At 32.5% G+C, this 72,089-nt stretch overlaps 6 protein-coding genes and 1 long non-coding RNA gene across 14 annotated transcripts; 1 reads left to right on the forward strand and 6 right to left on the reverse strand.

The window, feature by feature from the left end:
* Positions 1-8,585: 8,585 nt before the first annotated feature.
* On the reverse strand, positions 8,586-15,327 carry LOC112291649 (uncharacterized). 7 transcript variants are annotated; one of them, XM_024539377.3, is made up of 13 exons: positions 15,167-15,327; positions 13,525-13,662; positions 13,178-13,239; positions 12,663-12,750; positions 12,384-12,445; positions 12,207-12,291; positions 11,642-12,061; positions 11,037-11,390; positions 10,788-10,871; positions 10,314-10,439; positions 9,826-10,008; positions 9,374-9,594; positions 8,586-9,198 (listed from the first exon to the last, which is right to left on the reverse strand). In XM_024539377.3, exons 2-13 carry the CDS (start codon positions 13,618-13,620, stop codon positions 9,072-9,074), a joined length of 1,908 nt encoding a protein of 635 aa, XP_024395145.1. In that variant the 5' UTR covers positions 13,621-13,662; positions 15,167-15,327; the 3' UTR covers positions 8,586-9,071. The 7 variants fall into 7 exon arrangements, with proteins under 7 accessions (XP_024395145.1, XP_024395143.1, XP_024395147.1 ...); XM_024539375.3 differs by lacking the exon at positions 15,167-15,327 and adding an exon at positions 14,851-15,152; XM_024539379.3 differs by lacking the exon at positions 15,167-15,327 and adding an exon at positions 14,858-15,100.
* Positions 15,328-19,848: 4,521 nt separating this feature from the next.
* On the reverse strand, positions 19,849-23,066 carry LOC112291779 (geranylgeranyl transferase type-2 subunit beta 1). The gene is made up of 9 exons (XM_024539660.3): positions 22,923-23,066; positions 22,569-22,716; positions 22,206-22,322; positions 21,842-21,908; positions 21,452-21,600; positions 21,147-21,280; positions 20,767-20,865; positions 20,474-20,549; positions 19,849-20,268 (listed from the first exon to the last, which is right to left on the reverse strand). Exons 1-9 carry the CDS (start codon positions 22,977-22,979, stop codon positions 20,168-20,170), a joined length of 948 nt encoding a protein of 315 aa, XP_024395428.1. The 5' UTR covers positions 22,980-23,066; the 3' UTR covers positions 19,849-20,167.
* Positions 23,067-24,280: 1,214 nt separating this feature from the next.
* LOC112291780 (uncharacterized) lies at positions 24,281-26,740 on the reverse strand. 2 transcript variants are annotated; one of them, XM_090255997.1, is made up of 4 exons: positions 26,251-26,384; positions 26,007-26,090; positions 25,403-25,481; positions 24,281-25,293 (listed from the first exon to the last, which is right to left on the reverse strand). In XM_090255997.1, the coding sequence occupies exons 2-4, from the start codon at positions 26,064-26,066 to the stop codon at positions 24,833-24,835; spliced, it is 600 nt and encodes a 199-aa protein (XP_090112123.1). In that variant the 5' UTR covers positions 26,067-26,090; positions 26,251-26,384; the 3' UTR covers positions 24,281-24,832. The 2 variants fall into 2 exon arrangements, with proteins under 2 accessions (XP_090112123.1, XP_024395429.1); XM_024539661.3 differs by lacking the exon at positions 26,007-26,090 and having other exon boundaries at positions 26,251-26,740.
* Positions 26,741-27,652: 912 nt separating this feature from the next.
* On the reverse strand, positions 27,653-31,465 carry LOC149987873 (uncharacterized). Its single transcript, XR_016506417.1, has 2 exons — positions 28,768-31,465; positions 27,653-28,084 (listed from the first exon to the last, which is right to left on the reverse strand). It is a non-coding gene; the product is annotated as an uncharacterized LOC149987873 (long non-coding RNA).
* Positions 31,466-43,403: 11,938 nt separating this feature from the next.
* Positions 43,404-44,825, reverse strand: LOC112291227 (uncharacterized). The gene is made up of 2 exons (XM_024538367.3): positions 44,516-44,825; positions 43,404-44,415 (listed from the first exon to the last, which is right to left on the reverse strand). The coding sequence occupies exons 1-2, from the start codon at positions 44,658-44,660 to the stop codon at positions 43,997-43,999; spliced, it is 564 nt and encodes a 187-aa protein (XP_024394135.1). The 5' UTR covers positions 44,661-44,825; the 3' UTR covers positions 43,404-43,996.
* Positions 44,826-53,476: 8,651 nt separating this feature from the next.
* On the forward strand, positions 53,477-57,557 carry LOC112291062 (uncharacterized). The gene is made up of 10 exons (XM_024538018.3): positions 53,477-53,559; positions 53,697-53,907; positions 54,444-54,633; positions 54,830-54,943; positions 55,077-55,181; positions 55,702-55,808; positions 56,114-56,220; positions 56,370-56,635; positions 56,765-56,868; positions 57,028-57,557. Exons 2-10 carry the CDS (start codon positions 53,766-53,768, stop codon positions 57,114-57,116), a joined length of 1,224 nt encoding a protein of 407 aa, XP_024393786.1. The 5' UTR covers positions 53,477-53,559; positions 53,697-53,765; the 3' UTR covers positions 57,117-57,557.
* Positions 57,558-59,149: 1,592 nt separating this feature from the next.
* On the reverse strand, positions 59,150-62,916 carry LOC112291914 (COP9 signalosome complex subunit 6a). The gene is made up of 9 exons (XM_024539901.3): positions 62,108-62,916; positions 61,525-61,613; positions 61,161-61,254; positions 60,793-60,854; positions 60,580-60,658; positions 60,194-60,286; positions 59,955-60,055; positions 59,741-59,796; positions 59,150-59,527 (listed from the first exon to the last, which is right to left on the reverse strand). Exons 1-9 carry the CDS (start codon positions 62,346-62,348, stop codon positions 59,446-59,448), a joined length of 897 nt encoding a protein of 298 aa, XP_024395669.1. The 5' UTR covers positions 62,349-62,916; the 3' UTR covers positions 59,150-59,445.
* Positions 62,917-72,089: the final 9,173 nt, after the last annotated feature.

A 72,089-nucleotide genomic window follows, 5' to 3' on the forward strand; every position in this document is an offset into this window, starting at 1 on the left:
ATTTTAATTTTTTTATTCATGTATTTAAAATAAAAATTATAATACTTGTATTTGTTTGTTATAACTAATTTAAGTTGTACTTAAATCTTTTATTAGTAAAAGTCAAACTTTAAAATTCTAAAATTATATAAGCTCATATATCTTTTCATATCAATGCTTATATTAATAATAGTCCACATTTAATATAAGTTTGTGTCAATTTAAGAAATTAGTATATATCACCTTAGGAATGTTGTTGTGCTCTAATATATTCTTCTTCATTTTAAAATTTTAAAATTTAAATTCTATCTTCTTACTCTCTATACTTTCAATATAACAACATCCATCTGGAAAAAGAAAAATCCTTCAAGGTGGAGCAATGACATGAAATACAAAAAAATATAAGAAAGCTCAAGAGCCTCCATGGGCAATCAAACATGCATGATAATTAGATTTTAGTTCTCCACTACTTTGTGTAGAGCATGCAAGATAGTAAAAAATGGAAAATAGTCAATGATAATGTTTAATACCAAGCATGTATACAAAACACACAACCACAAGCTTCTTTCTTCTTCATCCCTTTTTTTCATTCTTGTTGTCATTGTCCTTCTCTTCCCATATTGCAAGTTGGACAAGCTACCATATTCAATACGAATTCCCATAGAAGTGTCCAAATTACAAATTAGTATTCTAAAGCAAATAAAAATCATAGTGCCAAATCTTCATAATATAACTTCTTTCTTATAAAAATCATCAATCTTCTTCTTTTCCATGTCACTATTACTACCATTATCATCATCATCATTCCTTATTTGTATCCTTTGAGTTTGTTGAATGCTACTTTCTTTTTTTCTTTCCATTTTTTTGTGTGCGGTCTTGTACAAATGTTTTGTAAATATCTTTTCATATAAGACGTGGATATTTGATGTAAGTACTTATATCCTTCAAAAGTAATGTTGATATCAAGAAGTTGTTTATTATAATATTATAATATATATATTTAAAAAACATTATTTCTCACTATTGATATATAGAATAATCTGATATTAGATAGTTGAAGTCTTTTCCTTATTATATATAGAAAAAAAACCATGTAGCCTATGTTGCAAGTAATATTTTGTTACATTTATTCTTGTTATTAATATAAAATAACAAAGTTTTGAAATTTGAATATGGTATATTATTTTCATAAAACTAAAAAAATAAATATTATTTAATTAAATATATTTTATCTTATTATGCATATGTTCATCAATATATATATATAAGAAGTTATCAATGCTACATCCCAATATTGTTAAAGCCACACCTCTCTTTCCAACTCATGATTCATTTTTTTACAAGTTCCATATCCTCCATCTCGTTTCCATCTCACATTCCCATTCCTATACTCCAATCCTACTACCTTAATTCCACTTCTTAGTCTCGACCCTCACTTCTTTGTTTGATTTTGTTAAGGCTAAGATTGTATTTGTCACTATTTATTCAATTAGAATCATTCACTAATAGAAGAGGAGAAAACAAAGGAGTGGAGTGGAGATGAGGGAGACTGGGTTGGAGAGAGTAGACACAAGGTAGAAATAGGGTTGAGGCAGTAAGGTTGAAATTAAGAGGTGGAATTGGGGTTGCGGAATTGGGACCAAGGGATAGGAATTGGAAGCAACAAGTAGGGTTGAAATACTAGAGTTGGAGTATAGAAACAAAGATGTAGAATGGAAATGGTATGGGAGATATAGAACTTGCACAAAAATAAATCATGAGTTGGGAAGGAGGAAGTATGGCTTTAACAAGTTCCTATCTATCTATCTATCTATCTATATCTATATATATATATATATATATATATATATATATAAACACTAAAATATATTTTTTATTTTATTTATTTTTATTATTATTATTTATATATATTTTTTAAAAAATAATATTAATATATAATATTTTATAATTTTTATGCAACTAAAGATGAAAAAATTTTATGTTGTAAATATAATTAAAAAATAAAAATACTTACAAAATTAATTATCAGATTTAATTTTTTAAAATCAATTTCAAACCTTTGATTCTAAATCCTAGACTTAAATATATGTTTAGATCCTATTAATAAGAATCTAATATATTTTAATCTAATATAAAAAACCAACAAGCTAATTTAAGGTTAAATTAAATTATAACCAATATTAAATAATCTAAATTGACATTTCTTTGTTACGAGATATAGTTACACTTGCATAATTCCACCATTTTATTCACAACTTACATTAGCACTTAATTTTATACATTAATCCTTAATTTATTTAAAATATAAAATTTTAAAGTTAAAATGTATATTTTTATTATTAAAAATTACATATTAGACTTCAAAATAATTTTATGTAAGCATGAATATTTTATTTATTTATAAATTTGAAATTTATTTTACCTTAGTGACTTATTCACTTTTAAAAGTTAGAAATTTGTATAAGGGCCATATATTGTTTTTTTCTTTTTAAACTTATTCTTATTTATAATAATTAATATTTTCTAAATAATCCTTAAAAATAAAAAAATCTTAGATATTCTAGGACCTTGTTGGTAGGAGCTAATTATTTTATCAACATATATTAAATTCAAAATTCTTCTTACTTAATTAATGTTACAAGTTATTTAAATATATATGTATGTATGTATGTATATATATATATATATTTGGAATATTTTTTATGTTAAAATTTATATAAAAAAATATTAAGATTAATTATGTATAATCAATTGTGACATTATTAATGGTGATCATTCTATTTTGTGATTCTACAAGACATTCACTACTATTACACATAGAAATAACTAAGAATAATTCTTCTAATTGATATAAATTTATCTTTTTTATTATAACAATAAGAAAATATTTTCTATATATTTTCTATATATTTCCATGATGTTCACGATTGATTATGAGATTATAAAAACATATAGATGTCTCTATGTGGTTTGACCAAGTGAAATAAGAGATCCTAGATACAATTTTAAATACATATCCTTTATAAATAATATTTTATGACTTTTATATATTTTAAACTTAGTCATTAAATAAATAATTGTTTATTTTTAGTAATGTTTTTAAGTATACTATTTCTAAAAATATAATTTTAAATATTATGTATAGGTTTTAGATCCATGTAATAATTATTATTTTATTTTATTTAAATAAATTATTTAAAAATCTATTAAGAATATTTTTTGAACCAAAATTTAAGACTTAAGTAAATGTTAATAATTTATGGAAGAAGGTTTTAAGAAATAAATCTAACACTGTAAATCTATAAATAAATCTTTGATTTGAGTCTTTTACTACAATATTTTTGTTAAATCTTAGTTCTATGTAAAATTTGAAGGTTTGAAATACTATGAGTAAATTAGAAACAGATTTGATTCTACAGTTAATTTATTGTAAATGAATTACAAATAATAGAATTTATTTATTATAATTTTTGTGAAGCAATTCGTATACCATTATTTACTTATTTACATTTTGTTTTTATATTTGGCATATACTAAATGGATTCCAAATTATAATAAATGAATAAAATAAATTCTACAAAGGATATCAATTTTTGTACAATTCATATTAAAAGTAATGATTTAGTGATATTATTACATGTTATTTGAGTTTTAAAAATGTGACTAATTTAAATCTTTAATGTGACCTTAAAACTTATGTTATAAAAGTATAATACTTAGATTAAAAATAATAGAAAAAATATCCAAGTAAAGTTTTATATTATAAAATATTATAAATAAATAAAATTAAGTCAAAATATCTAAAATTAAATAATATTTCTATAACTTACATACTTCAAGGGCTATAATTTGGCTATCTAAAACTTGGTAAAGTCTTGGCACTAAAAGTCCTTTTGACTTAAAGGAGAATGGAAGATGGTGTGTGCATTAGTCGGAGGAAATAGTACAATGGAAGATGTAGTGACCAAGTAAGATTTGGAAATTTGATATGGTCAATGCCAAAGAAGTCTTGATTATAATAAAAGGCTTGAAATATTAGCTGATCCAAATGTTTAGAAGTTTGGATTGGTAGGATAGTGAAATTGCCTTTTAGGTTTTGTACATGGAAATTACTACTATATTGAATTGAGATTAGAGACTTAATAAAATATTTGGATGTTGGATTGAATTAAGGGATTGCCTTTGTGGCAAAGGGGATTAAAGATTGAATTTAGTAAAGATGAGAGGGATGCATTGCATGAAAACCTCTAGTTTAATTTACAAGTGTATGTGGTTTTGTTCGAAGGAGTTGTGGTGGGTGAGATGCATAGGTGCATATGCTTGGACAGAATTATAAGGCTAGGAATGTGTACAGGGGGCGTCGATGAATGTGCTAGGTAGGGGTCAAATCTAAGACTTTCGCTTTAGGATTTATTTTGATTTGTTTTGTTATAGTTTAATTTATTTGTTTGTTTTTGAGGCATTTGCTTCCAACAAAAAATGTGTCACAGGTGTCTCCCATTCTATTCTTCTCTATTACTTCCTATAGCATGTAAATGGTAATATATTTGTTGTTGTCTTTGTCAAAATAACTAAAGATTGTTGAAAAATCATTCTCCATTTCTACCTTATTTACTTGCATTGTTTAAGATATGAACTTCTTGAACTCTATCTTTCCATTTTCAATTTCATCAATTGCTTCCATCAACTTTGAAATATTATATTCTATGAATTTTGAGCCTTGTTTGAGTAAACCATCTTTAAGTTCTTTCAATATCATGATACCATAGTTGTTAGCATTTATAGATAATAAGATCCATAAATCCTACAATCTCTTCTTTTGACAATTTTTTTTGTAATAATCTTTAATACAAGTTTTTTCATCTTGATGGCTTTAAAGAAATGTTTCAATTCTACATCATCAAGTAGCATGTGAGTAGCATCATCACCTTCCTTTATATATGGATAATTTACCACTTAGTATGTTGTCAGTTGTTCCTTCACATCTATATTAAATATCTTCTTTATAAGGTCTTTGGCCTTATTAGAGATTTTCGGCCAAAGATTTCTTAAATATCAATGTAGCCTTTTAACACAATATCAAAATTTCTTACTTTGTTTAAAGATATAATGGTAGAATTGAGTGCAATAAAAATTACATGATCATGCTAGTACTCCCTACATTAGCTTTTTTTATGGACTTATATATTAATAGTAGTATTTTCTTGCACAAGAGGATTTAGATAGAAGTGGGCAACTTTATTTATGTCATATGAAGTAGCTTCTTAAAAACTTCAAAAATATGGATTTGACTTTTTAGGTGTTTAAGTAATTGGTAGATTGAAAACTTGATCAATAAGCTAGCCATATATTATACATCATTCTCCAATCTTATTTCTCTTTTAAATTCTTTCTATTTATTTGCATTGAAAGTCCTATTTAGAACTTGATCATGTGAAGCTTTTGTAAATGAAGACATTGGATTGCTAATTGGCATTAAGAAGGTAGAAGACTAAGAATAAGTTAAAACAATACATTGATAGGATTTAGTAGGTCAATGTTTTAAGGGTTTAAAAATAGATATTGATACTTTTATCTTTTTTATTATATGATTATTTTTTATATCAACAATTGTTACTTCCAAAAAAACTTAAATGGCTTATTTTAAATCTTTAAGTTTCTTGCTTAATATGTATCTCAAATCATAGAAGATATGGCAAAACCTTGGATGAAGTAGTATCTTGGTGCATATAATTAAATATTTTTAGTACTTAATTATACTACAAGGTGATAGAATGGTGTAGAAGATAATTTTACAATAGAAAGTCTCATTGTGCTTCTTTTTAAAGTGAACATATATTTTGAAAAAAGAAAAAAAAAGAAAAAAAAGAAAAAAAGAAAACTAAAGTTTGGAACTTGCCTAATTTTGCAAAGCCATGCTTTGTCTTTGCTTTCGTATAAAATTTCAAACAAAATTGAGGAATTAAGATTTGAAACCTACCTATTTTTCTGAGCTATGATTCTTTCCTTTTTATTTTTCTAAAAATTTAAATATAAAATTCATAAGCTAAGGTTTGATGCTTATTAAGTTTGTTCTTTAGTAATTGAAGTTGTGCTTAAAATCCACTTCTTGTTGTTTTTAGAGAGACAAGCAATTCATTGATAGAAACCAAATAATAATACTAAAGATAATAGATTATTTATATATTAATTAAATTATATAATAATAATATCAACATATGTATTAAAAAAATATCAATAAAAAAATAGAATAGTACAAATAATCTTTACTTAATCTCCAAGGGCTCTTTTAAGATCATTTGCAAGATCTTTCCATGAGCTCTATTATATATATATATATTAGCTAATGATAATGATAATTAACAACTCAATATTAAAATAGAATAAGTAATTTCTTACTATTTACAACAATTAATACAAACAACAAAAATATAAATAATAAAAAAAATACACATACTAAATTACTTGAGAGTTAATTATTGAGATTCATTTACATACTTTAAATTACTTACATGACATTTTTTCTCAAACTATCGTTGCTCTTTTAAGACCATTTACATGGTCTCTATTCAAGTATCATTAAAGTGTTTAAAACCATTTGCATGGTTCTTACTTGTTTCTCACTAAATCTTTTGAGACCATTTATGTAGTCATGATTTAATGTAATAAGAAAAATTGATTATATTAGATTAATTAGATAAAAATTAAAAATATATATATTATAAATTAACTCCTAAGATAAATCATAGAAAACATAAATGATTGAATTATTTAGTATCTAAAGAATTCTATATGTGTAAAAATGAAAAGACAAATAAAAATAAAAGTAAAATAATAAGAAGAAGAATCAAAGCCATAATTCAAAATACAAAAATGAATATTAATATATAAATATCAAGTAAATGATAGAATGGATGGAAATAACTAACCTTGACTGTAGTCTGCTTGAAAGAAGCAACCCCTTCTATTCCAAAAATTGCAAAACATTCAAGTAGACTCGAAATTTAATAATTTATGCCTTGTTAAAATCCTGGCTTTATAAAACTTAACTACCAAAAACGCTTATAGCAACACAACAAAGAAGCTGCAAGATATTTTCCTTCAAAATTCAGTGATTAGAGTTGCCAAGGCACCCAATCCCCTCACTCCAAAAAAATTCAAATATTCATTTCTACTCCAAATCTTAAAAAAAAAACATATTCCATTAAAAAAACTTATAGATGCTTCTACTTCTAAAATCTCACAATAATTTAATAAAAAGACACTAAGAAATGTCATTTTCAAAGATGAGTGGTGTAGATTGCCAAGGTAATTGATCCCTTCCATTAAAGAAAAAAACAATATGTATATACACACACACTTAAATATATATATATATATATATATATATATATAATTAAAAAAAATTGTACAAAATAAAATTTATATTAAAAAAACTTTATAATTGCTAAAATATTAATCTTATTACTATGAACATCTTCTTATAACTTTAATTGAAGACCAAAACTAATCAAAAGTTGCCTCTAAATATCCTATATGCACTCTAATATTATCCAAAGCAATGCATTTTAGCAATCCAATGTGGACTTCTAATGTTAATAGGTGGAAAATTCACTTGACAAGCTAGCTTTGATTGGACAATCATAAGTATAGTGAGTTGTGTCAAAGAAATTGAATTGAATGACTTTTCAAACAATGACAAGTTCCAATGAATTTATATAAAAGATAGCTTGTTATAGTTTGTTTTGGCAAATGTGAGTTAATTTTTCTTCATCATTATTATATTTTATCTTCTTGTGAATAAAATATGCTTATGTGGTTTTAGTAATCTCTTTTGCATTAAAATTCATTGTTGTATTGTATATTATAATACAACTTGTTATCAATGTTAAGTTTAGTGTCAATGTCTGTAACATACTTCTTTAAGAACAAAGTGAGGCCTCCATCGCATGTAATTACAATGCTTTTACGTGTTTAATGCAACCATTGTAAAAAAAATTGTAACTAAGAAACAATAATTAGAAGTTTAAAAAGAACAATGACTTGTTTTAGAATAGAAAAATTATACAAACATAATATGGGCACTTCGACATTATAGACCACAAGGCGATTTAACAAGCATCCCACAATCAATTAAAACAACTTACGTAAATTTCTTTGCCACTAGATGTAAAAGAACGTTGAACATCTCCATTGAAAATCATGTAAAATTTCATGCCATTTCATTGCTCATTTGGTATTTCTGTAGCTACTCTGTGTTGCCTAAGCAAAGTGAAGTGTGGCATTCGAACACTTTCATTCACTCAATTTATCCAACGGATTACTTCATATTCTTTTAGTGTACCAAGTAAATTCACATTATTGACAAATGTGATTCAATCTCAATGTCGAGAGCAGTTTGATTTCAAAGAATACGTGCAAGTGGGCACCTGCATCTATCATCTGATAATTTGAGAGCCAATAAGAGTTGAGTCCCGCCATGAGTGCAGAACTTGGGAACATGCTGTGACGCTACCTGGAGTCGCATAGCCACCGAAATAACTTGTTTTGAGCAACAGCACAAGCAGGGGTAAACCTGGTAAATCTCCTCTAAAAGAATGCAAAAGTTTGTACACTAAGCCAAAAACATAAAATTAAAATGTCAGCTGACTCCGCAACAAATATCACTTGGATCAGAAGCAATCAAAGTCTAACAATCAACAGGGTGGTTCTTAGTCACAGGAATTGCATCCCACTATCTTCTTGGGGATATCAACTCAAATGTCACCTATTATGAATAACAACTTCAGGAAAAGGGTATTTCCCATCATGTCTATATTGTGACCTTGCATCAATGTTGAGCCTAGACATTGTAGCAAAGTCGAACCTTACAGTACAAAGCCAAAAAGCTAACCTTTTTCTAAAGGGTCCTGAATACAACGCTCCCCGGAAATAAAATGGTTAGCATCCATCTCCTACCTATCAAATACAACTCCAGTCATTACAGTTCCAAAATGTCCAAAGAGGAGTGCACAGATATTTACTATGCTCCTGAGCTTCATCCAGGAATCGAGTGCTGACGGGTAATAGACAGCCACTGTGACAGTTCAGTGTTAAACAAAGGGATTAACACCACCAGCGGGGCGGACAACGTTTTGTGAGAAAAATTGGTTGTTGGGATAAGGACCGTCTTGACCAAGGGGTTGAGTGGATATGTATCCTCCAGAAACATTCGACTGCCTGCAACGCGTGAGTTACATAAATATGTTAGAATGAGCATCAAATTTGAAGAGAACAAGCATCTTGACTTTTCAACATCTCTAAACTTCGCCAAAACGCAAAACAACTAGTACAGGTAGCAGAGATATTTCATAATACGGAATTGAAGCAGTACTAATCCAGCAGGAAAACTTACGTTGAAAACACAGGGCTAGGTGACGTCGATTGATCTGAGCCGAAGTTAAGAGATCCTGGAGGAAAAGAATGATCATGAAACTGCGAGAAGGAATGTGCCCAGTCATGTGTAGCCGCATTGGTTGGTATAGTCTGTGGAAAGCTTGGCGGGACAGCCTCCGTAGTAGAAACACCACCAGTCGGTGGTGGTAATGCTCCTAGTAGTGAATCCATATTTGGAAACTGCCACGAAAATTGCATACAACGACCAAGCTGTAAACGAAGGTATTACAAGCGATGACAGACGTCGAAGAACATTATATCTTTAAAATACGACAAGGGTAGAGCTTGCTTGTCGGTAGCTACGACCTTTAAGCAACTGAATAATCCTCTAATAACAAGAAATTGCGGAATTGCTGACTCAAAAAGAACTGAACTGAAGAATACTAAAAACGCTCAAGAATTATGTTGCACCTGAAAACTAAAACCAGCATCGACACTAGAGGTCACACTTGCTGAAGAATCGTCCTCGAAATCATCATCGAATGGATTTCGGGACCTTTGCGTTGGAGTTTGTTGAGACGGATCTGGAGACTGCATTTGAGGGGGAAACTGGAATTGAACTGGACCTTGAGTTTGAACTGATGATGACGGAGGCTGATGAACAGGAAGGAAAAAATATTAATCTTCACCTGATTGTCACCTTACTAAGCTTTGCTTTCAAGACGACGAAAAAATTCAAAGTGTAATAAACCCAGACTTTCACAAGCAGTAACAAAATGCTTCTCAAGTGAAGTGAAATACCACCAATGTTTCACAAATTCAGTTGGTTCTTTATAACAATTGTCAAAGAAAAAAATTAAAAAATCTCAGTGCATTACATTAACTCAATAATAAGATCAGCACCCAGAGCTCTGCGCATAGACCAGCAAAGCTAACGCACATGATGGAAAATGATTTACCGTTGCATAAAAAGCTTCAAGAGGAGCATCTAATTGTGGGGCATGGAAAGCAGGACGCATTTGATGGGGTCGATGCATATCCAAGTTAGATGAACGAACATCTTCAAATGAGGGCGCAAAAAAATCCTACATGGCATCAAAACAGTTGCATTATTCGCCCCTTGCAATACTTACGCCCCATCTCACATACAGAACTGCTGACATTAAACAAATATCGGCAGTAGTGACACACAGTACTCCTAGAACACAGCTTCATGGAAAATACTATGATGCTGAAAGCAATCGAAGTTATCCATAAACACGTTTTCAACATATTGAGTAGCAGATAAATATTAGGAGTATTTATCTCAATAACGAGCAAGAGAGAGAGAGAGAGAGAGAGAGAGAGAGAGAGAAGAAGAAGAAGAAGAAGAAGAAGAAGAAGAGTGAATCTGCCATAATATAAACGAAGGGAGAGCATAAAAGAAGCTGTACTTGAGGAAGCTGACGCCTCTGCCTTGTGGGTTGCGTTGCATCTGATGTGCTATGAGATACAACGTGCTCCTGCTTGAGAGCCGCCTGCCAGTAAGAAAATGCAGAAACTTAGTACAAATGTACCCAAAACAGATATTTCGACGACTCCAAGTGCAGGATGATCTTTGAATGCTGTCTCTCAAAGTCAAAAGTGACAGTGAGTCAATCATGAGGCTGCTTCCAGGCTAACACCTTGTGAGAGTTTCTAACCTGAGAGGGACTTGGTGAACCAAAACTTGACCAAGAGTCCAGACTGTTCGTCTGTTGACCCCATCCGGACTCAACCAATTGACTAGTCTCACTTGTAGAACTAGGATAACCAGGTGGGGCTGGCGGGGTGGGAGATGTATTGAACGTAGCCCAGCTGGGACCGGTCGTGGGTGAGACTTGAGAAGTTTCAGCAAAGGGATCCTCAAACCCACGTGGGACTGCTGTTGCTCCAGTTCCGCTATTGATGTCGATCAAACTGGCTGAGTTTACCCTCTTGTAATCTAGAGCCGGAGTTACTCTATCGTCACCTACAGCTCCAAAACTCTGAGATTGTAATGCTTTGCGCGCATCAACCTGGTGAAACTGCTTGTTATTACTCGCAGAACTGACATCATACTCCCTAAAACCGATAGCTTGGTAAAAAGGAGCACAGAATAGCTTGAGCATTGAAGAACACCAAAGTAAAGGAAATTAACAATATTAACAGATTGGAGCATTTATCCTTGCACAAGATAGCTACCAACCGCTTATGCTTGATGCTTGTGAAATGAACACATGAAAGCACAACTATTAATCATCGGTTTTAACCCAGGAAGAACGCCTACCGCAGACCCCTTAGAATGATCCGGAGAGTTCTCCCCTTTTGAAGGTTTAATGACTTCAACACGTAATCCTGGAATATTTCCCAAAATATCTGTGATTGACTGAACAGGCGGAGGCGTTATGTCAAAGTCTTTGAAACTGAATGGTCGAGATAAATTGCGCCTGTCGCGATCACTGTTACTTTTTGGTGATTGCTCTTCATAGCTCTCATCATAACTGTGGCGAGTTGGCCTTGGGACTCCCTGAAGACCACCTAGATTTTTGGCACTGCCCCTGTTACCTACTGAACTTCGGTCGAAATCTGATTTGCGCCTATTCACTGTACCCTTGTCACCCACCTGGTCATCAAATGAGTGGCTTCGCAAATCAGATTGCCGTTCCATCTTTGTATCAGGCCGGCGTAACTCTGCGGCAGTTTCTTCCTGCCAAGGTCGAACCGTCTCAGATTTAGAGAAACATTTGAACACAGTATACTGCCAGTCAGTCTATTGCATTCAGTTGGGATATGAAGTCCTGCCACGTAAAACCTGCCTATCTCAATTGATGCGTCAAAATACACAAACTAACCTGCTGAGCATTAGGAGGCCTATCCCCTGTGTAAAGTCTCTTCTCGTATACTCGCCTGATGAAATCGCGTAGCTTATCAGGACTCCTGGAAACATGAAGTTCGATCAGCTAAGAAATCGTCAATTTAATTCGAGAAAAAACATGATTGAAATAGCAATCAAGTCAGGTAAGACGTACCCACTGTCAGGAAGAGAGATCGAGGCAGGATCCATACTTTTAAAGAAAATTTGCCTAGCCCGCTGTCAGGAGAAATACAAACGTCCGAGAAAGCATATTAGTGCATTGCTCATTCAATGCAAGAAGGTTTAAGAAACAACAATTGAGTAATGTTACGGGATGACTGACAACTACGCTTGGAGTGCGCCAGTCATTTTGCTAGCAAACAGCCTCCGACCTTCCCACTAAACCCACATAGTCACAATACTCGAGCTGCCACAATATCCCTCTTGGATGTACCTCATTGCCACCAGCTTGCAGAGCGGCAACTTCAGCGGCATTAAACTTTGCCATAGAAATCGACTTTATGCGATGTGAAAATTCTCGACTGCACATACAAAGCATTACTAATCCATCAGGGCATTTTCGAAGTCTCCCTTATAATGATGAAAAATACTTACTTACTAACATGATATGCCATTTTGCATGAAACAAATTCTACGAATACCACAACATTTAAGCAAACTTCGGACTCCATGTACCTGTGTATTACACTAGCAAAAACAAGACATGGATATCATCTTCTCTCAATAGCCAACTATGTCCAACCCTACTGCACACTATAAACAGTAATTGCCTTCACAAGACTACAACCTTCTTGCAATTAGAAAAGTGTACAGCAAGCTTGGTAAATTTGGCAAACATAGAAGGACCCACTATACCCTGTTTAGATTTTGACCAAGAGCAAAAGGCTCCACGCTTGCACTGAACTGGCGATTGAAAACATACGAAAAATTCTGTGATTGAAAACTTACTGAATGCCACTACATTGCGTGCACACAAAGGTGGAAAAAGTTGTGCACACATACTGCGGTCCCTGTAAGATTTATAAACAAGAAAGAGGGTCAACTGCAATATGCGAGAACTTTAGAAACCCAAAAGTTCAAAAGTAGAATCTGACAAACAGCAACAGTAGAAACGCCTCCTCAATTAAATTAAGAAAAATTGTAATCAGTAAAGATGTTTAGCATTTTCGAGCGATATCAAAAAACACTCTCAATCTTCATCAGATCCTTACAGTAGAAATTCTTATTTTTAAGATCGAATCTAATTTATTTACATATATTTACATGCCTAAGAGAATGTGAATGAGGAAACTGACCAAACTATTGCAGTTGATGCACCTCTTGTTCTCCGGGAGCTTGAGCAGACGTCGTATGGTGGCTTCATTTTTTTCATCTTCTCTCCGGCTGCCCATTTTGCTTGTTAATGTTTATTATTAAAACTTCTCGGCAAATCTCTGCAAATAAAGAACAAAGCAACCCATTTTAAGGAAAGAACTCTACAAATACACATGAACATGATGATCGAGGCAATTGTAAGCTTTAGGCAAATTCTTCTATTGATTAAAGACTTAAATGCACACGACGCTACAACCCAAAACACTCTGCAGCGCCTTACTCTACCACACACACTCTGTCTCTCTTCGCAACACCCTACAGCAACTTCGAGGTTTATCAAATTTATAAGTGAATCCGATCACGACTGGGTCAAACTTCAGTCTCGTCGTGATGTGAGACAAAAATCACAAATCAACCCGGCTATCATCGTTTTCATTTAAACCACAGAATTTTGCTCTCGATTGCAGAGAGTTCACCTTACAGACTTTATTCTCCCAGCCATACACGACATATTGTCTAATAACAGAGCGAAATTGCCAACACAGATGCAGCATGAAACAGAGCCCTAAAACAAATAATGCCCATCGTAGGAGTGAGAAATGCTGCAGGGACTTATGGTAAGTGTCTTTGCGACTCGCACAAATGCTTTACATCGAAGCCTGATGCAAACCTCTCTTGTTGAAACGTGCGCACGTTTTTTTAAGGATACGTTCTTAGTAAGAACACACACGTCACAACCTACTAACCATACCAATCCAAGAGGAAGTCCATATACACCAAATAGCCAGATTTGCAGCTTGCGGATTCGTATTATTCTCTAAGCGTGCAGCAAGAGCGCTTTCAGAAAGCTCCTGACCCTTAAGCTCTCAGAATCAAGTCTTCCATGGAAATTGATCACATAAAAAACCTACGTAATTCCAAAATCAGTCTGGAAGAATACCGTGACACCTTGCAATGAAGCAGCCTTCAGGGCCAAACTGCGACGATACCAGACAGTGCCATTCAGCAACACTTTGCTGACAAAACCAACAAAACTAGTACACCAAAGACTCCCTTCCCAAGAAAAAAAAAAAAAAAAAAAAAAAACTGGGGCAGCCGAATATACAATGAAGAATGAGGAAAGCGTGAACCGGTTGTATCGCACAACACGGATCGCAACAACATAGGTGAAAATTCAATGATCGCAAGAGCTCTTCAAAGAGATATGCGGAACCGTCCAAACAAACAAGAACCCTGGCCCTCGCCATCGCCATACAGCACTCTAAGTTCGCTCTCGTGAACTATTGCTATTGATCCAGGATTCTCACGTTTGACCTCGAGGTGTTCGAATTTCACGTCTCCAACACCAACCCTCGCATCACACAAACTGGCACCGGTTGTGTTCTCACTCTCCTTGCTCAGGGAGAAAAAAAGAATCTTTTGTCTACTCATCTTGAGCAATTCAACACGCATTTCTTTCTCGCCTCTAGCTCACCACCAGTCATCCAAAGTACATCATATGACTTCCATGCCAGCTCACTTTCTCCGGCTAAGCCACGGAAAAAAATGGAAAACAAAAAATAGAAAAAGTATAATAAAAACACACACCAACACACAAAATACACACAGAGAACGCAGTTATACCTAAAGGGAAAATGAAACACTCGAAGCTACCAAAACAGGGCCAAGAAGTACAGCCAACAGGGCATCAAAAGCCCATTCCCTTATCGTCAAACCCGTACTCTCTCCATCTGCCCAGGAACATCAGCAGCACCAGGAGCAGCACCACCACCATCAGCAAGCTCCATGAACCAGAAAGAGCCTGAAAAAGTCATGGCTCTCACATGTAGAACATGGCCGGTGGGGTCCAGGAGATTTGCAACACAGCAGGGACTAACAGATGGCACCGCACCAGACAATCAAAGCGCTGGTTTCGATTCCCCGCCTACCGGCCCCATTTATTAGCGCGGACGCAGTCAATGCCGCAACTCTGGAGACTTCACACAACCCAAAAATAACCCACTATCAGAATTAAATACCCATCTTTCAGATAACATTTCCAACGAATCCACAGCAACCCACAAAATCATCCCATGGACCACCCTCTTCTTCCTTCGAAATTTGACCCCGCAGTCTCCCCCCAGTCATGCTCTGTCACAGCCATGGCTGCAAAAATTCTGCCAGATGTGGAAAATCCGAAATATTGAGCATCGCCCACATTAAATCTTCCTCGACCAAGTGTTATTCATTGTTTTACTCGTGGGTCTGGTACGATATATGTTTTTTATTTGTCTTTGCGTTGTCCGGGGTTCTAAATTCTGCATGAACCGTCCTCATGCTGTTTTCCTATTTCCCTCGCCGTTCAGCCTAAATACCGTTATTCTCCTACTCCTCGAGAGCGGGAGATAACGAGGTAAATTTTGCAACCCAAGAGCACGATCCTCGACCTTCCGAATCCAGGGTGGTCTAATATTGGGCGAAATCCGGGAGCCTCCCTTTCGCTCTGGTTTTGCGAGACGGACCTTCGCCTCCGCTTCGTGTTCGGCGATCCTCCGCCACAAATGGCTCCGCCGATACTTCGCCGTCGTCGACGACATCGCCTTTTTCATGCGTTCTGAAAGCAAACAGTTTCATATTTTATAATTAAAAAGAATAATATTATCTCCACAACATTCCAAACTCCACTCCACAAGTAATCAATTAATTAATTATTCAGTAGTTTTAGGTGAATTGCAACATGTGTGTGTACATGCGTCGATATATATATATATATATACATATTGCATGGAATTCATTAGAATCACCTAGTTTTGTAAGACTTTGCTAAAATGTAAAAAATAGTAATAGTTGTGGTGGACGTATAGAATCATATCTTTTGAAAGGCTTTATTGTATTTTTAAAAATAAAAAAAATAAAAGTATTTATACAGTACTGGATAGGGTGTGATTTTTTTTTTGCAGACTTTGTATTTGGATGCACCACGAGTCTATTATTTTGATCTAAAAGGCAGTTGAACAGAGTACTTTTTCTATTGGTACAACCTGAGTGCATCTTATGTGAAGACAATAATAATAATAATAATAATAACCTTACATAAATAATAATTAATTTGAACAAAGGAAAATTGAGGTAGTTAATGCTTTTTGTACACATTATCTTAATCCCATTCTTTTAGAATATATATATATATATATATATATATATATATTCTAATTTTTTTTAAATAAGAATAAAAAGATTAAAGTTAAAATCATCCAAACTTTAATTTTTGACTGCAACCTCAATTGTATTTTGTTATATTCAAAGCATATTCTATGAATTTATGTGATTTTTATTCTTTTATATTATCTTATATTATACTATAAACAAAGTTGGTTAAATAGCATAAAAAGTAATAAATTAAAAATTAGTGTTTAATTTTTTTGATATTTTTAGAATTAAAAATAACATGCTCTTTTTCAAATAGATAGTGAGATACAACATGTTTGATACCATGATCTAAGAAGAGACTCTCAATGTTTGGTAATATTATTGGAGCTAGGAACAATTTCTAATGGTGTTTCAAATATCTTGTTTAAAAGAAGATACAAAAGCCTCAACAATGTTCAAATATCAAAGTAGACTTCACACCCTTGTATAAGATATTATCAATAGTTGAGAGGACCTATTAATTACCTTGAAAAAGAACAAAGATCAAAGTATGTTGCAAATACAATTCATTGCATCTTGGACTTTTTCAACATGTGATGACTACTCTCTATAGAATTTGTTCTTAAAAAATGAAGATAAAGTCATGGATATATCTATCAATCTACATATATATAAAGATTAAAAAAAAATGATAGAATTAAGTAGAAATAAGTAGATTTGATAACATCATATGAAAAAGCTTATTAAAAGCTTTATTGACACTAAATTGACTTTTTATGTATTAATAGGTAATTAATAAGTTGTAAACTTAGCCAACAAGTTGACTATGTAGCATACATGTTGATAACTTATGTTACAAGGTTGCCTTGTAACACTTATGTAAAAAACTAGTCTTACAAGTTGAACATGTGTTAGAGGTCCTATTGAAAGTTGTCATGTAATAAAGCCTTCTTCATGTTTTTCAACTCCTTTCTTGCTTCTAGTTTACTTTTAAGAGTCTCTATTTTTCTAATATTTATTAATAGCCATTTCAAATATATATATATATATAGATTATTAAAAAATATTTTATTTGTATATTTATATTTTTAATTTTTGTCCTTGATAAGATATTATTAAAAAAAATACATAAAAATTAATATAATATGGTTTTTATCTCATATTTATCAAAAATGATTAATAAAAATATATGTTTATATTAATAAATATTAATATAATATAAATTTATTTGTAATAAAATATATTTTAATTTGTTCTATGAAAAATTTAATATAGATTTTTTTTCTATAAGTTAAAGAGTTGTGAAGGATATAAATCACAAACAATAAAAACTTCAATACATTCTTTTGTCACTCAAAAAGAGTAGATATTTATCCAAAAATAATATGATATTTGAACTGAAATAGCTATTGCCAAAGATTAGAAGATTAGAGACTCTTAAAATTTAATTAAGAACAAGAAAGACATTTATAAGAATGAAAAAAACTTTACTCTTACTTCTATATATATTATTTAAGTAGGAGCTATGTAGCACATTCTTTAGGACTTCAAACACATGTCTAACTTGCAAGACAAGTTTCTTATACATGTGTCATATGGTCAACTTGTACTAGAAGCCACCAATATGTAGAATACATGGCTAACTTGTTGGCTAAGTTTCTAATCTACCAATGAACTACTAATGCATATAAAATCAAATCTGTATTTGTATAGTTTCTAAGAAGTTTCACTATAAGATATTATCAAATCTACCTACATTTATTTTCTACCTAACATTTCTTATCTAGGTAATTAAGTATATCTATGACAAGAGCATGGATCTTTTAATATCCCTATCGGCAATTTTTGTTAACTCCAAAATTGTTCATGGATTGTTTTACAATAATCAATGAGCAACTATAGGAAGAATCAAAATATTTGTGATCATGTTGAATTCAAATATCTTTGGAAATTTGATTGAACAAAAAGAAAATGTGAAGCACACAAAGTTGTTTAAAACAAGTAAACAAATAAAAGTAGTTTTCATCAAAAATAGTCTTTAAACAAATTCATTTAGTAATTTTTAAATAATATGATTTTATTTTATCATGTTTTAATAATTATGTAATTTATAGATATATTTGAACATGTATTATATGTCACTAATCCTTACTACAAAAACTTTAACAACAAAAATAAATTATTTTTATCTTGTATATTATTTAAAATAAAATTTTTTAATTTTTATTTTTGAAAGAATTAGATGCATTTAATTTTTTTAAAAGATAATGATGTTAAGAATGTTATATATATATATATATATACTCACATACACAATTGCACAACTTATAAAGAAAAGCCAAGGTAAAAAAATAAGTTATAAAATAATTGAATTTAGAAATATAGAAAAATTGAATGAATTAAAAATATTACAAGTGATAATATAGAAAGTGTGTATTAGTAATAAGCATGTACAAATTAAACTTTTAACAATATATGGTTACATGCAATAAATATATATATATATATATATATATATATATCATAATTTTTCGAATGAATTTTTAAATAGAATAAATCCAAATTTTATGTGCTTTTAATATTCAATTTTCCACAGAACTTTTTTAAATTTCGGGTAATTAATGATAGAACCCCAATTTTCTTAAAGCAATGTTTCCTGCTTAAAATATGAATTTAGTCTCTTGAACTAATACATGTTACATATCTACCTGTATATATTTAAGAGATTATTATTATTATGATTATTATTATTATTATTATTATGTGTATGATATCTTTGCATCATTAGAAACATTTCAAAGAAAGCTTTTACATTTCCTTCCTATTATAATTAATCTCCTCATTTTGGTCTTAGAAATAAGATGGAATTGCTTCCTCCTATTGCAGATCCTTTTGTTTTTTTAACTCAGCAAAGGAAGGAAAGCACAATTATATTTACATTTTACAAAAGAATTAAAATGCTTATGGAAACAACTCATTGAGAATAAGAGTGGCACCATTTTAGGTGCTCTAGGTAATTGTTCAGTGAGACCCTACTAAAAATTAGAAATGGCAATATTACCTTTTCAGGTTTGAAACTCAATAACAAAAGGCAAGCTTAATTTCAAAAAAAAAAAAAAAAAAAAAAAAAAAAAAAATCCAAGTAGAACCAAAGACAATAACCGAAACAGAGCAGCTTAAAATGGAAGGGTATTAAAATAAAATGAAAGATAGTAAAAGTATCCTGGCCTGTTCTTCTGTTGTCCAGACAATGCTTTGAATGATCAGTGTCGATTGTTGAATCTAAACCACTAGTTCTGTGCAAAGAATCGACACAGCTTGCTAAAAGTAGATGTACGGCTACTTTATACATGAATGAATGGCCTCGCTGTAACACAAGCCTGTCTGCAAACCGCTGCAATATATATATTTATATTTATATTTATATATTTTCTAAAAGATTTTAGATAATCTCCTCAAAAAGGATTCTGAAAGTGGAAGCTGAGAGGTTGGCGGTTATTTCTTCTGACCGTAGAATATTCTGTCCACTACAGTGACTGGGAGTGCATAAGCAGGATCAATTGCCTGAAGCCCTGGGTACCCCAGCAGAGACAATCCTGCTCAGAAACACCATACAATCAGAACCCATCCCTGCTTCCCAGAATTTCGAACGAAATATGAGCCACCTCTCCTACCCTCAATGATAACTGCAATATGCACCACTCACTCAGGCATCGTGGACCTCATGAGTTAATCAAATGAAGGATAAAGAACAAAAGTAAGTAACTCGTCAGCTGGAATATGAGATGAACGTTTTAGCACCTGCTATGCCGAAGAAAGTATGAAAAACGTCAACAGCGTCATCTGGCCTGTCAGATATACCCCCAGCTTCAGGATCCTGCGCGCAAAAAAAGTCCTAATAATGAAACCAACTGAATAAAACGTCAACATGGCCAATCAAGTTTCCAGCAGTACTCATAAAAATGACTTGGAAGCAGTACCATGTTAAAAAGAGGACTGGCACACTTTAAAAAAATTGAGGATTGTCGAAGTTGAGTATGATTGTGGAGACTACAAAAAAATGTGCCACAATGGTAAGGGGAGAGGGACCAAACCTGACAATCAAGGATAAATTGCTCGAGACTTTTCTTATCAATCCAGTGCATCCGGTCCATCATAACTAAGCTAGCAAGGACCCACCAAGAGTAGCAAACCTGGAAAAAAAAACCACCAAGCCAAATTGTAAGCTTCGAGACATACAGTCCATGACGCTTCCACCGCTTATCTATACTGTAACAAACATGGCTTATGAATTTTTGACGCTGTTACTGAAAAACATGCATCTTTTACTAGATTATTCGACCATGCAAAGGGATGTAGTAATAATAACAGGAAAGATAAAATATACTATTCAGATCTCAGCATTGTAGACGGTCATTTAGGCCCTCGTTAATAACATTCCAACTATTTCGAATTCCTAGTTATGAAAACTCACGTCCGGAAGTTTCTCTGGACGACCATTGAGACCTCCCGCTTTCACTTGACGTTCAGCCAACCACCAACCGAGTAAGTCTCTATCAACATGATGGAGAGCACCGCCTATTGCAAGTGCTCCTACGCAACAAAAAACTGCAACAACCCAACTCAATTGATGAGAACAAATTCGACATATTTAGATACTGAAACCACAGCGTAAAATATTGATATTAGAAGCATGATCAGGAAAAGTAAACCTGGCCTCACGATCATGATCTGAAACCTACGTCCAAAACTAACTCAGAACTAAGTTCAGGCTCGCACTTTGACCAGCGTGGGATTCCCCTCCAGGAACACAACCAAAACCACCGTCGAAGTTTTTACAATTGGCAACAAAATTGCAGGCCTTCTCTAAATCAATCCTGTCGAGTCGCTTCAGCAAAGAAAGGCAGCAGATTGCACAGTAAGAAAATCTGTTCCACAAAATCAAATGCACAAAGTTAGAATAAAAAAATATCCAACAACACAACGTTGCACTTGGCTTTGACGCTGACTTTGATTTCTACGATAAATAAATATACAGCAACACCGCTTGACATACGTCGAGGAATAAATGACGTGCAACTAATGCCCAGATGCCATGAATGCAACTCCTCCCAAGCATGTACCAGGGAGAGAGCAGAAATAGCACCTGGGACTGAAGGTAGAGCATACCGGGTGTCGATCTCCCCCCATCCATCGCCAGAAAAGGATCCGTCCTCATTCTGTAGTCCTGCAATGTCTGCACTCTTTTGGGTTAAGGAATTCTAAAAAGAACTAGGAGAATTCTGTTATAATTTAACTCGCAAGATATGCATTCAGGTTGTTGGAAAATGACTTCCAAGACTAATCACGTTCATAATGAACTTTCACAAAATAAATCCACACTGTACACAGAAGTTCACTAGCTCTCAATCATGCGACCCTGACGTGCAGCCTTACTTAATTGAGAGCTAGCAACTAAAGTATCATGATCAAGAAAGACTATTGCAAGAGAAAATAAAACCTATTATTTTTCAAAGCTGGGGATTCAGGATACAATTTGCAATTTTATCTGCATCCACGGCATCAAGCCTGTCAAACAATGCCAGAATTTGTACAGCACTCAGCGTGTACAGGATGTGCGGATCGTGCTGATGGTTTCCTCCGAAACCTCCTGCAAGAGACATTAGTATCATTATTCAATACCATGTCTACAGATATACTCCTAGCAATGAAGAGCTTTCAATTACAAAACTTAAGCAGGTTCGAACACAATGTTCCTCCTCACATCCAAAAACTAGGCAATCGACATCTCCAAGTGCACAACCTCAAATGCTTATGACAATACACTAATATCTACAAGAACCAAATACAACTAACCAAAACAATGAATCAAGCAGTAGATCGAGGGGATGACTACCGCACTCATCCTGGCACATGAGAATCCAAGGCACGATCTCATCGACCTTCATATCACCAAGGCGTCCCATAATATCCAACGCCGTGAGTCCCCAGTACGCGCCGTTCATGCGCAGGTGCTCCATCACCACTGAGTCGAAATCCGATTTCTACAAAAGATTCGCATCCCATCGCAAAACAACCCATCAAAAACTCCAACCCTCTGTTTAAAACCAACCCTAAACCCTAAAATCTGATTCAACCCAACAACCAATTCCTCCAACCTACTTCCACGTCCCATCTTGTTATACCCATACGAACATTCACTTCCTCCTGATTGGAAAGCAGAGCCCACAAGCAACCGAGCAAGGCCTACCTTGTCAAGCGACTTGATGTAGTCGACATGCTTATCCAAATATAGCTCGGACCCCATGACAACCTCTCTTCTTCTGCACCGAAAAACTTCACAAAACAGAGACGATGGAACTCTAATTCAGGGTTGGACGGGGAGAATTGTGATACAAGTCGGTCATGAGAGGTTGCATCTTGAGACAGGAACCTGAAGCACCTGGGAGCAGACGGGCCAGACCGGTTCCTTGAGATTGACGAAATCAACGCGGTCGGAAGGAAAAGAAGCCAATAAATGCTATGAGAGTACAAATGCATTCAGCTAGGAAATGGAATCCTTTCTATTTCCATCAAATTTTACATTTGCCGATACTGAATCGTGTAAGATGTGATTGACGTGTGTGAAACTTGCGATGAGTATGAACAGTCTACACAGTTAAACAGAAGGTATTTCCCGTCAAGAATGTTTTTGGTTTATTTCTTAAAAAATTGTGACGGAGATATTGACGATTGCAACATGGCGTCAGAGTTAATTTTTTACCTTGAAAACCAGGTGCAATACAGCAATTGTTGAGTAGTTCGGTTTCCTGGTATGGAACTTCAAGGACTAGGTTAAAAAGAATTGTGTAAGTAAATGAGACAAGATTCCTGTTACATATTTACGTATACTTTCTGTACGAATGTCCTTGGAGATTCCCAAGCGAAAGAAAGCGGCTAGCGCATGCTTGTCACTCACTCGCAGCATGAATCAAGGGTCCACTCCACTGTAGAGCTGTCTATCTTGAGTTATAGACTAGCATACAAAAACTCTAGAAGAGCCACAATACTCGCTCCCTGTTCACAAGGACCCCACGACTGCACACGACTGACTTGTGGTAGTAAACAACCCCCACTGACATTTGACATGCCGCTTCACTCAGATGGGCCCTTAAGGTTACATCAACCACTCCGGTGTCATCAGCCTCCTAATCAAAGAGAGCATCAATTCTCATAATATTTGAAGCCAGAGAAATGAGATGCCGATACCCAAGTCAACTTCGTAAACTACAAGCTTGCTCCGCAATACGCCAGTGAACAGAGGCAAAGAAGAGTGTTTGTAACATCTTTCTGCCATTACTATATTGACGAGCCACTGAACAAACGCATTATAATCATTTCAACCGAGACAATTACTTCATTCACAGACTATATATGATGGAGTACGTACTAAGATCAGGAGAGGACCATACCAAACAATGTCAGACAAGCAATTCTGGGCACACCAATTGTCGATCTACAGGGCCTCGCTAGTTCACAGTACACACAGCTTGCGTACGCGTGTAATCAAAATGCCATGTAAGCCTGACCACATCTGACAGAAAGCTCAATCACAAGCCAGAGGCAGTGTGCGAAAGAAAGAAAACTCGTTTACTGAACCAAATGACCGCACAAATGTCATGCTTGGTAAAATAGCATGATGAACTGAAAAGTATTCACAAGAGAGGATCAAATACTTTACAAAGGAATTGATTGATCACTGCGGCAAGCTAATCCTGCATTCTACCCAGCAATCCAATCTTGCAGGCCTCAAAATTTTATCACAACCCACACATGATGGTGCAGAGGCTAACCCGCAACAGGCATCTATTCCTGAAGCTCTCAAAAACCACCGAAACAAAAATAAATAAATTAACACCGAGAGAAGGGGAAGGAGGACATGATTTGCTCCATTCAATCTGTTTCAGTAACCCCAGCTCATGCTGCCGTGTTAATCAAGAACACGGTTACTCAGCATCGCTTCCCTAGACTCAAAAAAGCTAATTCAGTAGCTTCAGCCAAGCCTTGAGGTTTGATAAAACTCGTAGCTGCTCTGTCTTCGTAGGGAGGACGCCATAGCTGAACAATTCAAACAAACTGTCTGCAGTATGTCGGAGATAATGAAAGTCGAAGGTAGTAAGCTTAAGAAGGCTTCAAGGCGTCGGCCAGCCAATCAAGACCTTCATACACTCCCTTCCCGGTGTTAGCACTGCACGCTTGCACATGCCACTGCCGATCGTCCACCAATGATAGGTCCAGCATGTCAGTCAAATCGGAGGAGCTGAGACAATTCTGCACATCCTGTTTGTTGGCGTATACCAGCAGCTTCGCATCTTTGAGCTCTGGCTCATGAAGCAGCTTCTGGAGCTCCTTTCTTGCCTCTGGGATGCGGCTGGAGTCGCTGCTGTCAACTACAAATATCAGGGCGTTTGACTTGATAAAATAGTGGTGCCATAGCGCGCGGATCTTCTCCTGACCGCCCACGTCCCACATGATTAGCGTCAGGTTTCTGTGCCTTACAGACTCCAAGTTAAAGCCTACGGTGGGTTGTGTCAAGCGCGGTGTACTAGGATCAGTTACTTTACGGAGAAGAGTAGTTTTTCCTGCAAACACAAATCGCCTTCAATTACCCACAAGTGTACCAAGACAGTGGACCTCCATTAATCAAGTTGTGGATAAGCTACAAATGGCAATTGAAGACTAGAAACTCACCCGCGCCGTCGAGACCAAGCATGAGGATCTTCTGGTGGTTCTTGTAGCGCCCAAACCGATTGAATAGACGAGCCAGAATCTGCCCCATAGGTATAACAATCGACAGAACGAGGGAATTGAATGTGCGCTCAAACCGATATACTCAAGAAACAGGACCGACACTGTTAACCATACGAGCCTTCACTTTACCTGTACAGTTACCACCACCTACTTCCTCGAATCAACTGAAGAGAGGAAACGACTAAGGTAGGCGAGTTCACATACACAACTGCACGGATAGTTCACAAGGTGTAGGAGTGAGTCAGATGAGGAGAGGTTGCAGACGGTTGCTGTGAATTGGAAGCACTAGGAGTGGAGGAACTTCACCATCCGACAGTATTTGACCATGATGACCAAGATGCGTCAGCATTGATTCTCCACTGTCAGAGGAGGACCTACCTCACGATGACTGACTAGGCTCTTTCACTACTCAAATAATAATAAAAAGTGAAGATTTCGGGAACCAATAAACAATTACTGCAGAAAGGAAGGTGACAAAGCTGCCTTCGAAAATATTGGCAATTTAATATCTGAAGCTTACAACAGACAAAGAATTCCGACGTACAGAATACAAGGAGAATCGAGGGGCACGGTGAACCAGAGCTAGCCGCTGCAGAAGCGTCATGTCTCATGGGAGACGGGCAATGCACTGGAGCAAACGTTACAACCACGGATTGAGGACCTGGTCCCGCGTTCAACAGGCTCGGACCCGGAGAGATCTAAAAGTATAGGCATAGCAACATTGATTGGACACGGAACCAGATCTGGTCACGGGCGTTGGTGAGTACAGTACGCGGCAGAATACTCACTTGTTCGTAGTAAGCGCCGAAAGAATTCTTGCTCTTCCCGGGGCGCTTCGTGGGAGTCTTCTGCCCCGCCATTGATATGCCCGCACTCGCTCTCCCCAAACTCAACTCCACACAGCAAACGCCCTCCACTCGAAACGCACCCCAAGAGATGCGACACTACCACACGCACCCTCTACCAACTAACCCATGCGCCACCACGCCTCCACGCCACCATCTCACTCACGCACCATCGGTCCAGCACTCACGATTCAAGCCACTCAACCATCGTCCCCCTGGATCTCGAACCTAATCTCAATAACGATCACCAACTCCTCGCGCAACTCACGAGGCAACGATCTCACACTGGATTCCTCCAACCCCGAATCGAGAATAACAGACGTTTCAGAGACAGTAGTGCCACCTTTACACGACCAGTGCGCGGAGGCTCAAATTGGATGGATGTGGAGGAGCCGGGCCGAATTAAGCTCTGTCGATGCCCAAAATTTTGCACGCCGTGCGCTTATATGCAGCAGTGGCTTGAGCCAGGAACGGATACAAAGTCAGTGAGTCCAGCGCTGTCGGGGCCTCGGCGGTGCGCAACGGATGGATGAACGAATGGTGAAATGTGGATGGATGTTAAGGGGCGTAACGCTGGGAGACGGTAGCGCGAGTCGGAGCAGGCGGCGGGAGGGGGCAGGCTAGGGCCGGGTCCGTGGGCGCACCTGCGAGGGGCGGGGGGTCTTAAGTGCGGTTTGAATGGGAAGCCATCCCCCACTTTAAATGCTCCCCTCACGCCTCGGGAGGGGGTATATTGGCGACCGACGGATTTGGTTTCGCGGCGCGGGTGGGTGCCGGGGTAGGTGCCCCCCCCCCCTCGGGACCCGTGATCTAGGGGTCTCTGATCATTGAATTTGCTTCCTTGGAAAAGGGGATTCTAGACACATTCTCTTCAGGCCGTGATGCTATGCTCTTGATGCTATGCTTCGGACCCAGTCTATCTCGTGCCTGTTCACATGGAAAATGTTTCTCACCGCTCTGGGTTTGTGTTTCCAACAGTTCTGCCTTCAGTGTCGAGATGATCCGCTTCTTTGGAGACTTAGAGAATTGATGTTAGAAATAGTTTTGGAGAGTACTGGGGAGAAAATGAAAAGAAAGAAGACAAAAGAAAAAGGCTTGCATGAAATTCAAAATGATTGGAGGATATTATTTTCAAGGACAAGGAGCGTAAACCTCTGGCAAGTTTTTTGACTTTCCTTTTTTGTAAACAATTGTTGTGGGAGTCACATTTGAGTTCCTTTTGGATTCTCAACTTTGGAGCATTATGGATTATCTGAAAAGGGCATTCATGTTGACCTACTTATGTTCATGTAAATATATAATTAAAGATGTCAAACTTTTTCCTTCTTTGACATCTCGTAATGTAAGTCATGTAAATTTTTAATGGTTTTGTACTTGCAGAAATTTACCTCACAGTGGTATGGAAAGGTTCATTCAGAACAAACTTTTTCCTTCAACCAAACAAGAAGTGTTTCTCTAAACATATCCAGCTCAGTGAGGTTAGATTCTATTCTAAATACCAAGGATAAGCTTGAGAAAGTTTGTGCAAGTGGTTTGTGAAATTCCAACATCTAGTTCGATGACAAAGAATTTAAAAATATTGCCAGCTGTGCAATGTTTTTGAGATGTGCTCTGAGGCAACCTGGTGCTATGTCTACTAGCCCTGAGGAGGGTGTGATAACCCCATAACTGGGTGTTAATTTTTCTCAACACTGTGTTAATGGTTATGAACAAACTGGGTTGTGGCTTTAAATGGGTGCATCGGATACACAGATGATATAAACTGCCCCCACATTTACTGCAAAAATCCAGTTGAAAGTCCGCCACATGTACCAGTCTGTTATAAATACGAAAGTAAAGAAGCCTCCTGGGCTTTTATTACAGCAGGAGATGTGCTACAGATGCATTTTTTTCAAAGTTATTGCACCCGTACAAATAGATATATATATATATATATATATATATTTTTCATCCTGTTCTCAATTTTCAAAACCAGCCCAAAAAGATGTATCCAAGCCTCAGAAGCACCCACTTGATCTCCTGGACTTTTCAAAACCCACTTTGTGCACAGAAAGGCTTTTTGGAATGTTAATGAGTGAACTTCATGGACATGTTATCTTGTGGGAGCCTGAAAGTTGTACAGCTTTTGGAAAATTGCACATGCTTTTTCTGGTTGAAAAGCCATCATATTCTCACAGTACAAAACTTGCCTTTAAGCACTATTAGGGTTTGAAACCTAGTTCCCATTTTGCACCAGAATTGGCAAAATAAAAAAGATGGAGAAACAAAGGCAAAAAGAGGGAGGGAATGTGTGATGCTCCTTGCTGGCAAGGTTTTGTGAGAGACTGGATTAGCACTAAGTGACACAGTCAAGGAGTTTGAGATACTTTAAGTCCACACAACATGAATCTTCCAGCAATGCTCCAAATATAACCAGTCTTGCACATCCATATAGAGCAGACAGGCAGGGGTGATGAGCACCTGTTTTGTTGGGTGGTTACTCCACAATTTAGGGTTTGCATGAATCTGATTGTTGAATCAAACTGAAACCAGGGCTTCATTCAAGCAGGCAGTGTAGCTGGATGCTGTTGCCCAAGTGAAAGCTTCATTGACTAGATCCACTCACACAACCTTCCCCTTTTTGCTTGATTTTGTACTCCAGTGCTCCATGCCTGGATTTGCCCTATTTTTACCCACAGTGTAGTATAGTGTAAGTTGCAAACTTGAGTGAATCAAATAACATGTTTTTGGGCTGCAAACAGAAACACACCTGTAAATTTTCATCTAAACTGTGCACCATGTTCTTGTTTATATTTGGTTCTGTGTCAATGGAATATTACATGATTATTAAAAAGTTCTCTGCATCAAATTACATTGTCATTTTTCAACACATTCTTCATTTCCCAAAGAAATCAGCATGTTATATGAGCATTTGAGGATGGTTAGACAGACAGACAGACATGCATACACTCTTTGGTTAATGCACACACAGTAATAAAATGTTCCTACTGGTATTAAGTATTGTATGGCACATTTATAAAATATTTCTTGAACCCACAAGTGCATATAAAAATATGATACAGTTTCAGTAATACTGGTCAATTTATTTCACATCACCAAGATGGTAATATACTTCAGAAACCCATTGGGTACAATGAATAATAATAATAATGATAATAGTAATAAATCATAGAGTGTAATTTTCCCATTTCTTTTATTTTTTTAATCACCATAGGAAAGTGAGCAAAGGAAACCACAAGAAATTTTCTAATAAATTATAAAATTTAAACATTATCATCCTCTATCATAGTATACTGGGATTTCAATACCACCATCTCCTTGCAGGGCATCCAAAATTGTTCACTTAAACACACTACAATCTAGATCTCCATATAATATGGCCTGTAGATTTATATTGAGTTTTACTCTTGAATTGTTATCATACAAAAAATAAAAATAAATAAAAGAGAAAAAAAAAGATACCTCCTACCCATTTCCAAAAATCAAAGAATCACACACAAACACAAATGATGTTTGTTGGCACACTTTTTACAATTGTGGATTTGTAAAACAAAAAAGGACTTCATTCTGTTCTATTTTGTCACATCATTCATGGAAAACAAAATCAAAACAAATCAAAAAAAGGGTTTCATTTGTTATCAAACAAAGTTAGGGTTCATTCATCACAAGACAACACACATGCTTTCCTTCAACTTTTCCATCTATAATTTCCACCAAAACTGTCATGAAGACAGAGACAGATCATAGTCCAATTTTGTAGCATAATATATATATATATATATATATATTTTCCATCCTTGCACAAAAGAATCTTAGCTGCATAAAGAGGGAAAAAGCTGACTCTTCTGGCTATGCTTCAGACAGCCATGGCCGTGGGCAGTCCACAGAAATGTCCATGTGGTATTACACAATTGGCATACACAGCAAAACCATCACATCTGGCATCTGAACAATGAGAGAAACAGGATGCCAGAAAGGGGCCAAAATGGGCAAAGGAGGGGGTGGCTGATGGGATCCATCAGCCCTTTTGAACCTTCATTTTCAACTGCATCCTGATCCCTTACAACTGTATAAGAATTCCCAACTTTGATTGTTTGATGAAGATGCAGAAATGAAGTTTTTCTCTGCCATTCCTTTAAGCCACCAAATAGCTGGCACCTGGAGCTGAGTCCTTAATGTGTCAGCAATGCTCTCCAAAATGACACATTTTCCACAGATTTTCCACAAGTCTGGTAGCACTGAAACAGTAGTAACATGACAAAGCTTGATGGGTACAGAATGCTAATGCATGCTTTTGTGGTGCACTATGGACCATAGTTAATGGTTCTGTGTGCCTGTGAAAAGCCACCATGACAAGGTGGGATAAAACTAGTACAAGGTACATAAATTTCTGAAAGAAAAAAAGAAAATGAACACAAGGGGAGGAGAAAATATAGATACAATAATGTCAATAAATGGAGATATTTTTCATGACATGGGTTTTGCATCTGGATTCCTTGTCCACATATCCCAGGAGGAGTTTTTTTTTTTTTTTTTTTTTCTTTCATCTATGAAACAAAGGGTAGACACTTTGTGGGTGAAGTGGCAGTGAGGGGGAGGGGTCCATGGCATCATCAATTAAAAGACCCCCACACCCCACCCTACGTGAGTTGTTGCATTCTACATGCACAACTGCCTTGTCCCACATGTGTGTCAAGCAAAGCTCACCCTCAAGTAATAGGAAAGCCAATCAAGCCAAGCCAAGGTAACACCACTTCCCCCTCCCTCCCATATGGGTGCAAGAAGCATTCAGTACTCACACTATTATTTTAAACAATGGGGCTCTATAAACGAACTCTTCCCCTCCCACCTGCAGAGTGGTGGCAATGCTGTTGAATTAAATGCACCCATGTGTGTGGATGGATGGATTGCGTCATTCATCCAACTCATGCACAGTGATTTGTTAAAGCCATGATGGTGCTAGGCTGGGCTGTGTTCACCCCTTCCCATTCCAGCCTGGCTCATGTGGTGGCTTCCCCTCTCCTTCAATGGTCCAATTTAGACCCTGGCATACTCTTTCTCCCATGCCCAGCATGCCTGGCTTGCACTTGCTGCATAGACATTCATCCATTTTGTTCATCCAAGTTTCTCTCTGTGTTCTATTTTGGATGTGGAGGTGTCACCCCATCTTTGTCTATCAAGTGGGTGTTTTCCATTGCTTGGTGTAATCTGTGAACCTCTGACGGTTTTTGACTGGACTCTAAAAGTTCCTTAGAAGAAGAGTCATCCTCTTCATGGACTGGATGAGTCATTTTTATATATAGATATATGTATATATACATATATATATGTTTTTTTATATTTGCTTATGCTTAAGACAGTTTGTTTTGTTTTGATTGGTTTTTTTTTTTTTTTTTCAGCACAAACATACTGAAAACTCTGTTACAGCAGAAAAGGATGATGTACTGGTTGGAGGGGAGGGGAGTGGTGATATGAATAAATAGGTTAAAATGAATGACCAGTTGAACAACTATGATGCATTGATAATCTATGAGGTAGATAAGTACATGGGAAGGAAAATCTTCAAGAACTGCTTCTCTTCTATACACTTTGAGAATATGTCGTTTTATTTTTGCATGAGACATTTTGAAGCTTCTTACAGCTTTCAATTGGTGCCTTTTTTTCCTTTTTTTTTTTTTTTTTCTTTTTTTCCAGAAGTATATTCCATTTATTGCCATTATACTCAATTATTCAAAGGTATTTTTAATTTTTACACCTTGATTAGAAATCACACATGTGCATCAAACCTTTTTGATCTCCTTCAAATAATACATTTAAGGCATCATTTGGATTAGTTTTTATCTTTAATAATATCTTTGGGTACAAATTGAGCTTCTCTTTTTAATATAATATCTTTTGGCAATCTATAATAGTATTTTGAAGAAAATCGACTAATCAATTCAAAAGAAAAAGCTCCTAAATCACTTGGATGTTAGTTGCCCTCCTTCTCCAACTCCAATGTTGATATTCCAATAGCAATTTTTCTTTATTGAGTTGTTGAATTTCTTCAAAAATTGTTTGGTATGTAGAATTTTAAGTCCAAATAGCTATCACTAATTTTTGCTTCAAGCTAATTAATAAATGTTGTAAGATTGTAAGAACCCTTATAAATCATGAATTTCAATTATTTGAGATCATAACCTACAAAAACTCTCACAACCATAAATTTTAACTATTTGACTAACATTAAATTTTTTAAATACATTCAAGACAAACATAATGATTGACTAAAAATGTTTTGCCTATAAATATGCTACAATACTCATAAAATCTTTAAAATTATAAATTTATTTCTATTTTTTAAATTCCAAGTCCATTGAATATATCTCTTATTTTGAAAAGCTCTCAAAACCTCAATATGAGTTTTGTGTCTTAAGATCTGATTTTGACCTTGGTTCACAATTGATCTTCTCCAAGTATCAATTTCTGGTATTTTGAGAATTTTTTTGCTAAAATCTATTTTTAATTTCTTCTTAAAGCTATCTATATTAATTATTTATATCATTTATGCCTCTATAAAGTAAGTAGAAGTCTCTTTTATAATAAAGCAATATTAGTATTTATTAATTTTTACTACCTCCTTATTTATTATTTATATTTATAAAATAATTTTCCATAATATTTTTATTTAAGCTCTTCTATAATGTATATATATATATATATATATATTTTTTTTTTCTTTCACTTAATAGTAATATTTCTATATGACAACATTCCATTCTAATTGAGATCATTCTTCTACTATCCTCTAAGATTTCAAATTGCACCTGCTTTGTCATGTCTTGTGTTACTCTTAGCAAATGTGTGTGGCTTGTTTCAATTTGTATAGTGAATTGAGCATTGATTAAATCAATACTAACAAAAAGAGCTTTAAATCAATCTGTACATGACTATAGACAATTGTAGAGTTGAAGTCTATATTGTTGGAGGCTTATAGCTTTGTACAAGCTATTGCAATGTGATGGGGCACTAGTTGATGAATTAATAGAGTTTGAGGTGGTGGATCTGTATGCATTTCTTTCTTTGAAAAAATCCAATCCTTCTTCCTCAGATATAATTGTAACTACAGAGATAAATTTAATTTAATCTATTTTTGCCATAAAAATATTGTAAAGATAGAAAAAGTGCTCATATTATAGAGATGGTTGATATCTACACTCATGCCAATAACTACATTGGCATATATGATTAGTAATCACTATAAATATTATTGCAATGATTTGTTCACCATATTCAAATTATGATTTTAAGTGTATTCATCTCTATGTTATTCTTTTTTATTCTAAAAGTTTTGTATATTTGATCAATTTATTGGCTTAGAAGATAATAAGCTATATTATTTTGTATTTTTATAATTTTTTTTACATAGGCCAAATAGAATCAAGTGAATAAACCTTTTTATAATAAATTTCTTTTATTGTTGTAGTGCTCTTATTCTAAAAAAGAGACCTGACAACAAAATTTGACTATGTACTTTTGTAATGTATAATAGATAATTCAATGATTAACCACATAGAATTTTCTAATACAACAAGTCTTCTAAGTAAGTATTTGTATGCAATTAACTTGTTTTTCTATCTTCAACAAAAATAATCCTTAAAGACTTAGAATTAGTCAATATAATTCAAATTTAATTCTACTTAATGATTTAACAAAAATATTGGTTAATTGACTATTAGTATTAACATAATATAATCAAATTTCTTCTCTAATTTTTCTTTACTAAATTAAATAATGTGAATTTCTATATGCTTTATTTTTGTATAAGAATTGTATTTTAAGCTAGTTTAATAGAGCCTCAATTGTTGCAATATATATATCAATAATGTTTGTAATAGGCCTTTCTAATTCACTGATTATTTCTTTATTATTGCAAAAAATAAAAATGGTTATGACATTTTTACTTTCCAATTCATCAAAAAGCTTGTCAAGCCAAATTGTTTCATATACACCATTGTTAAAAGTGCAATATTCCAATTTTATTGAAGACCTTAAAACAATTATTTGGAGGAGAAAAACATAACTCTGTTGTTTAAGGCTATTTAGAATTATTGATCTATTGTTAAAACTCTTGTTCTATTGTCTCTTCCTTGTAATTCATTTGATGGTTTTTTTGATAAATTTTTCTTAGAAAAAGTGCTGATATTCTTTTCTATTTTACTGGATAATAATATATTTTTTCAAATATGAATAAATCAATATTTCTTTTTAATAATGAATTAATAGTAAAAAAAAAATTGAATCAAAATTTCTTTCATTAAATATATATTTTTTTAGAGATAATAATATTTCTTGTGATAGGATCATAACAACAATATGTTCAATTATTTGAATCATAACCTACAAACAATGTATAGAAAACCTTTGGATCTAACTTGTCTTTATTTGCTAACAACTTAAGACAATATGCTACACAACCAAAAAGTGTTAAATGTGCTAGTTTTATTTTGTTACCAATAAAAGTCTGATTTGGTATTATATGCTATATTTTAATAAACCAACTCTTTAATAAATTATTTAAGATCAAAGCAATAATATCTTTATTGCATATAAAGATACTTATTCTTGCTAACTATTTATTTAATAGATTGAACTTTTATAGATATTTGCCCAGGATCTTTTTTTTTTTTTTTTTTTTTTTTTTTTTTAATAATCAAATAGCATATAATTTCTTTTTCTCAAAGTAAGTTTTCTATTTGAGTATAATACATCATACATCGTTTGTAGTCTTTTTCAAATAGCATGTGGTTTAAAAATACCAAATAGCATGTGGTTTAAAAATACTATAATAGAGGGTGAAGTTGTTATGGACTCTTCATTGTTAATGAGAATAAATAGAGACAACTCAATCAACTTCCATAGGTCTTCTTGCATCAAAATTATTTGGATTCAATATCTTTATAGCATACAGTTAGATACTTCTTCTAACTTCATAAGTTCACTGATGTTCCTTACAACTAGGTTTATATCTTTTTACTGTAAATATGTGAAGAAGTAGACAAGAGAAAAATAACCTTTTCTATTCTTCTTAAATGGCCTGACCTATTTAATCAACAAACCTAGAACTTACTTCCAAGCACCCAGCTTTGATATCATGTTGATATTTCATGTAAAGCTAAATTCTAAAAACCTCTTTTGATATTCTTATACATTACTACTTTTAGGAATGAATTTGATGGCTTATTCTGAATTAAATTTAAAAAATAAAAAAAATAAATTGAATATTCCATCAATACATTGATAGACATTTGACTTGCAATAGGAAGTCTTTAGTTCTTTTTATGACTATTTATAAAAGATCATTTGCATATTTAAGAAAAAATTTAAATAGTTTTTACTTCTTTTTAATATTGAGAAGTATGGTTAGAGGTGAAAAAGCTTATCGTGGATGTAGAGGAATTTGGAGCTTATAAAGGTCAAGCTTAAAAAATTAGGTGAATTTTTTGGATTTTTCTTCTTTTATTTAAATTCAGCTTATATGTTTTAACATATTTATATTCGTCACATATTTCTTGAGCTTGCACTTGTTAAGTATAATTTTTTTTTTTTTTTTTTTTTTTTTTTTTTTAATTATTGTAGATAAAGTTTTAAAAACTTATTTGCATGTATTTTTTTTGCAAAGATCATCCAATATTTAAGTATGATACTATTTTGGAAATAAGACTTAATAATAAGAAACGTAATTATATTTATTTTTTAAAATTAAAATTAAAAATAAATATTTACACAATTACATAGATTAATTTGTGCAAGTATAGGGATGTGATTTGGTTAGTCTATTTGTATGATTTCATAGATGAAAAAAATATTTATTATAATTTTTTACAAGAAATAATGGTTTCCAAAAGTTCTTCTATTGATTTTGATTAGAATTTAGAGTTAGTAAATCTTAAAATACAATCAGAAGATGAAATGAAGATAGAATTGGAAAAAGTTTATGGTAATGAGGATGTTAGAGTTTACAAAATTGCAATATGATTCTTAATAGAGATTCTATTCTTGTATAATTGTAAGAGGATAGATTTTGAAAAATATGGGCCAATCAAATCACAACGTGTGCAAATAACTACAATTCCAAAGTAGTGGAAAATCATGGCAGGTGATTTGTAGAGAAGTAGTATAAATAGAAATCAACTTCAAATTTATGATAAATAGAAGCAATTATCACCTGACTTTAGAAAAGTTCATAATTATGAAAAAAAATATCATTTGATCATTTGAGTTATTTTTCTATAAATTCATTGGACAAAAGAAATCATTCAAGAAGATTTTTAAATTCACTATTAGATTAAATCATCAACTAAATTAAATATATTTAATAATTTTGGAGTGGTTTTGTAAAATTTAGTAAAATATAGAAGTTAGAGGTCTTTTTCTTTGATAATAGAATAGAGGCACCTTCAACTAATATATTCTAAAATTTCTTAGCTTAGTTTTTTAGATATTATATATATAAATATTTTATAATGAGATATTTTAAAAATTTTATATAAATTTAATATAAATATGTTTTGGCATTTTAATGCTTAATAATGATATTTTTATGAATTGTAAATAGTAGTGAATTATCCATTTTTTATTCTACCAAAAAATGCCCCTTATCAATGAAGGCATTGAATAGTTTATTAGTTTTTATAGATTAATTTAGGCTTAAATGTTTTCAAAGAATTAAAGTTAGGCATTATTGAGAGGATATTTGTCACAAGGAAATTATAGACTTAGACAAATAAAAATAACAATAAGAAAAATTGCATCATCTTGATATGATAAAACTTAAATATGAAAGAATAGATAATGCTACTACTATGGAACATGGTTTTGTGAATGTTCTTCTTAGTTTGATTGATGCTATGAAAATAATTCGAAATATCTTTATAAATAGGTAATATTTTGAATCACCATTTATGACTTGTTTATTTTAAGCATATTATATCATATTAAAAAATAAAATAAAAATAAATTTATTTTATATACTATTTTTAAATAGTTGTTATTTTATTTTATTTTTGTTTTGATAATCTTAATGATTTATTTTTTAAATATTCATGGTCATTTTTTGTTTAAAATTAATTAATTATTTATTTTTGTGAAGGTCATCCAATATTGATAATTTTAATATTAGTTTTTTAATTATTGCTATGGAAATAGCAATAGTATTGATTGAGACTATAATATAACTAAGAATTTATAGAATGTTTGAAAGAAGTCAAATATGTAAAACACCAAGAGTACTAAACTTAAAAATTTTAAGTCCCAAAATGAAAGTTGAAGAATTTTTTTTCTATTATTCATTCAATTATGAAACATGAATAAGTATTTTTTGAAGTATTTGTTCATAAGGTTGGAAAGAAGAATATATTTAGATTAAATCATGGTCTTTATTATATCAAACTATGTACAATTCATTGATGGAAACAATTCTCATCTTTGATAATACAATAAGATCTTGAATGCTTTTGTTAATTTTTTAACTATTTTTTCTAACTTTTCTATATATTTGTGATTTGATATATAAAAATTTGAAGATAAATATTATTTTTGGGCTAATTAATATGATAGATCAATTCATGAGTGTACTTATATAAGTTACCATTGTGTTAAAAAAAACTAAAAATTAGATACATTTATAATTCTATGGATGATTTTTTTTGTATAGTTTTGAATATTTTTGTGTACTTTTAATATCAAATGAATTTAAAGATTTCATTGCAAGGAGAAGATTGAATAAAGCCGTGAGCTCTCAATTATACTCTAAAATTTAATTTTTTGTTATTTTCATATTTTATAATAATTGAGTATGTTAGATTAGGATTTATATAAGTGGAATTTAGTTTTATAGAATTTTTAGGATTACAACCCTTGATGGTATAAATTATAGCCTAATTCCTTGAATTAAGTTAATTAAAACTAAAGTGATAAGAGTTAAAAAATTAGAATAACAACTTAGTTAGTTTAATAATTTAGAGGTTGTTAGTCATTACTATGAGGGTTGATTAAAAGCCTATGAGTTCATCTATAATCATTCACATGATTTAGGAGTTGGAATTATAATTCTCTAAAAGATTTACTGAAGTTAGCAATGATAATTTTAATTTTCTCCCAAATTCGACAAATTCAAGCAGCATGGTGGTTCTTTTAATTAATGGGAGTCTTTTTAATGCAATGGTGGCACCAGATTTATCCCATGGAGTAAAGAAAACTAGATCAGCACCCTCTCCTTCAAAATACAAATGAAGCAATGAAATTCTCATTTTGAAGAATTTTTCAAAAAATTGCCAAGATCTTTGTAAGTAAAAACTTCCATGAAAATTATAATTGAGCATGGATTGAGGCATGTGAGTAGTCGATCTTAGCTTAAAAATGTGTTTTGAACACAATGGTGAAATTAGATTTACCAAAAAAAATGCTTTCTTGGCCACTTACAAGAGCCATCAGCCTTAGCAATGAGATTGGTTCTTGGATGAATGAAGGCCAAAGATCTAGATTAGGGATCTTAAAAATCAAGGGTGGAGATGTAGCTACCCTTCTACAAGCCTCCACTCAATTGTATAAGAGAGGCTTGGTTTTCCAAGCCCTCTCTTTCTCCTCTTTTGGATGAAGAGCAATGCCATGCCATAATTTGGCCAAAACCCTAATCTTAATTTTGTTTAGACTTAAAATCTCATTGTGAACCTTGTGATTGTATGTGTATGGATTTTGAATTGTGAAGGAGGGTCATAAAGTTTTAAAAGATGCTTCATTGAGGTAGATAGCTCCCTCGGCCTCTCCAAATATCCCAAGGGTTTCAAGGGCCTTGGATTTTCCTCAATCAGTCACTCAGTTTCTTTTTTTTGATGTGAAATTCCAAGTAGTTGTAGCTTTTATTGTTAGCTTTCCAAAAAGATAAGACTCGCTTGATTTGAAGTGAGAAGGAATTTTTGGTGAATTTTTGAATGTGAGGGAGTCGACTGCCTTTATAGTTTAGATCAATCAAGTTTGGAAAGGCATTTCCTAGTGCCTGATAATTGGCTTCATTTGAAATTTTGGAAGCATCAATCTTTATAAGTTAAGCTTTGAAAGGAACAAGTTTTGTTAGATTTGAAGACAATCTGAATTTTTAGTGAATTTCTAAGAGAAGAGGATTGGTCGCCATGGTAGTTTAGATCACTCAACTTGAAGGGAGAAATCCTTACAATTGGATCATTAAATTGCAATTAAATTTGTTGGATCATAAGCGTCTTTAACTTAGCCTTGCAAAAAGCTAAGAATCATTCAAATCGAAGGTGATTACAAATTTTGGCAAATTTAGGAGTAGAAGGGGGTCGTTGCCTTCAATCCTTGCGTGTTGTCAAGGTACCTCTGCTTTCATCCCTCTTATTTTATTTTTACTATTACCTTCATAGTAAATTTTTATCTCCACATTTCACCTTTTGGCTAATAAATTTAAGATTCATAAATTTAAGATTGATGCTTCCAAAATGTATTTAAAATCTTAAATGTATACATTTTAATTTTAAATTTTAAGTTTTAACCTTTAATATTCTCACTTTAACTTTTAACTTTAACTTTAACTTTTAACTTTTAAACTTAATTTTAAATTTTTACTTTTGAATTTAATCTTTTTAATTTTAACTTTTAACTTTTAACTTTAATTTTTAACTCAACCTTTAACTTTTAATTTTATTTTTAAACTAATATAGGATATATTAGTCATAAGAACTTGCTTGTGCCTTGGCTTAGAATTCAATTTCTTAGACTATATGATGAATTTGAGTTTAAGCACTCATCAAGATATAAAATAATTGAGTATTTATTTGGAATTTTAAAAGGAATAAGGAAGATTTTGAAAAATCCTATTTCAATTTGTGATTTAAAAGAATTTCCAACTTGATGTTGGTATGTTGTTTACTTCATAATATTTTCATAAAAAAAAAAAAAAAAAAAAAAATCTTATTGATGAAACTATTATTCTTTAGAACAACACAACTTGAAATATAAACAATAAGTAGTGAAAAATATGCCCCAGAGTAATAGTAAACAACTACAAATTGTATTTCTAAGACATTTATATCAATTGGAAGCAATATGCTTCAATAAATAAAGTTTGAGAGGGCCTAACATTGTTTGGGATTCAAACCTCAATTTTTTAAATTGATCTTGCACAAGGATTTTTGTATATCCTCAATTGAAACAAAACCTCATTATGATCATGCTCTTTATTGTTCATTTCCATTTCTGAAATTGTATTACACTTAAAAATTGGATTATTTTGCAAAAGTTATATGTAGATAAAGTTTTCAAAATTTCATCCATATCAATTTAAAAAAAAGCATACTTGACAACTACAAGCTCAATGAATATGTAATATAATACATAAATGTGTTACAACATGTGAATCACATAAATGAAGAGAGTAGAAAAATTCCTCTTTATGAATATTGTGCATATGAATGGTGCTCCATATGATTGGGGAGCAATGGGTGAGGGCAAAGTCCAAGAATAACATTGCCCACCCATTGAGAATGGAAGGAGGCCCTTATTCCCACTCCTCTTCACCATGTATACCACTGTTCAATTTCAATCTCTAATTAGGGATCTTCAGTTTAACCTATTTCAAAATGTTAGCTAAGATGTTACCTTGATCTTGAAGACTTTATGTGTGAATGAAAAATTACATTTTTTATACTGAGAGCGTGAAACTCGGCGGCAGTATTGGTTGAGGGGCCTAGTTCACAGGACTAGAAGTGTTACATTAGGACTTGGCCAATGTATTCACATGCATGGTTGAGGATGTGAAAGCGAATTAATAGAGCGATTGCACTCGTTTAATTGGTGAAATTTTGGTGCCTGATTCCTATTTTAAAATAGTGGAAAGATGATTACTGCACAAACGTCTGTTCTGACAGTTGCAGAGAATTCATTCTGAACGCTTGTGGTTCTAGCAGATTAGTGCCAATTGGACGGTTGGGTGGTTTGGTTCTTAAATGGCAATATCGTTCTCATGTACTCGGAAGCACCATGTCTACGAAGTCATGTATTGGTCTTCTTATGAAATTCGTGTTTGTATGTCCAGTCTCGAATTTCTCAAACTGTTGTTCAGTTTCATCTTCCTCTAGCCTGCGGTCCCCGAACGTTGAAGGTTTTGCAATGGATTGATTGCAGAGTCTTTGGTGACACATGTGCTGCAAATCTAGAACGAACTGCTAATCCAAGACATGAAACAGGCTTAGATCTAATGATTAACTGCGAGTATGACTGTTCTGGAGGACAACGTGATTGAGGACAAGTTTTGATTTTGTAGGTACTAGCATGTTATAGATTTCGACTACCTGTCTTCATCAGAGCACGGTGAGATTCCATATCCTCAAGAAATCTCTGGGCGACGTTATTGACCATTCGCCTCCCACAGAAGATGAGGTTTCATTCCTAGAATACATCGAGTCGTCGAACGATATCGGGCTCTTGGATGGTAAGCCTAATCCCGTTGACGAGCTTGACCAAATGTTCAGCGATTGCAGTTGTTCCTGCAATGCGAAGGTGCATCAAATCCATCAGATCAGAGTTGTGCAATTACTCAAGCATCGTCTGCCGCGGCTTTGCACATAATATTGCAATATGGTTGCTAAAGTTTATCCGAAAACATCAAGTGGCTATTGTGTTCCATGCTCACATTTTCTGGAGGATCTATGTGCTTTAATTGTTTCTAGATATCGTTTACTGGACAGTTTCGTTCAGTAACTGTTTAACTTTTTCAGGAGGCTTTTCGACCTGCTGAATCTAAACTTCCCGGGACAAAACTTTCCAACATCCCTACGTCACTGGCCAACAGCACAGTTACTCGCTACTCCGTCCCTTATGAACCCGCTCGTGCATCAGTTCCTTCTAAAAGTGTCACTACGGAGACCTTTAATTGGCCTTCTGAGCCTTTTCGGACTTCAAGTCATTCTGAATCTCGTGAATATTAGCGGCAGGAGGCGAAGTTCAGTGGGAGCTGTAGCAGGGACTAAAGACGGCTGAAATAGTGTCGTAATTGGCAAATCTATTTTTATTTCCAGCCTGGTAAATTGTTTCAGCTCGAATTCCAAGAGCATTATTACTAGGAGTCGACTTGGTATTTCAGCAATCAATTTTATCCAATCTACTTGTAAGTGCAGCTACAACGCTATGGTTGATTTGATGAAAAGGTTATTCTGAACTAAGAACAGCTCTTACTCTCTTAATCAGTAAAGGATGTGCTTATCAATAGAACCATAATTGGTCAGTGATGCATACGTATCGATTGGTTTTAAGAATTCTGCGGCATAGCCAAAGATATAATGGGAAAGCAGTTTGTTGAAGTGACTTGGATAGCATTATGCTATTTGATCATTGCTTTGATTGGTGACACTGGTAAATGATTTTGTAAGACAGGGTTGTTCCATTTTTACTTAAGCTTTTAGATGAGTTGAGTAAAGATATGAAAACACTTACACTGCTTGTTATATTATGAAATCTGCGCACGCATCAAAGGAAACTAGCTATTCAATGTGAAGTTCACTTTTACAGTATTGGATAGTGTATTGGTTATAACATACATTCAGAAGTAAAAAAAGACAAAGAAAAGAGAAAAGAAATTGAGAAAATGAGAAATAGAAATTTCGATACGTCAAAATGATAAGGGGGCACATACGTATTCCAGATGCACTTACTGACCGAAAGCAGCTATTTGTGGCAAAAAATAAATATGAATTCAGCATTTGAACGATGAATGAATCAGGTCAGGTTGTGTGATAAACTATAATAAATTAACAAAAACAAGAGTCTTGTATTACAGTAAAGGATTGTTCATTGTCGGTTTAGAAAGACCGCTGGTGATTTGTTTATTATGCACATCTTCTGAATGACATTGTAAATCATCCCTCAAAATCAGAAGCCCCAACCATATCTTTCCATGAAAGATATCAGAATTAGACTACACGAGAATAACCATGTTGGATCACTGAAGAATCAAAACCGTCGCCGCAAGTGACAAGTTAGAGAGGAAATGTTTACACAAGCCACATCGTAGGGAGACCACCAGGAGAGCCGCAGAGCACCACTTCTGGAGAAACAAAGGCTTCAATTAGGGGACACTGTCGTGTTAGCGAAGGCTGTTTTTCAAAGCTTACCCTGCAGCACAGAAGCATGCGTTACAGCATCATGAACCGCTCGAGTGTTTGGCCTGCAGCATTTCACCTCAACAGTGGCCATCACTAAAGCCTTCTCCCCAAAGATGTTGAACTACTCCGGCAATCTGCACTCTGAAGATATTTAATAGTTTCTGGTAAGAAACTTAACCTACGCTGCACTAGGATGATTTCCTACCTGCAACAGTAGCTCTGATGATCCCCGAAGGTGTAGTAGGAGGCTGATCAGACTGCGCTGGTTGCATGATCAATCCCGATAGAAACCCCATTTCAGTCCATTTTGCACAGATCCCCTATTATCGTTGCATTCTTAAGAGACTGGGTCATAGTGTGGCGGTAGACAGAAACAGCAAATCTTCGACTTGCACAAAGACGACGAGATTGCCGCAAATGAACAGCACGAACGGAATTTCTTGAGAGAGCCCACTGACGCTCAGTAAAACGCATAGGCTTACTGTCTTTGCAGGTTACTGTCCTCCCCCTTGGACGATGCGCCGGCTGTCGCTCTAAGTGCCGGAATCAGAGTCCGAAAGGGAAATGGGGCCCGAAACTTCGGATTCGTCGTCACTAGGAGATGGCGCTCCGTTGATCTCCGAAGTTTCCTCAGCCAATTGCTGACGGCCTCCACCTTGAAAGTGACCCTGGAAATTTCTGGGGACACGAGGATCGGCGGCAACAAGAGCGCTAAGTATTCGTCTGGAATGATCCTGCATGTCTAGAAGCACTCTTCTGGACTGTTCCAGCCTTGAGGCTAAATCAGCCATCCGGAGCCTCGATCGTCGTCGTGCATCTGTCAAGGCTATCAGATCAGCTAGAGTCGTCATGACGGGTCCCGGTGGTCTGGCTGCATCTGCAACTGGTCTGTGGGCAGCCATCTCAATCGCCGCGAACGTATCCGTCCTACGCCTCGCCGGTCGTCTTGCATCTGCAATGGCGAGTCTCAAGTTAGCCCGATGTCACAACAAGTCACGATTGCTCCGCACGAAGCAAAATCATCTACCGGTGACCAGCAGGCTTGATCTTACGTGCAGTCGCGGATGTGGTACTCTCCGCTCGCGCCAGTAACTGCGGTGGTTGCAGGAGGAGGGCATCAACGGGCTTCTTCTTCCTCCCTCTCGTCATGGCTCGAATCTCACCATCAGCCAGTTCCTTCTGTTGCATGGTCTTCATACTCCCTTCGAAACAGTTACCAGATCATCTCCTCCTCACGAACCGATAGGGGTCACCGCCTCTAATCCCAAGTGCGGGCACATCCTTCATATGCACTCCTGATCAGTCCCACACCCCAGCAGTCTCTTTCGCAGCGAAGACAAAGAGTGGCACGCCATTGCACCTGATGCAGACTGCCTGTTCCACGATTAGATTTAACGTAGGTACAGCTCAGTGTTATGTGGGATATGCTTTAGTGCTCTCGAAGTTATGGCTGTGACATGACTTCTGAGCTCGCATTCAAGCCGGAGCTTTAATCCCCGCAGCCAGTTGTGCTGTACAGGGGATGCAGATGTTGAGGGATGATCATCCTAAATTCTGATGTGAGCGATCGGACGTGTTACTTACTGTGATGATACCAGCTTCATGAGGTCCTGGTGTTGGATTCTTCATCACTGTGTAGATCAAACGGCCACTGGTACAAAAAACTCACAATCCTCTGATCCTGTACTCCACACAGGTGATGCCTTTATACTATATCTGCAAAGGCATGTTTTTCGCAATTGATACACATCCATATCCCCACAAATGTCTGTTCATATATATGCTTCTACAGAAGCTTGTTTCTGCTGTGTATGCATTTCTGCACCTATGGTATGATGCATTTGTCTTAGTCATGTAGTCGTATAAGAGCTGCTACAGTGGAAAATCATGTGGACCGCTCGAATTAATATGGTGGGTCTGCAATATTAACAGCCTTTAATTCAGACTTTGTGGTCACCCCAATTTCTGTTTTCAGGAAGTATCTTCAATCATAGTTTTTGGAAACATTAAGAGGCACGGTAGATGCTAATAGGCATGTTAAAAATTTATGGCAAACGATTTCGATTTTTTTATAATTATTGTTAATAGTTGTAATTATAAAAAAATTAAAATATTTAAGAAAAAGTCACAAAATGTTTATTATGTGCATAGAATATTTTCAACTTTATTCACTTATTTATTATATATATATATATATATATATATATATATTATTAAAAAAACTGAAATTAAGATTTGATGAGATTTTTTTTAATACAAAGACAAATAAATGAAGATGTAAATAAATTATTCCAAAGTAGTTTTTTTAATGCAAGATAATGTTTATTTAAAAAAAAAAATTATGAATATTTTTCTTCCAAATTGTAAAAAATTAAAAAAATTAAAACAATCTAATTAGATATAAATATAAAAGAATATTAGATGAGTAAATATCTTAATACAAGAGGAAGAATAGATATGGTTTTAAGATTCCTATAATGTCATTGAATAATAACAACTTAAAAGATTATGAAATTATTTTTTAAAAAAATCAAACTATAAAAAGTTGGATTTAAATTGAAACTTTGATTTAACTAATAGAAACATAGTAAACAATAACATAATTTATTTAGATGTGATATATTATTCTTTTCTTTAATCATCTTTCTAAAAATATTAAAAACATTAATGTTACGGATTTTTTCTTTATAGTAGAAGCCAAAAAAAATAAAATAGATAAGCTTAAGATTTTTGTTTGAACAAAATAACAACAAAAAAAATTGTATGTTCTAATTTATAATAGTTAATAAGAAATACAATTACAAGGCTTGTTTGGAGCACATAAAAATATAAATTAAACTAGATTCTTGATAATAAAGCTAACTTATTAATTTTTGAATAATAAAATTTAATTTTAGTATCTACAAAAAAAAATTAGATTTTTAAATTATTAAAATTATAATTTTATTTCAATAAATTAAAAATCCTGATTTAAAAAATATAATACTGCTATTAAAGTTATTTTTTAATATATTAAAAATTAAAATTATTAGTTATATATATATATTTTCTCTTAGCTAATTAATTCTTTAAAATTAAAATAACTTAAACAAAAGCTAATGTAAAAATTTACTTGGATTAAATTATATCTTTTCTTGATGTTTATAATCTAAGCTTCAACAATTGTAATAAACCATCCATATACAAGGCAAAATAAATACTTTCCTTTCAAACAAGTTAAAATTGTTTCACTCTCTACAAACACATCAAAATGTGATCTAAAATAACACCACCTTAGTTGATAGTTTACTGAACTTCAAAAATATTCATCATAATTTAAGTATTTTAATTAATTTCATTGATTATTTAAATCAATTTAATTTAATCTATTTAAATTAAAAAATTAATAAAATTTATCTATATAATATCATTCATCTTATGGAATTTTTTTCTATAAATAAAATTATATCTTTTAATAAAACTTTATATGTATAAAAAATCATCCAAATCTAATTTCATCTAATCTTAAATTCATCTAATATAACTTCATTCAAATTTTAATTTTCACTCATCATCAAAATTTATTTATTATTTGATTTTTTATTTACATTAATTTTCATCTAAATCTAACCTCAGCTACTTTAGAAATCTTAACACCATTGTCTTCATAATTTTTGTCTAATTACTTGCTTGTAATTTTATTCCTTCGTATCCAAAACTACTAAGAAGAAATTGATAATTGCATCTTTTGCTCTTTAATTTGGTTAATGGACTTCAATAAGGCTTTAATAAGGTACTTTGAATGCTTTTAATCTTTATATTCAAATGTCACCTTCATTAAATATGAAGAATTGCAAAGAAAATTAATGATATTTTTTGGAATGTTTTATAGAAACAAGAAGTTTTAGTAAACTTATCAAAAGAGTTTTGAAGGTTGGTTTAAAAATAGCCATAGAAAATTTGTTAAATAGAATTAATATACTAAATAGGTTGCATTGTTGGCACCTACTTAACTATTGATTTTTTTTATTGCTAAATCAAACCTCTATAATATTGATATATTATAAAATAATATCAAATAGAAATTTGAATTGTAGCTATATCGACCTTTAGATTTATTACATAGTCATCTATATTGGATCACAAATATAAATTAGCCTTCAAAGCCACAAGTGATTTAGCTTGTTAATATAAAGATTTTCAACTTTGTGTGATACACCAAGACTTCAAGGCAGTTCATATATTAATAGAAGATAATTTTAGCTTTTAATTTGTTGAGCTTGGATTGGTTCATTTAATACAAAAGATCTTTAGAACTTCAATTTTTATTCATAGTTCTAATATTAGTTGTTTCTTTGCTTGTATTTACAATTCCCAACTCCACAACATCGAACCACCTCCATGTGAGAGCAACAATAAAAAATAACATCAATAAAAGAAAAGCTTCTTTGAAGACAAAGAGAGTGACAAAGCAATGATACACATAAATTATAACTTTTGGATGTAGACTTAATTTGAAGCAATGAAAAAGAAAAGGCTGGAGCAAGTTGATGAAAAAATAAGACTAATGTTGTAGAAAATTTGCAACAAAGTAGTGTGTTATAGAAGATTTGCTACTTGAGCTCAAAATCATAGAAGAGAATAATATTGAGTCTTATAATTGCTTCAAGAAAAACAGCCACAATTCAAAAGCCAATGTTGGTATTAATTAATAACTTGATAAAGGACTAACCACTCTAATTTCTTGATACCAACACTAAACCTATGAAAAGAAAGGATACACTAAGTAATAAGAGAAAAAAAAGCTATTTTTTGTCTTAAAAAAGTCTTTTAATAAGAAAAAAATAAAGGAATAAAAAGAAAGGATATAATAGGCAATGAAGGAAATGAAGTCCTTCTATTGCTAAAAAAGGGCCAAAAATAAGAAAAAAAAAAAAAGAGAGAGGAAAAAATAATAATTATTGACCTTAACCTATAAGTGCTAGAACTAAGATTGTTAATCATTGCAGCTCGAGCTCTATAGCACTAAAAAAATTGAGATTAATAAAGCAACTAATACAACAAAATTACATTAAAATTCCATAGCAAGGATGACAATACTATATTATGTAAAAAATAAGACAAAAGAATTCACAAAACCTAAGAAGAATACTTAGAAGACTACTTATTCATTTATCCATTTCTTTAAATATTTAGGAAACTTAAGAGTAGATAAATTAATTTTAAAAAATAAAAAAAAACTAATAATAAATAAAAAATAATAGAAAAATACAATAAACTTACAGTGGAATTTGAATCACGTATAGTCTTAGGAAATTACTCTAATTAAGTTGATCAATGATGAACTAAGAATATAATGGAATCAAATATAAAAATAAAATTTTAAATAAATAATAATAATTTTAAATAAATACTATAAATAGATTTTCTAAAGAAATAATAAAAATCTTTAAAATATTAAAATAGAAAATTTAAATAAATTCTAAATAAATTTTTATCAAATCTTAATTTAATCTTAGTTGAAATTTAAATAAATCTTAGGTAAATTCTAGATCAAATCCTAATTTAATCTTAGTTGAAATTTAAATAAATCTTAGGTAAATTCTAGATCAAATCCTAATTAAAACTTAATTTAAATCCTAATGAATCTTAACCAAATTCTAGGTCAAATCCTAATTAAATCCTAATTAAAATATTAATGAATCCTAATAAAATCCTAGATCAAATCTGAATTAAATCTTAATAAAATTCCTAATTAAAAATCTAATGAACCTTAATCAAATCCTAAATCAAATCCTAAATTAAATCCTAATGAAATCCTAATAAAATTCTAATCAAATCTTAGGAAAATCTTAAATCTTAGATCAAATCCTAAACTGATCTTAAGCATAACCTAATCAAATCTTAAATCTTAAACAAATTATTAATAAATCCTATAGCAGATTGAAAATTCAATAATCAATAATTGAACTATTGATTTTGATTCAAAATTTGTAAATTTTACAAAAACTAATTTAGTAACAAGCACAAAAATTTTTAAGAAGATTGCATATACCAAATAGACAACAATCCCTAAACTCCACTTGGATGTTGGCCAACCTTGATGTTGATATTCTAGAGTCATAATCTCTTGATTTCACTATTTAATTGATTCTAAACTTTGAATTTTTTTTGAAATTCATCCTATGTATTATTGAATAAAATTGTGTATCAATCCAACTAGTATATTAATAGATATCTTAGAAATCTTCACCATTCTTTTGAACTCCAATTTTCAAGATGACAATCTACAAAAACTCACATATCCTTCAATCTAACTATTCAATTAATCTCAAATTTATAACATACATTTATAACAAGTACAATGATAAAGTGCCAAATTTTGACTTGTAAATATGCCACAAAATTCACAAATTTTTTAAACTTGTTAACTTATTTTATTTTCCAAAATCTAAACCCACCAAGTACATTACTTAATTTTGAAAATTCTTCAAAAACTCAATATTTATCCAAATAATATGAAACTAACTTTCAAAATCTCTTCTTTATTTTTCTCTATAATTTTATTCTTTGATTTTTAAAAGAACTTTGGAGTTGCTATAGGTATGCAGTTCTATGCCTTGGACTTTGATTTCAATCCAAGTTCATAACTAGTCTTCTTTGGGTATCAATTTTTATTAATTTGAGGTAATTTTTACTTAAATCTATTTTAAAAATTCTCCTAAAGATGTGTATATTATTTACTTATCACATTTACTTTGATTAGAGGTATTTATATCCCTACAAACTAAATAGAAGTTTTTTCTACAAATGGCAGCATTAAGACTAAATATTTTACTACCTTCCTATTATTTATCCTTATTTTTCTACTACATCTTTCTACTAGGTTCTTCTATAATAACATCCATATTTTTATTTTTCACCATATATTCTAATTACTACACAACAAATGCCTCATTATGTTGGTACTCAACACCACATTCAAGTGCTCGCTCAAAGCATTTCTCATGTCTATAGCACTATCTACTTTATCATTTATAATGACTTTTATATACACTCGTCTTTGAACAAGAGTGATGCTTCTTAGGCATCCTCTTTTTAAAGTTTGTACATAGGAAACATACTCTCTTTAAATCCTAAAGCATGTAGATTGAGGGATACCTAATTTTTTTAACACTTTACATGTATTATGCCTATACTACAATAAGACTTTAGCATTCAACTTCTTTTTCTTTGATAATGCTCTCATGAGCAAAGAAAACCTTCTTAATTGTAAAAACAAATATCCTAAGAAACTATATTACTAATAAAAAATGAGAGAAATAATTCTAAATAATATTATAAATTCGTTAAATCAATTAAAGGTGACTAATAAAAAAAATCCAAAACTAAGTCAATAGACCTAGGTTTATTTAAAATGCATTTTTTTTTTCTTGTTACTAAAGTTTTCAAGCAAAAAATTAGGTGAATGATAGCTTACTTGGGCATGCATCTTATTTAATTTGTAATTTGACAAAAGATCAATACCATTTCAAATATGGCTTCTCAAAATTTACAATTTTGTTGATTGATTCTCCTTTGAAAGTTAGTATATCACTACTCAAGGAGACAATATTTATTGCAATTTGTTGCCAATGTTGGCGCATATCAAAGAATTTCCTAATAATGCATGAATAAGAGCAAGTATAAAAAAAAGATGTGAGATAATGTAACTAAAGAATTACAACATTGAGCCATGTTTCTAAGGAAATAACAATAGATTTAAAAAAGATCATAACTATAAAAGAATATGTTAATTAATATCAATGATCAATAACTCAATAATAGTATAGTAGTAGCAATTATGTCACATCTATGCTACACATCACTATTGATCAACAATTGTGGCACCCATTGCAACCGACAATGGAATCACAGATACAAATCCAATTGTAATAACATATACAAAAAATCAAGCTCTAATGTTGCCAGTAGTTCAAGGAAAAGAATTAACTGGACTAACATCCACCATAGCATTGTACATTGTAGTCAAAGTAAGTTGATGTTGAATAAGTAACAATATCTTCAGCCACACCATACTAAAAAAAATGTAAAGCTTATAAATTAAAAATCCTTGAAAAACTAAGTATTATTGTTGAATTGCTATGCTACACCTATTTACTATTTTGCTATTCATATTTTGTAGTATTGTCTAGTTATATGAGTTGGTACCTTAAACTTGTTTGACACCTTGTAGATAGACATCTAATAAGTATTCCAAGATAAAATTCTCCAAATTTTGATTATGCAAAATTTGCTTCTAAATTCGAGTTTTATACCAATTTTTATGTTAATAATATTTAAATTTAAAAATTATTTTTTAATTCTTTATTTTTCTTTAAATTAATTTAAAATAAAAAATTAGAATTTTTTTTGAGAAAATAATACAATTTTTGTTAAATGAGAATATAAAAAATTCTAATTAGAGTGAAGTTTCTTTATCAATCATTATGAATTAGTCAAGCTATAATTAATTTTGTTAAGAAAAAATTTAAGAAAGTAAGAATAAAAAAATTTGAGGTTTTTTTTATAATCATGATTAAATCTTTACACAAGTTCTTTAAACTCTAAACCCTAAATCTCATTAGACTTGACTTAATAAAAATATTAAGTCAAAGAGGTTTCTTCCAATATACTATTTCAGACACAAGTTGAATAAAAATTAATAAGAAACAAAAAATACTAAAAAAATAAATAAATCTTAAAACAAATGTTGGTTGTCAAAACTAGACTGATCTACTAAATTTACTAATTTTGACATAGTTTGGCCCTTGATGCTGGACTAAATGATAATACTAAGACAAAAACTATGCAAAGAAATGGACAAAATAATTGTGTGTTCAATAAAAAATTGTCTTTTTCTTAAAGAAGCTATAAATAATAAGTAAAAATTAACTTTTATTAAAAAAACATATTTTTTTACAAGATTTTTTTTTTTTTTTTTTTTTTTTTTTTCAGTCACTATATTAATGCACATCTTTTATGAATTTTAAATGGTGTCAAATCATGATTTTTTAGAATATATAAAATTAGTAACACTTAATTATGAATTTCTAATTTTTATTTTAATTATTAAAATATAAAAATTTAAATTTAAATTATTAGAATTAAATTGAACTTAAGTTGTAGTATAAAATAGAAGAATAATTTAAAATAAAAACATTCAAAGAATGTGGTGGGATTTTATTGGAGTTAAATATTGGATTTTTTAGGTAGATATTGGAATAGTGAGCCTAGGTTTGAAAGATATAAAGAACATATTTGCTTCAATTTTAAGAAAATTGATAGAAGAAGTGGGAAGGTGATAGTGATAAGGGTTTGGAAGTCAAATTATATTATGGCAACATTTGGAATTGGGTTGGAGGGATATTTCAAAAATCTCGTTTTAGAATTGAGGTGAACTTTAAATAGTATTTTTTTAAGGTAAATATTTATTGTACCATATTTAAATGTAAAAAAATACAAAATTTGGCAATACAGAGTCCTAAAGCAAAGAAAGTTTTTTAAAAACTTGAGTATTAGAGGAATATGCTTCTTAAAATTGTAAAACTTATGTCAAATGATTACATTAATTTCAACCATTAATTTCAACCATTAATTTGAATGTTGTTGTAAGACTATATGTTTATATGACTGGAAAAAAATATTCATGAGTTTGAGGATTCTCTTGGGATTTTTCTATTTATACATAACATAGAAGAAATTTAATTTTTTAAAAAAATACTTAAAATCACATCAGGATTGACTTTTATAAACTTTTTAAATAACTAGATTTTTTTATTTTAACATTAAGTCGGGCAGAGTAGCAGGGGATGGTTGAACGCTTAAACCCTCGTGCCATCCATCCACTCATCCATCCACCCATCCATCCACTCATCCATCCACCCATCCATCCACTCATCCATCCACCCATCCATCCACTCATCCATCCACCCTTCCATCCACTCATCCATCCATATAGTTTTCATCATTATGTCATTCATCCTCGTCGAACAGGATCTGGGGGATCTTCAGAACTACCACCCATCGTGGGTGACGAGCGCGGAGGCTCCAATCCGTGTGCATGGATTGCCTTCAGGTTTGATGGATTCTTGTTATGAAGACGCATTTTTCACATCGTGCATTAGCTTGTTTTGAGTTTTCCGTGAAGCTGCAGCAGCATCGGAAACGGCTTCGATATACCAATATTTTATTTATTTATTTATTTATTTTCAGTGGGCGGACAATTCGAGATCAGTGGGATTGTGGGTGGCCATTTGAGGCTGGAGAGCTGCGAAGTCAGGAATGTCCGCTGTGTGGGCGACGAAGTGGAGTCGCCTGTCGTTTGCGCAGCTCTCGTCGTCTCACCAGTTTCGAAGGGCGACATGTCGGAGCCTGCGAGCCCTAGTTCCTACCTTCAGGAGGTGTTTCGAGGACCTGGTTCGAGGTAATGGCTCTGTTCGACAGAATTTCTAGTAGATTTCGGTTTCAGTTGGATATGCTGCGCGTTGTTTTGCTTCGTTTTTACACGTTTCATTGCCTAGGCCGGATTTTTCAATTTTCGTTCGAATGAGAGATGTTTTTACGTTATTTGTTTTTGTTTGGGTCTATTGCAGTGCTGAAGTAAATTACTCAAAATTCCAAAATATGGTCCAGTCGTCCCGGAAATCGTAGCACATTATTTAGAATTTTGGCCTCGTATGTTCACCTATGTGCTTCTCTTAGAATTTCAGAATTGGCATTTGACATTTACGCGGTTTTGTGAATACTCTGCCCATTTGCTTCTGTTCGAGGTGAACATAACAGACGCTGTACTTCGTTAATCTTGCGAGCAGAGTCCAGAGAATTGGCATAAGCCTGGACTAAAAGTAGCTGTCCCCGGTCTGCTGATTTCTGTGTGAAAATAGCTCAAGCTTATATTACTCTGGACCGAGTTCTTGATACATGTATTTTCTTAAGCTGAAAAGAAGTACTGGAAGACAGGGTTCAACAGATTGAGGAGCACCGAGTTCCACCGAAACATCTACGCAGGCGTAGGAGAAATTCAACGGACAGTATTCACAACAGAAGCAAATTCGACATTGGGTGGCGATGTAGGAGAGGGGTTAATTGCGTTTTGTGCTGACCACCACGAGGTACCACTTCCCGAGGATCACAGATTCCCGATGACCAAGTTAGTTTTTCCTTCCTTTCCCGCTCATGTAAGCTTCTTCTTCTGTATGGCATTGGCAGGAAAAGGGATCCAATTAGAGAGTTTCAGTTGTGATTAGGGCATTTTAACCTTAAAGTTTGCTGGTTGGAGGATAATTAAAGAAAAGAGATTGGGGTTTACGTTATTGACGTAGCTCATTTCTGTTGCAAGCTGGCAGATATCGGGCCACGCGCATGTTATTAGAGGGAGACATACAACTGCGTGATATTCTTGAGACAAGGCCTGCCCCCTTGCCGTCTTATGATGATGTTTGCTTGGTGCATGATGAAGGGTAAATTCTCTCTTCTTTGGACATTCCTTAAGTCCAACTTGTAGCATAACTCGAGTTCTTATATCCTCTGATCCCTCCTTTTCTCTCTTTCAATTCCCTATGTTGACCAACTCTTTCATATTACCTGCCACAGCTACGTTCAAAGGTTTTCTTCAGGACAGTTGACTGCAAAGGAACAGCGAGCGATCGGTTTCCCTTGGAGTGTCGAACTCGTAAGACGCTCTTTTGCTTCTACCGGGTGAGTATTTCGCTAATGTTACTTCTTAGAGGAAGCACATGATTACACATTGATGGGGATAGTTTATTATGTGCCTGCATTTCCACTCTTCTCAATTGAAAGTCGTGCTCGAGACTTACAGTTTGTCTGACAAGCTATTCTCTTGAGAAGATTTTGAATCACATGTTCTGCGAATTCCACAATAGCCACGCTACCAAGCTTCTTTTGACAGTCCTCAGCTTTATCTCTCATACTATAATGCTGTAACCCACTATGTCTTGCACTCTCTATCTCTTGTAATGCTGAACCCACTTTGGCTACTTCGTTCCCTTTGAGCAGGACTAACGCATTAGTGTCGTTTGTTATGCCCAATCCCGAAACGGCTATTGAGACTTCTCTGATTGTTGATCTTACTCGAAATTAGCCGTACATTTTGTACTATTTTCTCAACATTTTATGTAAGGACCTGCAGCAGGAGCCTTTTTTTGAAACCTCGAATATTAGGCTCTAAATATCGTCTTTAATATTTTGTGAGAAGCAGAGGAACAGTGGCAGCAATGCATACAGTGATGCAAGGCCAAAGAAAGGTGGCAGCAAACATTGCAGGGGGAACACACCACGCTTTTGCAGGTCATGGGGAGGGTTTTTGTAAGTACGTATTCTCTAAGCTGACTTTAAGCTTTTGGAACGTCAGCTTCCTTCGATCTAAGACTGGAACCAGACTGCACAAGTTTGATATGAAGTATTGTGGTCATGGTGTGCGAGGGATGTGCATATTTTACCGTTCAAGTGCTTCAAAATAGAATGGAGATTCCCAAAAAGCACTACAAGTTGAACTACTGACTTGGCCAAAACACAATGTTACTCTGGATTAATATCATCAACAAGTGTTATCCTTTTAGTATGCAAGAGATATTCTCTAATTGCTATTAACCACTCCTGCCATATTGCAGGTGTGTTTAACGACATTGCTGTAGCTTCGGCAATATGCTTAAGGGATTATCCAGCCAAGTGCAATTCGCAAACTCCAATCCTTGTTGTGGATCTTGATGTTCATCAGGTGATTTCATCAGGAATGTATAGATTATAATATTTTCCAAAAGAAATGGAGATTTTCGAAATAGTGGATATGTGCTAGTATGATTTTACCACGGGTTAGAGCACAACTTGCCTTCGTTACCTGATCATGCTGTGTTCTTTGCCCAACAGGGTAATGGGACATCCAAGTTGTTCGAGAATGACGATCGCGTTATCACTTTTGACATGCATGGGGCTGGGAACTACCCATGGAAAACGAAAATGAAATCAAACTATGATATCGGCTTTCCTGATGGCACCAAGGATGAAGAGTACCTAGCAAAACTTGCTGATTGGCTACCGCATCTTATTGAGCTCCATGACCCGAGCCTGATATTCTTTCAGGCTGGAGTGGATGCTCTTAAAGAAGATAGCTTTGGCCGCTTGGCTATGACGAGGTGCCTATCGTCCTCTGTTACCTGTGCTAAAATTCTTGATGCCAATCTGTACGTCTACTTTCCGTTACTGTTGAAATGGCGTGCTTACGTAATGGTGCTGTTTCTTAGTATGAGTGCTTGCTTTTTCAGACAAGGGCTGCTGAAGCGGAATAACATGGTTTACAGCGCTTGCATGGAACGCAACCTTCCATTGGTGATCACCATGGGCGGAGGCTATTCTCGTCCTATCGATGGTGACTATCCCTTCACTTATTTTCTGGCTGATTTCTGTATCTTGCATCACGAAGCGAAACAACACTGTTTCGTGTTTTTGCTGATATCGAATAGCATGGTCTTGATAACTGCGACGTGTTTTTAACCAGTTTTGATTCTGTGTATTTTGGGGTGTGCAGCTTCTATTGAGGCCCATGCTGATGTTTATCGATCTGCAGCTTTGAGATATGGTGCTTTGAAGGTGAATACTCGACAAACAACTAAGTAGTTTGTGATTATGTTCATTAAACCCTGGGCACGACTGTATGAGGTGGATACAGCCGAGGTCTATGGTTGGTTCCTCCCCATTTGCGGAGTTGTTGAGTATAACGTCATGCACACAAATCAGTGCATGGAATCTTAACTATTATCATCCCAAATTGAGATTCAACAAAAACCCTACAATTCTGGGGTTCTACTTCTAAGTCAACTCTTTGATGTGCGGTTTATGCGGGTAGTTCAAATTTATAACCAAGAATATGACAGAAATATTCCCTAGATATTCTTTCTGTTCACTGAATCATTGCGTAGGTTATATAGAAAATGGCTTTACAGGAAACACAGAAAAACAGAACATTTATGTATTTGTAGGACACAAACATTGGGTAGTCCATTTTTAGTCTCTGTAGAATCATTTATTAAACGACTTTGCAACGTGATTGAAAAGGACTATTGTTTTGCACAAAATGAGTTTTCAAAGGATGAATATATAGGGAATATTTCTGCAAATATATATACCTGCAAATAATTTTTTAAAAGTGTATTGAACGAAAGAAAAAGATCCGGAATCCAATGCTTCTGACGAGCAACGATAAAGATGATTATTTACTCTATATATGAATCTAATGTATATAATGAGTTACTATCCATACGTATACATATAAACCATCCATGTTGATATTATTTCTAATCCAACTCCAATTCTTGTCTGAGAAGTTCATGACAACAAATTAATATCCTAAAATTTCATCAAAATCTGATTATGTGATGTATTTGACATGTAATCAGACTTGCTATTACACGCTTATCAATTTCGTCATATATATATATATATATATATATCATAACTTTAATTCCTGAAAATAACCTCAATTTATAGCGTCATAAAATGATTTTCTTACAACAATTGTGCTATGTCCTTCAAAACCAAAATTAGATCAATATCTCATTACATTAAACTTACTGACAATGAATAGCACGACAATATTATGAAACTTGTTAATACAAAAAGAACATGATCTTTTCACTGAAAATTGATACAACTGGGGCTCCAAACAGTTTACATGGATACAGTTCACATGCACATGTAGTTAAACCATACATCAGAAGATGTACAGAGATTCACATGAAATATCAAATTGCTTAAATGCAAAAGTACCCAATAATGGATAATGCAATGTTGCAATATACATAATTCTGGTTGTAAAATTTGTCAGACAAAGAAAGTGCTGTCGATAATACAGCATGGAACCTCCTATCTGAATTTAAGGTTTTTGCTAAATGATGCTTCTCCCAGAGAAGTTGGTGGTTGTGCTCTATTTTGCAAGGTCATCACTACTTTGGAGATACCTCACCAACTTGTACACTTAATTAGATTGAAACTGTACAAATGTAGAAAAAAAGCTAGTCAAAATACAGGAACGAAATATATATATGACGAAATTGATAAGCGTGTAATAGCAAGTCTGATTACATGTCAAATACATCACATAATCAGATTTTGATGAAATTTTAGGATATTAATTTGTTGTCATGAACTTCTCAGACAAGAATTGGAGTTGGATTAGAAATAATATCAACATGGATGGTTTATATGTATACGTATGGATAGTAACTCATTATATACATTAGATTCATATATAGAGTAAATAATCATCTTTATCGTTGCTCGTCAGAAGCATTGGATTCCGGATCTTTTTCTTTCGTTCAATACACTTTTAAAAAATTATTTGCAGGTATATATATTTGCAGAAATATTCCCTATACATTCATCCTTTGAAAACTGATTTTGTGCAAAACGGGTTGATGTATGGGTCGATACTGGTTCACAATAGAATCAGAATGGTTAATGGAAATCCTTTCTAGCATAAACAGTAGCAAATTGTTAACCGACTAGAGAAGCACCGAACTAAATCCATCCTGATAATTAGCCCAATTGTAATGTTGTCGACAAACATGATGCCAATCCTCAATGACTATACGTGCAACTAGATCAACAAGAGTTCTGAACCAATCAGCGAAAGAACAAAAAGACAAACACAATGGCGAAACTCACTTCCTCCAGACATTGAATAAACTTTGTGTAGCTCACGACAATCAGATCCTCGCTTAGAACAGGCTAGCACATGTTCAGATTGGTTCCTACCAAACATTACACCTAGAATACCTTCCTGACGCTGGATCCCTACATTGGGTGAAGGCAATATGTATCGTATCTAGAAACCACCTCATGATAAAAAGCAGTCGCTGACACAAACTATCCTACATTAACCATCCAAACTATGCCTGTACCTTAGCTAATGCTTTTCTCTATATGGAGACTGACCACTATTGAGAACTCAAATGAAAGTAGTACGTCCACCCCGCCGATTTTGCTTGTCATAAGCTGTGTTGAATTTGTCCACCAACTCATTCATAGTACTGCAAGAAATATTAAGATTTCATTTTGTAAGTCGACGTAAGACCAACGTGACACGAACTTCACCAGAATTGAATAATGAGAAAATGAAGCCGCCATTAAGTGCAACTTCAAACACGGTAGTACCAAGACAATCCGAATTCCCATCAATAAAAGCTTCAAATATATTTCCCCTATGACGAATGTCGCCAAAAGTGTTACAGTGGGTAATTTACCTGGAGCATTTGGTAATCGTGGCCAAATAAGTCATGAGCAAAGTATCGTTGTATTCCTGCCAAAGTGCACAGAAAATGCTGATTAGTAACCTTGAGAAGCACCCATGGCGATAACGCGGGGTCAAATTCATCCAATACAACATTTAAAAGGTCAAATCTAAGTTCTCTTACTAAGCACAGAGTTTGCTTCATTCTTAGACAATCAAATACTCACCATGAGAAAATCATCTTGAAACTTAGGAGAATCAATAGCTGGTAATCTCCGCACAAGACTTGAAATTTGACGTAGCAAAGAATGTTCGTATTCAGCATCCCCTGTTCAGAAACACCTCATAAAACGAGGTACGATAGAAGACATCACTACCACCCTTAAGCTACAACCTCCTATTACGTTAACCACAAAAGGAAATACGATCATCACAGAATAAGAGGATGAAGATCCTTGCAGCGTACCTTTCTGAATAGAAGCAAGGTGGTGATATAAAACTCGAATCCTGCTATTAAGCATCTTTATGGCACTATGCATCCCGGTCAAATGAGCAGCAACTGCAGCAACCACAAGACCCACAAAATTTTAACTGTGAAAACCACGCCATTTGTTAGACAGTGACAGATGCAATGACATCATTCCTTCAAAATACATCCAGGGTGTATATATTTTACCATTAGAGAGAAATCGCAGTAGTGCGATCAACATATACAAGGTTGAAGAGCTCGTTGATTGCACTAAAAATGACTGACAACTAATCCATTTCACATGTAAAATTAAACCAGTAGAAACACAGCGGTTTACATAAGACAATCAAGAACAAAAGAGAGGATACTGAGAAGAACATTACGCTGTGTTGCAGCAGAGCTTCCGTCAGAAGGCTTTATGTGTGCCACGTGGTCCACTGATATTCTCTCAGCTTCAACCGTCTGGTAAAACACATGTCCATTCCACGATCAAAACAAGAGCAAAAGACGATGTAGAAATACTTGGTCAAAAACACCTCATCAACAGAAAAGAAGAGCCCATGATAAACTGACACAGGGACAAAGAAAAACCGTACCTCTATAGTATAGCTAGCATTAACAAAGATGAGGGAAGGAACTTCGTCAATCACGTGTAATTCTGCACGGCAATATCAACATTACCGAAATCAAAATTAGACAAAATAAAGTGCACTTGCAATGTATAAAATGACCAAAAGAAAAGTTTTTGGTAGAGATTCTAGACAACGCCGGAACATCCTCTATGCTTGCTGTAAAAATACGCTACCCTGAAAACACCAAATATAATCTTTTAAAAGATTGTCACTTCCTTCCTATACATTTAAAAATAGTCACGAGTTGCAATTTAGTTAGGCAATTATGCCTGACAATCTTCTTTAGACCCGAATTGCAATTCCATTTGAGTCCTCAGCACAGAACAACTTACCGCTCTCGAAAATACTGATAGGAAGATCTTTCTGTGCGTGGTTGATAGTTGGATTCAGGAGCACATAAACTGGACTTTCATTAATGTCCATGAGCTGACATAGAGGAAGAAAAAACATCAGAATCCTTGAACTAGTTAAGATAACTACCGAAATGATGCTTGAAATGGGAACTGACAAGTTTCTCAAAATTTGTCTTCGTTATTCCCAACACAATCTAACACCACGAGGGCAATCCAAATTCGTCAGGAAGAGAGCAAAACGATAACTCATAATAGGAAGCGCCACTCAAGATGCAACCAGGATTATACGGAATGTTCATATCATTAAAGTGTATGAATTTTCTTGAGACATCTAGCCACTTACAGCTTTGTGAATAAGCATATCCGAATCCTGGACATCGCTGCCGGTTGAGTACCAGCCCAGGACGTCATACTTGGGAAAAACCTTCTTGTCTGTTGGCACCAAAGCGAACATTCAAGTTTTGCCAATTAGTGGTAACCAGTGGGTCTACAAATATAAGATTTAAATATCAAAATTGAAAGCATGCAAACATCCATCCTCACGCTACTGAATATAACCAAAGCATCTAGCACGCAATTGCAGCCGGTCAATAGTGGGACTAATGACTCATCAGATACTCTTTCACTTTTTCATATATTCATAAGACGCTGCAATTACAGAGGGTATTGACCAAATACTATATGATACTAACCAACAGTAAGCAAAAAGACGCCCACAATCTCTTCCCAATTTCTGCATTTATAATATAGACAATCCGTCGGACCAGCTACAAAAGCCAAGAATAGCAGACTAAAACTTTCGAGTGCACTGTAATTCAAGCTTCTTCGAGACCGAAAAAATTGTCTAAAGAAATCTCAGTGTAAAATAAGAAATTGAGTCATTAGAACAAGTTCATCAGAACGTAAACCTAAAGTGTGCAGCTTACATTGCTCTTGCTTGGTTTCAAGAAAGGCGCGATCCAAGAGTTCCTCAACCGGATCGTAGCGAAGCTCAAAGCTGTTGAATATTTCAACCGTGCGCCCCGTTTGCACCCCTAAAACGCAGCCATACACGCGGGGTGGACGACCAGCTCGCCCGGTTTGGGCCTTACTCCGGGTGTGATGATCGGAGATGTTAACAATCACTAGAGGGTGCAACTTGAAGGTCAACCCACTGCTCGACGACATGTCTCCCTCCCTCTCTCTCCCCCCCTTCTACAACTCTCTTTCACTCAGCCTAGAAAATATAAATTGTCAGTTGATAGCGCAATGATCAGTCACCCAAATCGGTAATCAGAGCCACAACTCGCAATCACAGACAAACATCAATCCTCCCAATCAAAAACAATCTCAATCTCCGAACCCAATTCCGATGAGTGTCCCAACTCACTGGAAACCCTAGCCCTATACAATGTTGCACACACCCTCTTCGTTTGCGCTCGAGTATTCACGTTGTCAGTTTTCACAAGTAGAATCCGATAAGGCACGAAAAGAACAACCGCCTTGGTCAGCTCCTTCCCGCAACCTACAATCCCAACCTCCAAGTTACCACAACACGCTGAGTCAAACCCTAAATCCTCGAGAGGCGTCAAATTCGCCTGAGAAACACAAAACCCGAAAAACTATTACTTCTATATTTAGCACGTCCTGGTCATCACTGATAACTAGTGAGATACGCGCCAGAGCACAAAATCACGCAAGGCTCTGCAATCCCGATCGTGGACAGCGAAGTGCCCTGAAGCCTCGTCTCGGCCTTGTCTATCGTTCTGAACGATGAAGCTCCCTCTTGCCGTTTCCACCGCGAATGTTTCAAACCTAGATTCTTCAAATCTTCGTAATTACATATTACTAAATCTTTCCCTTGCTTAGAGCTGGAGGGCTGAACCTAGATCCCCAAAATCCTCGTTTCCACCTATTTTGAATTCTTGCCAGGCTTTGCTCTTGCAAGCTCCACTAGCTTCTCAACTGTTATTTTTTCCAAAGACGAAGTTGAGTTATCTGTTATTATCTATACATATAAAACATAAAAGTAAAAAATAAAAAAATTAGAGAAGAAAGTACCAATTAAATTGTTTGATCTTATATATCTACTCTTGTTTGCATATAAAATATCTGCACATACTCTCTACAAAGCTGAAGACTCATTCTGAAAGGTTCCAATTACTTGTCACTCAACTTTTAGTTTTTTTAATGAAAATCTTATTATCTAAACCATTAAAGAAAAATTTAATGACTTTTTAAACAAGACTCGTTAAAAAAGCTACTAGGAAAAATTAGGAAGGGGATTTTTATTTTTTTATTCAATGATATTACAATCTTTTATATTGTTAGTTTTCTTAGAAAAATATGTTGTTTTGAAATAACCTAGAATAACATGCATTATCTTTGGAAATATTAGAAGTCCATGTTTATGACTAAGATAGAATGGTACCAATGTACAACGATCTTTAAACTAATTTACAATTCTGATCAAATTATACAAAAAATTTAGATCTAAATTGGGCACAATTAAATGTTGATGTATGATACATATACATAATTAAGATGGAATATGCATAAAAATTATAAGATTAATTTATTAAAATAATTAAAATTTGAAAATAACTTGTTCTTTTTAATGCACGAATTAGATATAATATTTTAAATAGTGATAATATTCTGAAATAAAAAATATTATCAAGAAAAATATGCTTAAAATATTATTCAATCATAAAAACCCAATAAAAGTAATTAGATTTTGTTTGAAAAATTAAAAAAATTAAGTGTAAACATCATAACTTAGGTTATTTGAAAAAAATAATATTTATCAAAAATATTAATACAATTTGTAAAACTTTTGAAGCTTTAATAAATTTTCTAATAAATAAATAATTTAATTGATGTACATATTTTAGATAATATAACTAAATAACTTGAAATTATTTGATTAATATCTAAAATTTCATTTAATTTAATTTATGAATATTTTTAAATACAAATTTTTAGTCTGCTTATACAAAAGAAAAGTAGTTTTTTTATTTAAAGATAAATTGTAAATCTAACTATGAAATGGGATTTAATAAGAAAAGAGACTTATAAATATTTTCATTCTTTTTTTTTTTTTTTTGTATTTAGAAATTCAAATTAAACACAATGTCCATGTCTATACATCTCAAAAAGATTGTTAAAGATGTCAAGGTGGCTTCACTTAAAAGTTTATAATTTTTTAATGAAAAAATATACTATATAAATATAGTAACTACCATTAAAGAAAAATTGGTAGGCTATCAAGTTTTTTACATCAAATATAAAAAAAATCTATATAAAAGTATAGATGATATTTTTAATATCTATAAATTAAAGATATATTTTATTAATTTATGACCATTAAAGTAAATTAATTTTTAATTAATATATATAAGTGTTAACTATTATAATATTTTAAATAATTATATAATTTGTATTAATGTTAAAAATTAATTTTTAAAAATTTTATAAGGATATATATATATATATATATATCCTTACAAAATTTATATATATATATATATATATATATATATATATATATATATATATATATATATATCCTTACAAAATTTATATATATATATATATATATATATATATATATATCCTTACAAAATTTATATATATATATATATATGTGTGTGTGTGTGTGTGTGTGTGTGTGTGTAATAAATATGACTTTTTTTTGGCACTCCTAAAATCAAACTAAATATTATTTAGTACTAATCTATACTTGCCATATATATGTTTTGCTAAAGCAAATTTTTATTTTAATAAATTCCTATAGAAAACACACTTAATTTTGCATCTTTTTTTCATTAAAAAGAAATATTGCTTCTATTATAATATCATTAATACATCTATAGTTTTAAATATTTTTAAAATATTAATTTCATTAAATATTATCTAAAATAAATCACTAAATTCTTATATAATATAGCAAAGAATCTAAAAAAATATTCAAATATTTTTTGCAAGCAATATAATATTTATTACATAGATCTTCATGCTAGTCATATGTCCTTGCTAATGCGTCCATGATTTATTTTTAAGTATTTGATATATTATAATAATTTTTTAAAAAATATTTCTTCTTAAAATTATTTTTATTTTTATTTATTATTCATTATTAAATTTATAAATATAATATTATAAAATAAAATTATTAATAAAACATGTGATTAGTGAAAGTTTTATTACATCTGATAATATGTCTAAAAATATTATGGAAAAAATATTTTTAAGGTCCGAATATATTGCCAGATAGAATAAAGAATCAAATTAATTCATATATATATATATATATATATATATATATATATATATATATATATATATATATATATATATATATATATATATATATATATATATATATATCTTATTTAAATTTAAAATTTTTATTTTTTTTAAGAATTATATTTTTAAATAAATATAAAAATATCATTTAAAGCCATTCAATTTATTTTAAGAAGGTTTTTAAAACCATTTTTTTGTTATTCTATTTTATAATATTCCTTTGATTGAAGCAATTAAAGTTTTATGGTAATGTATATTTTAAAGATATCCTAATAAATCCTTCATTTATATCATCCTAACAAATTATGAAATAGTTATATTACTTTAAACATATGAAACTCTCAAACATCTAATTTTCCTATTATTAGTATTTGTTTAGCAATTAATAACTTTTTTTATATATTTCCAAATAACTTATTATATTTTAGTAATTTATAAATAAATAAAAATATAAAATATTTATTATTATATTATTTTTTATTATATTTTAAATATTAGCCTAAAATTAAAAAAAATATTTGATATTATGGCACTTTATAATGATATGATAGTTCTATTATAAAATATTAATAACATTGTAGAAACCTTTTTTTAGTGTATAAATTTGTAATATTGACTTTGTATGTGTCAGCCATAATTCTTCTTCCAAATATCTAGAGACACATTAGGACTTAAGAGACCATTCTTCTAAAAACCTCAAAATAATTTCATTAAAATTCTTTATTAGGTTTGAATAACTAAAAATATTCATCTTTTTCATATTAGAAGTTATTAGTAGGGAGATCTTGATTATTTATGGTTTTCTTGTATAGCCTTGCTTAAGAGTCTCTTTATTCCTTGATCACATCTACCATAATCCACTTTTTTATTCCTAGGTAAAAAATAAAAGTGCAAAAATTTCAACTAAGTATTGCCATGTGTAAGTACATGAATTTGTGAAATGCATTTACGCTATGCAAGATATGGTTTTTATTACTGTTGTTAATATACCATTTCTAAGCAATGACAAAATGACCATCTCTATCTATTAGATTCCACAAAATACTTTTGCACTCATGATTATTGGATTTTGCAACTCATGGACAAAAACAAATCAATGCTTAAGTATTTACAAGAATCAACTTTATTTAACTTTGTAAGGTGGTGAAGGACACATTAATGTAGTCTCTATTGAATCCTTCATGAATCTCACCTAAAGATGAAATGATGAAGACTATTGACATATGAGACTAATCCATATTTAATTGACCTCTAGTCTTGTTGATATATATATATATATATATATATATATATATATAAATTATTCTTTGACAATAATAAAGAAAATATTTATTAAAAAAAAATATAGAAGTATATACATCCCAACCAAGTCTAGCTACCATTAACTTTAGGCATCACTTAAATTGCATCTTTAACAACTTGTACTAGGACAAACTAATTTTTATTGGAAGCCACTTTTAGCTTAAATGGCTAGCATTTCTTTAGAATACCACTTTTGCTAAAATTCTACAAACAACCACTTTCTCATATTTGATGATTGTTTGATCTTCTTTTGGGTCACTTTCTAAGTAAGTCTTCTATAGTCAATGAATCAAAGCCACATGAGGCTATGAATTTTCTCCCTTTGCTAATATATTATCAAATGCCACATTATTGCATTCAATCTATAGATGCCATGTGATTATTCTTCTTAAGAGAAAGCTACAATCTCTTGATCTTCTTGAATTGGCATATGTTTCTATATACAAAGATTTTTTATTTTCAAATAAGATAAAGAGTTTGAAGGATTATATTCCTACTTCTTTAATAAATTAGATGTTAAAAGTTGATCTAACTTGATCTTCTACCATGGCTCAGGGAGGTAGTAGCAATGATAACAATTCTTTTATCTCTCTTTTGTGGCCTCAGCCCTAAGCTAATTTGCTGGGTAGAGAGTAATATCTCATTAAAGAAAACTAATTTCTTAAAGATTTTGAACCTCCACAGCCATGCTTTGGTGACTAAAAAATATTTCTACAAGCAATATAACACCATTTCTTTCTTTTCCTACAGACACATAAGACAACATTAATTGATGGTGTTTTTCACTTGTTCTCTATATGTGATGATTGTCACTAATCAATGCTATAATAATCATATCAAAATTAATTGTTTAGAAGTCCTTTGCTTGTTGTAGATATTGTACAATAAAATTTTATATAATTTAGATAGGATTCCTAGCCATTTTTGTTTTATCACCTACAATATCTTATAAAAGCCAAGTAATTAATAAAAGAGGTATTATTTTGTTAATGGAATTTTCTTAGATTTTATTACAACTTGTCAATTTGTATGTGTAAGTTGGAAATGTGTACTTGTTTCTAACCTCTCTTTGCTTGTACAATTGGAATTCTATATATTGAGCCTCTTATCATGTCTCTTTAATTATTTACTCATACTTAGTGTGCATTTTGTTTCCTTCAATTTTTCCTACATGTGGCTGCTATCATGTTTGTAGTCTCTCACACTTAGTATGTCTTGACAATGGATGGGATCCAATGTTAGGACCATCTTAAGATAGAAGTGAATACCACACATGCTTAAATCATTGTATGTAGAAGTAGATCTTCTTCTATTGTATATAAATTTATCTATTTACTTACCTTAGTCCTAGTAGATGTAGGTCAAATAATAGCCTTCCATGTAATAATCATCTTATTGAGAATTTCATCTTAAATATAATATTCATTCTTTCTTAGATCAAAGAAAAATTCAAATTTTTCAATAAAGAGAAACTTCTTTCCATTTGAGATATTTTTGTATGCTTTTATTTTGACTTTGTGTAATTGTAAAGCTTACACCTTAGAAAATCCTAGGCCTATCAAAGATATTATGAGACAATGTTAGAAGTTGTTACTTAGGAGTTTTTTTAAGGAATTTGGTGAAATACATATAACTTTTAAAAGAATTTTTTTTCATGCCAAGTTGACTCAATTCCACATTAATGAGATATAATAGCTTTAGTGTAATAACATGGTTTAATACTTAAACTTCTATAATCATTTGATATTTACATAGAGCTAGAAATTTTTCAACTTGTACTTAAGCAAAAGATAAGGTATGTATTAAAAAAAAGTCTTAACTTTTACAATATCCTTCTTTGTATCTTCCAATATTACCATAAAAAAATAAAAATAGGATATTTTTTATAGTAATCCATCTCTTCATAGCATTAACTTGCATTAGATACTAGTATGAGAGTTTTTTATATATATGTCCCTTCAAAAATTTATCTGTGTCTTAGAAATTGAGTGAGAAGCCAAAAAGAGATTTAAGCAGTTTGCTTACTTCATTTATTTCTTTCTACACAATCTTTAGTTATTCTATCCATACAAGGCATAGTGCATTATTAATAGATTTTTAATAATCACTTAACTTTATTCAATTGAAGTTAAGTCCGGAAGCTAAGTAAAAGATCTTAAAAAAATAAATCAAATTTCAAATTGAAGCATCTTTGCTAAAAAGTATGAATGAGATGTCCTTTGCTTCAGAAGAAAAAAATTTATTGTTGACATTCCATAAAGAAGATGATTTCTTGCATCTTCATTTTTTTAATTACTATAGCTACTATGGCATTGAGCACTTTTGTGACAATGAGACAAGGGGGCAAAGAGACACCTTTGTTTCACTCTTCATTGAATCTTGAATAATGAAGGAGATGCATTTTTAATTATAAAATAAGGCTTTACATTGCAAAATAATAAGTAAATTATGACCATGAACTTGCATATTAAGTCATAAGCATCTATTTCAAACAACAAGAAGCTCCAATCCATTATATTGTATACTTTAGAAAAATCCTACTTGAAGAAGAGTAATGATTAATATAGATGTGTTACTTAAGCTATTATTTTTTTTATAAAAAAAAACATTATCAAGAGTATATCTCATTGAAAGAAAAATCAATTGGTCAAAATTGATTACTTTTAAAAAAACTAATTATAATATCACTTGATGTCAAAGACATGACATTCAAAAAAAAAATCCTCAATACACTCTTGTATCATTCAAAAGAACTAAAAAATCATTCAAATATGATATATTATTAAACTAAAATAGTTATTATCAAAGATAAGAAGAGTAAAAAGTCTTAAAACAAGATTAAAGACTAAAAAGGCATTAACAAGAGTAAAAAAGGCTTCACTCTTGCCTCCATGTATACTTTCTAAGTAGGAGCTATATGACAATATGCTTGAAGATCTTGAACATGTGTTGACTTAACTAGACATATGTCTTAACTTGGAAGGTAAATTATCTGTATATAGGCCACATAGATAGCTTATTCTACAAGCTACTAATATTTGTGATATATGGCTAATTTATTGACTAAGTTTCTAGCCTATTAATTAATTATAAATATAAGTAAAATCAAAATAACATCTATAAAGCTTCTAAGAAGCTTTTCTAAAAGATATTATGAAATTAAATTACTTTTACATACTTCTACTTAATTATATAGATAATTATTGGAATAAATACATATATTCGTGACATTATTTCTTCCTTTTAGAGACAAGTTCTATAAGGAGTAGTCATCAACTTTCAAGGATTTTAGTATTTTTCATCTTCATTTTGATGGATATTATTAATAGGGAGCTTCAACTCTTTTTGTTGCATTTACAAGATTCTTTGTTGGCTCTTATGTGTATTCATTAATATCATATCTATACTAATGAATAAGATATTATAATTTATTTTGGCGCCGCCTTGAATCTAAGATTTCTTCCACCTCAAATTCTTGATTATTATCTACTTCTATAAGAGGAGGTGGCATTTGTCTTCTTTCTAAGATATTTACTATCTTATATGGCTAAAGAAGAAATATGTGGAATATAAAATAGATCTTTATAGAGTCGAATAGGTATAATCAATAAGCAACATGATTGACTTATTCATATATAAGAAAAGGTCTAAGCCTATGATAGTCCAACTTATCACAAAGACAAGTAATCTTGATATTTTGTCAAAATAATCATATCTTTTGATCCACATTGAATGGTAGTTGTTCCTTATAATATGTATTTGCATTGATCTTTTTTCATTCTTGAACTTTCTTCAATTAAGCCTTCATTGTTACATGTAGCTTTGACAAAAAATTTGTCAAATCTTTTGCCATAGGATTATTAACTTTTAAAAAGTCAAAAGTATCAAGTTGTAGATGATAACCATAATTGATAAAGAAAGGTATTTTTTGAATAGAAGAATGTATCAAATTATTGTATGAGAAAATTTATCAATAGAAAAAGAATTTTTTCAATCACCTTGATGATAGTTGATGGTATATCACACATATTTCTTTAGAACTTAATTCACCCATTCTATTTTTCCATCAGTTTGAGGATGTAAAATTAAAGAAAGTTTTATATCTATCTTTAGAATATTAAAATAATATTTCTAAAATCTTGATAAAAATTGAATCTTTTTTTTCAATGTCATATTGCATGAAGTCTTACTTGAGAATGTGCCAAATACTTGGTTGTGGAAGGTAAAAGAAATTTTCAACAAAAAATTCTAACAACTCTAATAAAATCATATATGAATTGCAATTAAAGCTTAATAAATATAATCAAACATTCATAAAGTCTAATTAATTTATAAAATAAATTATAAAAATATATATATATATATATATATATATATATATGTTAAAAAAATTCTAAAAAAATCATAAAGAAATAATAAAGAAATTCTAAAGGAACCAAAAGAAATTTAAAATAAATAAATAAAATCCTGAAAAAATCCTAAAAAAATCTGAAAGAAATCTAAAGAAATTCAAAAGAAAAGAAAAGAAAAAACAATCTTTAAAGAAATCTTTAAAAAATCCACAAAAACTTTAAAGAATCTTTAAAGAAATCCTAAAAAAATTATAAATTCTAAATCAATCCTAATTAGATCTCAAATCCTAATCAATTCTTAAAGAAATTCTAATCAAAACCTAATCAATTCAAACCAACCTTACGATAGTTCGGAATCTCAATATCTATTCATTAAGTCATTGATCTTGCTTAAAATTTTATATATATTTTAATCTCTTAGTTGATAACAAGTATAATAAATTTGAAGAGAATTAAACTTACAAAATTGGAAAAAAACATCATAATCTATTTGGATGTCGGCCGACCTCTATCTTTGACCTTAATATTGATCTTCCAATAGCAATAATTCCTAATAGAACTATTAACTTGCTCTCAAATTTTGCATAAGTATTGGAAGTCAAGTCAAATATTAGCTTTAATAAAAATCACTTCAATCCAATAAGCAGATTGTTGCAAATCATAGATAAACTTACTAGACCTAAAAATCTAATTTTTGAGATCTTAATCCATTTAAATTTCAATAAATTCTAATTCAAATTTCTAATCAAGCTCAAATTTATAACATATATTTAATATAATTATACTCACAATTCATTAAAATTTTACCTGTAGATCTGCTATAAAATATATGAAATTTCCTAAATTATAAATCTTATTTTATTTCACAAAATCCAAAGTCATCCAAAACAACCTTGACTTTGTAAAGCTCTTACAAAGTCATTACAAATTCAAATCATTCAAAACTAATTCTTTAAAAAAACTTATA

Source organism: Physcomitrium patens, chromosome 14, assembly GCF_059467195.1.
Source record: "Physcomitrium patens ecotype Gransden chromosome 14, ASM5946719v1, whole genome shotgun sequence".
NCBI lineage: Eukaryota > Viridiplantae > Streptophyta > Bryopsida > Funariales > Funariaceae > Physcomitrium > Physcomitrium patens.

Bases quoted from the DNA above. Each gene is read 5' to 3' on its own strand.
- LOC112291649 (XM_024539377.3), bottom strand. From the start codon at position 13,620: ATGGGCAGCCGGAGAGAAGATGAAAAAAATGAAGCCACCATACGACGT. The intron at 12,446-12,662 runs GTACATCCAAGA...TTCTCCTGACAG, and splicing joins TGCAAGCTGGTGGCAATGAG to CGGGCTAGGCAAATTTTCTT. The intron at 9,595-9,825 runs GTGCAACATAAT...TTTTCGTGGCAG, and splicing joins ATGCTGGTTTTAGTTTTCAG to TTTCCAAATATGGATTCACT.
- LOC112291779 (XM_024539660.3), bottom strand. From the start codon at position 22,979: ATGGGGTCCGAGCTATATTTGGATAAGCATGTCGACTACATCAAGTCG. The intron at 22,323-22,568 runs GTAGTCATCCCC...TGTCTCTTGCAG, and splicing joins CATGTGCCAGGATGAGTGCG to GAGGTTTCGGAGGAAACCAT. The intron at 20,866-21,146 runs GTGAGTTTTCAT...TTTTTTTTCCAG, and splicing joins GTCCAGAGAAACTTCCGGAC to GTTTGCTACTCTTGGTGGGT.
- LOC112291780 (XM_024539661.3), bottom strand. From the start codon at position 26,322: ATGGCGGGGCAGAAGACTCCCACGAAGCGCCCCGGGAAGAGCAAGAAT. The intron at 25,482-26,250 runs GTGAGTATTCTG...CCTATGGGGCAG, and splicing joins TCGGCGCTTACTACGAACAA to ATTCTGGCTCGTCTATTCAA. The intron at 25,294-25,402 runs GTGAGTTTCTAG...TTGTGTTTGCAG, and splicing joins GCTTGGTCTCGACGGCGCGG to GAAAAACTACTCTTCTCCGT.
- LOC112291227 (XM_024538367.3), bottom strand. From the start codon at position 44,660: ATGAAGACCATGCAACAGAAGGAACTGGCTGATGGTGAGATTCGAGCC. The intron at 44,416-44,515 runs GTAAGATCAAGC...TCGCCATTGCAG, and splicing joins TACCACATCCGCGACTGCAC to ATGCAAGACGACCGGCGAGG.
- LOC112291062 (XM_024538018.3), top strand. From the start codon at position 53,766: ATGTCCGCTGTGTGGGCGACGAAGTGGAGTCGCCTGTCGTTTGCGCAG. The intron at 53,908-54,443 runs GTAATGGCTCTG...ACTGGAAGACAG, and splicing joins TTTCGAGGACCTGGTTCGAG to GGTTCAACAGATTGAGGAGC. The intron at 55,182-55,701 runs GTGAGTATTTCG...TGTGAGAAGCAG, and splicing joins CGCTCTTTTGCTTCTACCGG to AGGAACAGTGGCAGCAATGC.
- LOC112291914 (XM_024539901.3), bottom strand. From the start codon at position 62,348: ATGTCGTCGAGCAGTGGGTTGACCTTCAAGTTGCACCCTCTAGTGATT. The intron at 60,287-60,579 runs GTAATGTTCTTC...TGGTTGCTGCAG, and splicing joins AAGCTCTGCTGCAACACAGC to TTGCTGCTCATTTGACCGGG. The intron at 59,797-59,954 runs GTGAGTATTTGA...GCACTTTGGCAG, and splicing joins TTCAAGATGATTTTCTCATG to GAATACAACGATACTTTGCT.